Source organism: Malania oleifera, chromosome 7, assembly GCF_029873635.1.
Source record: "Malania oleifera isolate guangnan ecotype guangnan chromosome 7, ASM2987363v1, whole genome shotgun sequence".
Lineage (NCBI taxonomy): Eukaryota > Viridiplantae > Streptophyta > Magnoliopsida > Santalales > Ximeniaceae > Malania > Malania oleifera.
This window is the reverse complement of record NC_080423.1, coordinates 34940961-35013049: the sequence shown is the minus strand read 5'-3', so window position 1 is coordinate 35013049 and position 72089 is coordinate 34940961. Positions and strand designations below refer to the sequence as shown.

Sequence of the window (72089 nt, the reverse complement as noted above, 5' to 3'; positions counted from 1 at the left end):
TACTATTACAAAACCATATTGTTTTCCACCTAAGCTTAAGGTTCTAATTGGACCAAATAAGTCTAGATACAAGAGTTCTAGGGGTCTTTTGGTGGATATGAATTTTTTCTTTTTGAAGCTTGTTTTTACTTGCTTTCCCTTTTGACAAGCATCACACAACTTGTCTTTTATGAATTTAGTATTTGGTAGTCCTTTTACAAGATTTTTCTTTAATAATTTAGATAGTAGGTCCATGCTTGTATGTCCTAGTTTTCTATGCCATAACCAAATTACTTCATTCATAACTGTCAAACAAGTTATGTTTTGATTTGCTAAGTTCTCAAGATTTATGCAATAGACATTATTTATTCTATGAGCTATAAATAGAGTTTCTTCGTTTTTAGGATTTTGAATGACACATTTTTCTTTCATAAATATTATTTCGAACCCTTTGTCACTTAATTGACTAATACTTAAAAGATTATGTTTTAGTCCTTCCACTAATAGCACATTTTCTATAGTGAGTGAAGGTTCTTTACCAATTTTTCCGATACCAATAACTTTACCTTTGGCATTGTCGCCGAAAGTGACGTATCCCCCATCCTTTTGTTTTAAGTAGTGAACTTGGTCTTGTCACCAGTCATATGCCTTGAACACCCGCTGTCCAAGTACCATTTGTCCGTTGTCATTGTTGTCCTAAGGCAAACCTACAATGAGGGATACTATGTGTTAGTTTTTGGAACCCAAATTCTTTTGACTTTCTTTGTTTTGTTGTTAGTTCCACTATTTTCTTTCCATTCTCCTTGAACTTTAACATATTTTTTTTTAATGGGCAATTAAACATCACATGACCTTTAGTCTTGCACAAATAGCAAGTGGTATGTTCATATTTGTTATTTGATGAAGTGTTGGCATAGTATTTAGCTTCCTTAACAAAGTATCTCATGTATAACTTTTTATTCTTTTTATTGCTTAACCGTTGTAGCCTATTCCTTCTTTGTTCCCATGAAGCCTTTGCTGTCCAATCATCTTTTCAAAGTTTTCTTTACCATTGGTAAAGGTATAGATAATCTTTTCTTTATCTTCAACTGCCTTTTTGAGTTCATTTGTTTCTAGATCCTTTTTATTTAAGTTATCTTTATGAGTTTTTCCTAACTCTTGTGTTGCTATATTTATCTCTTCTTCCAACTTCTTAATATGAGAATTTTTTTCTTCTTCAATAGTTTTGAATGATTCAAGTTGTTTCACAAGTTCTTTATTTTGATCTTTCAAAGTTATATTTCTCTTAGAAATTTTTATAAATCTTTTATATAATGAGAATAACTCATCTTGTAATTCCTTATAAGAAGGCAAGCTATCACACGACTTATCACAAGACTCATTTTGAGATTTAGTTGAAAAGTAGTAAGAATTTACCTCTTCGTCATTCGCCATGAAGCATATATTAGCCATCTCTTGTTCACTTGTTTCGATTTCAGTTTCGCTGGAGCTTGAGTCAGCCCAAGTAGCCTTCATTGCTTCCTTCTTTTTCTTCTTGTCTTTCTTGAACAACGAGCAGTCCGGTTTGATATGCCCTGATTTTTTGCAATGATAACAAATTGGTGGTTCATTCTTACCTTTATTTTCTTTCCTACTTGTCTCTCCTTTTTCGGTTTTCTTTTTATTAAAATTTCTAGGAAACCTTTTATTTCTTCTGTAGAATTTTCCTAGTCTCTTGGTAATGAATGCCAATTCATCTTGATCTAAGTCACTTGTTTCACTTTCTTCTTCACTAGTGTTGTGGCTAGATGCTTTTAGTGCTATGGATCTTTTATGCTTTGGTTCAAGATTCCTTTCTTTCAAGGACATTTCATAGGTGAGAAGTGAGCCTATAAGTTCATCCAAAGAAGTAGTCTTAAGGTTTCTACCTTCCGTGATAGTTATAGGCTTTGGTTCCCAAATAAAGGGAAGGTCTCTTAGAATTTTTCTGATCATTTCATAGGTAGTATAGGTTTTTCCTAAGGCGCTTAAGGAGTTTATTATGTGGGTAAATTTGGTGTACATGCTTGATATTGTTTCATCAGAATTCATCTTGAATGCTTCGTATTCGCTTATTAACATGTCTATCCTATTATCTCTAACATCAACGGTTCCTTCATAAGTTACTTCTAGTCCCAAATCTCCTTAGCTGTTTTGCAAGCAATTACTCGGTTAAATTCATTAGCATCTAATGCACAATATAACGCATTAATAGCACTTGCATTTGAAGCATTTTATAATCTGTGGCAGTCATATCTTTCTTTTCTTTTGGAATATGTTTTACATCAACTATTTTAGTGGGGATAAGATTTCCATCCATAACGACTTCCCATGCTTTCCAATCCATGTGTTGGAGATATATTTCCATTCTCTTTTTCCAAAAGGTATAATTGTGTCCACAAAAGATTGGTGGACGGGTTGAAGATTGGCCTTCACCAAAGGGTGCTACTCCAATGTTTGCCATTAGATCTTTTTATAGTTTCTTGTTAGGAATTTCTATAACTAGGCTCTAATACCAATTGAAATTAGGAATAGCTTCCCAAGAGGGGGGGTGAATTGGATTTTTTTTTTATTTTAATAATTTTTGAGCTTTTGCTTATGATACCAAGAAAAACACAATTCATAATCACACTTGAAAATACTAAAATTTAAATTCACAAGCCAATCAATGAAATCAAAACAATTCAACCACTCAACCAAGAATATTAATACTTTTGTCAATTTCCCTGTGATTGTCCTGTGATTGTTTACCACCTTCTTTGAGTAACCTCTTCGTATGCACTTCTCTTGATCAAAATTTTCGCAGATTAACCAACGTATTCCCTTTTGGGTTTCCCCAAATGGTCAGTCAAAACGTACTTTCTAATTATCAAGAGTCTTTGTTTATGTCTAACTTTTAAAACCCGCAACCCGGCACTTTAAATCACACAACAGCAGCAAGTACAAAAAATAGAAAGTAAAGAAGAGAGAAAGACACAAGGTTTTTTACGACGTTCGACTTCAACACAGCCTACGTCCTCTCCCTTGGCAAAACACCGAAGGGTTCCACTATAGCAGTTTCGTTACCAGGTGGAACAATGCCTGTTTACAACCACTCCTTGGCCAAGGCTAGAGCCCGCCTTCTCCAAACAATATACCCTTGTTTGGTCAACGATCCGATAGCCTGGAATCTTCCAAAATCTACAAGAAAGATATCAAAAAGCTGGTGTACAAGAGATGCTCACACAAAGAGCAGATTAGTACAAATTGAAACTATGTACTTCAAAAGATAAATATCAAGAAAGAAATACACTTTTGAAGCTTTACAAGGATTTCACCAAATTCCTTTTCTCAATATGAGAAATCAATTGATGAGCAAAAAATATCAGAATCACAGCACTTTCAGATTACAAGAGATTGAACAAAGTGAGATTTTGAGAGCAAGAGAGCTTAAGAGATTTTCAATGCTTGGTGTATTTTTGATTTACAAGAATCATGTATTTATAGGCTTCCAAGCAAGTTTCCTTGTTGCAAGAGTTTCCTTAGAGAGTTTCCCAAGTTGTTAGAAAATTTGGGGTTCAAACGGCTATAATTTAAAAAATAAGATTTTTTAAAAATTTGCCCGTTGAACAGTGTTCAGATGTCTGAGAATTCGAGGTCAGACGTCTGAAGTTCCTGAAACCCTTTAAAAATTGAACTAGATACAGGGTCAGATGTCTTAAGAGAAGGTTCAGACATCTGAGGTGCCAAGTTCAGATGTCTGAAGTCGCGAGTTCAAACGTCTGAACTTCTACTGCCTGTTTCTGTTTTGATCCATAAAATCTTCAGACGTCTGCACTTAATCTTCAGATTTCTGAAGTAATTCTTCAGATGTCTGAACATGAAGTTCAGTCATCTAAAGTTGCCACTTCAGATATCTGAACTAAAAAGTTCAGTCATCTGATCTGCCAAGAACCTATTTTTTTTAAAAAATTTCTTTAAAAACTGATTTGCTCTCTTATGATTTTTACAATACTTATTTCAGAAATCTTAAATAGGTCTTTGAGTCCTTATAATCTCTTGGAAGAGCTTCAAAACATATTTCAAACGATATTTTAGCTTTTGAAATACTTACAAATTGTTTCCTAAGCCTTTATATATCATGCTTGAATTCTTTCTCATTCATTGCTTTTGAAGTTCTTTGAAAATTTGCTTGAGCTAACTTTATCTGCAAATGCCCTAGTTTCTCCTTGGATCATTGATTAGTTGTCCCACACTTGATTCAAACTTGATCTTTACTTGAATCACACTTGATCTTTACTTGAACCATACTTGATCCATATTTCCTGAAACACAAAAACTCAACCTTTCCAAGTTAAATAGTCATTTGTTTGTTATCACCAAAACTGATTGAAAAACTTTGTTAGGCCAACACTTACCTTTGGCATTATTGCCGAAGGTGACATATCCTCCATCCTTTTTTCTTAGAGAGATAAACTTGGACTTATCACCGGTCATATGTCTTGAACACCCGCTATCCAAATACCACTTATCCGTTAACGATATTGTCCTAAAACATACCTACAATGGAGGATTCATTGTGTTAGTCTTTGGAACCCATATTCTTTTAACTTTCTTTATTTTGTTGTTAGTTCCATTATTAACTTTCCATTCTCCTTATACTTTAACATACTTTCTTTTTAGTCAACAATCAAACATTACGTGACCTTTAGTCTTGCACATATAGCAAGTAGTGTGTTCATGTTTGTTGTTTGAGGAAGTGCTAGCATAGTGCTTGGCTTCCTTGACGAAATATCCCATGTATAATTTCTTATTCTTTTTATTTGTTTTACCATTATAACCTATTCCTTTTTTATTTCCATGTAGCCTTTGCTGTCCAATCATCTTTTCAAAATTATCTTTACTTTTTGTAAAGTTATATATAAATTTTTCTTTATCCTCTATTAATTTCTTAAGTTCATTCACTTCTAAATCTTTTTTATTCAAGTTTTCTTTATGAGTTTTGCCTAATTCTTGAGTTACTTTATTTACTTCCTCCTTTAACATCTCAATACAATAGTCTTTTTCTTTTTCAATGGTTTTGAATGATTCAAGTTGCTTCAATAGTTCTTTAGTTTGATCCTTCAAGGTTATATTTCTTTTGGAAATTTTTATAAATCTTTTATGTAGGGAAAACAATTCAGTTTGTAATTCCTTGTATAGGGGCATACTATCACATGACTCATCACAGGATTCATTGTAAGATTATGTTGAAGAGTAGTAGAAATTTACCTCTTTATCATTCGCCATGAAGCATATGTTTGTCATCTCTTGTTCACTTGATTTATTTTCCGTTTCGCTGGAGCTTAAGTCATCCTAAGTAGCCTTCATAGCTTCCTTCTTTTTCTTCTTGTCTTTCTTAAGCAATGGGCAGTCCGGTTTGATATGCCCTGGTTTCTTACAGTGATAGCATATTGGAGGTTTATTTTTACTTTTATTTTCTTTTCTACCTTAATCTCCTTTTTCATTTTTCCTTTTATTGAACTTTCTAGGAAATCTTTTATTCCTTCAATAACTTACCTAGTCTCTAAGTGATGAATGCTAATTCATCTTGATCTAAATCACTTGTCTCACTTTCCTCTTCACTTGAGCTGTGGCTAGATGCTTTAAGTGCAATAGATTTCTTATGCTTTGGTTAGGATTTCTTTTTTTTAAAGTCATTTCATAGGTAAGGAGTGAACCTATGAGTTCATCTAAGGAGGTGGTCTTAAGGTTTCTTCCTTCGGTAATTGTTGTAGCCTTTGGTTCCCATATGGAGGGAAGGCCTCTCAAAATTTTCCTAATCATTTCGTAGGTGGTATAAGTTTTATCTAAGGCACTTAAGGAATTGATTATGTGGGTGAATCTTGCGTACATACTTGATATGTTTTCATCTAGATTCATCTTGAATGCTTCATACTCGCTTGTTAACATGTCTATCCTATTGTCCCTAACATCAACAGTTCCTTCATATGTAACTTCTAATTTGTCCCATATTGCTTTAGCCGTCTTGCAAGCCATGACCCTATTAAATTCGTTAGCGTCTAAAGCACAATACAAAGCATTTATAGCACTTGAATTTATTTGAAGCATTTTATAATCTGAATCGATCATATCCTTTTTCTCTTTTGGAATCTGTTTTCCATCTACTATTTTAGTGGGAATGAGGTTTCCATCGATAACTACTTCCCATGCTTTCCAATCCATGTGTTGGAGGTAGATTTGTATTCTCTTCTTCCAAAAGGCGTAGTTGTATCCACAAAATATTGGTGGACGAGTTGAGGATTGGCCCTCTTCAAAAGGAGCTACTCCTATGTTTGCTATTTAGATCTCTTTATAGTTTCTTGTTAGGAATTTGCTATTACTAAGCTCGAATACCAATTGAAATTACGATAGCTTCCCAAGAGGGGGGTGAATTGGGATTTTAAAATTCTTTCCTTTTTAATACTTGTTTTATATCAACAATCACAACAAGTAATCACAAAATCAAATCAACACTAAGCAATCAACAAAATAATCAAAATCTTGATCTTTATATCAATAGCCCTATATCAAAATGTAAAGCATGCAGAATTTATATAAGCCTTATGTTATTTCACAATCACACTTCTTCTTTGGGTTTAATTATTAAACAAACTTTCAAATTAATAAGTTTAGGATGATTAACCAACGTAATCCCTTTCGGTTTTCACAATCAATGCTGATCAAGCCAAACGAGTTATCTTTCGGTCTATTTAACAACCATACACTCATAAATTAACAATTTAAAGCATACACGCATGTTGTAAGTTTTGCTGAAAAATAAAGAGTAAGGAAGAAGAGAGACAAAAGGTTTTTAGGAGGTTCAGCTTATACCCAGCCTACGTCCTCGCCTTTGGCAAACCACCAAAGGATTCACTAATTCAATTCTGTTGACGAGTGGAACAATACCGATTACAACCACTCCTTTCTTTAGGCTAGAGCCCGCCTCTCCAAACGATATTCCCTCATTTGGTCCAATGATTCTACAACCTTGAATCATCTATAAACAAGAAACAAGATAGAGAAAAGTTTGTGTACAAAAGACACTCTCATAGCAAAGTAAATTAGTACAAGTTTCAGCACAAGTATACTTCAAAGTAAATCAAATATATAAAAGGATTGAAGCTCAAACTGAATTTAGATCACCAAATAGCTTCCACGTATTGAAAGATTCAGACTTTGAACACTCTTCTTTGGAATTTGTATCAGTAGTAACTCAGTGGTTGAAGTAGGATGAACACAAGAGAGTTTTAGAGCTTTTAGGGAATTTTGATTGCTAGAAAATTTCTTGGTGTAAAAAATCTTTGAAGTTTAGGGCTATTTATAGAAGTTTAAAAGTAATTCCTTGCACCCCAAGTTTATTTGGAGTAATCCCCAAGTTTTTAAAAAGAGTAGTGCCTAAGAAATCCATTTAAAAAATCTTCCCATTGGGGTATTTTAAAAAAAAGTTCAAGTGGCAGTCACCTGCCATAGAGGAATTTCAAAACACAAAACATTGTCAGTCGCCTGGCTGTGCTCAGGAAGTCGCCTGGCTATGCTCAGGCAGTCGCCTGGCACCCTATTGCCTCTTTGAAAATTCCTTATTTAATTTGAGCAGTCGCCTGCCACATGAAGGTAGTCTCCTAACCTATTAGATTTCAAAAACTTTTCTTCTTTTGAACCCTTATTCACTTTGATTTTTTTTTAAAACATTATTTAGGGTTTTTCTAACACCATTTTTCTAAGTTTCCTTTTGTCTTATAAAAGCTTCAATTCAGTTTATATTTGAAGTTTACTTGAAGTACTTACATCCAACCATTCTTAAAACTATATTCTTGTGATATTCAATTGATTCTTTCTTCTTCAATCATTTTTGAGCTTCAGATGATCTTTCTTTCTTGGTCTTTTTGAATAGTACTTTCATCATAAGCTTTATCATCCTTTTGAGCTTTGAACTCTCTCTAAGCTTTGCCTTCTTCCTGGAAAACTTTCATTTGAAACAAACCATATTAAACATATCATGGTTTGTTATCATCAAAATAAGAATTGTAAGCCTTGTTAGGCCAACACTCCTAACTCAAACACTTATCCTGAAACTAGGGTAGTACCCCAACCTCCTCTACCTCTGAGCTTACTCCGCTCGTCTAGAATGTTTGAATTTCTGGGGTGAGACACCTCTTAGTAAGTGGGAATAGGTTATTATCAGTGTGTGACAATATGAGTTTTAGTGTTCCAGAAATACAATCATAATTTACTTTTCCTTTCACTGTGAAATCATGTAAAACTGTAAACACGCATATACAAATATATTTCAAAATACATACTTTTCTTTCTCATCATACTCTGTATAAGACAATAACTCTGCATAAGTAAGTACGCATATATGCATAGAAGAACTACCTTGCATGGATAAACAACATCATGTATTAACCCCGCATGATCCCGGTTATGCGGGACCATAGGTTAGACCTAGTCATGGTTGGCCTAACTAGACTAAGTCAGTTGTATCTATATTTGTAACTATGAGTACAAGTACCCTACCCAAGTGGTCTAGACTCCAGGGGCTAACTCTACACTTCTATGGCACAATCGATTGTATACCACCAACACTCTATCTAAGAAGTGTGGTTGCACTGGTATCTGTGAAGCTACGGTACCGTGCTTAGCTATGGTTTATCAGGGTTCTAAAACCATATAATGCGATTTCCAAAACAATATAATAACATGATTTCATTTCACAAATCAGTATAATTTGTCATACTATAGATCTAAACAAAATAACTAAAAATACTGTAACTTTGTATAAAATACTGTACTGTAGTCCTTAATAGGATGTTGTCATACATATAATTTTTGTATTGTAGTCCTTAATAGGACGTTGTCATACTGTATAAGTTTTGTACAGAGTCCTTAATAGGACGCTGTCAAACTATATAATTTCTATACTGTAGTCCTTAATAAGACACTGTCATACTATATTTTTTCTGCACTGTAGTCCTCAATAGGACGATGTCATACTGTATTATTTCTGTATTGTAGTCCTTAATAGGACGATGTCATACTGTATTATTTCTGTACTGTAATCCTTAATAGGACACTAAAATTCTGTATAAATCTGTATAAAATCTTTATACTTCCATAATGTAGTTCAGTATAAAATATCATCATGCTATAAGTTTGTATAAATCCATATCTCCATCTCTATATACATATTACCATACAAACCAACAAAATCATTATGCATAATATTCAACTCATGCCACACATTTTAAGTGATAATCTATACTATAACATTTTACTGAAAATATTGGTAAATACATCTTTAGGGTTTTGCTCAACTCAATAACCCAACTTTCTCAAAACATGCATATATTATTTAGAAATCACATGTTATAATTTAATCTATAAAATTTTTGAAAACTCCTGACATAATCTATTCCTCTCACCTATTTCTTGGAATTTGCCTGTAGGGATCCTAAATTGTGCCTACGGCGTGCATACCAAAACCCTGTATCCATAAATCTTAATTTAATCAACTCAACCCCATAATATTTATCCTTTTAACATTCCCAAGGCCAACATATTGCAATAACTAATTAAATTGGAAAAACAACTTCCTTACCCTTGTTTTGGAGTGATGCCTGGAATCCTCAACCAGCTAATCCACCCCGATTAAACTGTAGAGAACATCGCTAGGTTCCTGAAATGATGTTCCTTCTTCAATTCTAGATGAGATCAGACCAAAAATCAAAGAGAGAGAGCAGAGAGGCCACAACCCTAAGAGAGAGAGAGAGAGAGAGAGAGAGAGAGAGAGAGAGAGAGAGAGAGAGAGAGAGAGAGATTTAATTTTTTTTTTTAAGAAAATGAGCTGCAGGAACCTTATATATAAGCTACTGTGAGACGAAACTGTCGATGGTTTGGTTTTTAACCAAACCTTTTTCTTATCGTTTTACCCTTACTTGGCCACAGTAACTCAAAATCGTTGACAGTTTTCTGAACTCACCCAAAACCGTCGACAGTTTGGCCTATACCAAACCAATTTTTTCCTCTTTTCTTTATTATTTCAATACTTACTATTTTCCGGAAAACCGTCAACGGTTTGGCTTGTACCAAACCAATTTTTTCCTCTTTTCTTTATTATTTCAATACTTACTATTTTCCGGGTCTCTATAGTATCAGAGCCACCAAGAGTTTTTTTTTTTTTTTTTTTACAAGGGTGGGGGAGAGTTTGAGTGTGCATCAACAACAACTCCCTATATTGTTGCAGCAATCTAGTCATGGCCTCGGAAAACTTTGTACAACCTTCTATTCCATGCTTTGATGATCATTATGACCATTGGGGCATGCTAATGGAGAATTTCTATAAAAACTCCAAAAACAGAGATATAAAAAAATTAGTGGATTGATTTCCAAATAAAAAATAAAAAAAATAAAAAATAATAATAATAAATAAATAATTAATTAATTAATTAAAATTTTAATTAATTAACTAATTAATTAATCGGATTTAAAAGAAAAAGAAAAAAAATTAATTAAAATTTATTTTTATTTTTATTAATAAAATATATTATTATATTAATTAAATATATTATTATTATTATTATTATTTCCTTAAGCCTGGAAGCTTCAGGCTTCTTCAAGATTTTTCTTCTTCTTCTTCTTCTTTCTTTTCTTCTTCTTTTATTTTCCTTTTCCTGCGCGTGCAGGTTCATTCTCTCTCCTCACGTTCTCTCTCTCTCTCTCCTCGATTTTGTGGCGGATTTTTGCCTGATTGAAAATCCGAAGATACCACTGGACTCCATTCACCACTACTGTCATTTCTACCGGAGCGGATCGGTGGTAGGAGCGGCGTAGACATATTCCCTGGGGTAAGCCATTTTCCCCTTTTTTCTTTAATTTCTTGCAAAATATAAGCCCAATTAACGAACGGACACCACCACGAGAATCTAGGGATGATTCTCTACAAGTCTAGTGGGACGGAATTCTCGTGGGGGGTGTCGGGCCAAAACCCTAAATTTAGGATGCAGGGGTCATTAAGAGGTTTATTTTTAATTAATTAGCATTAATTTAGAAATGCTAAAATATTGAGCATTTTGGGTTGAAGTAGGATTTCTGGAATTTGGGGCCCAGGTGAGCACCGCGGGTGTAATTTTGGGACCCGCAGGAAAAATTTAGAAAATTAAGTGGTTTAAATAATAGTTTAAATATTAATTTGAGGTATATGGGGCCTAAGGAAGGTTAGATGGGTATTATTTTGGAGAAATAGATTAATTAATTTGGGGAAAATGTAAATTGCAGGAGTTAAATTTTGGGCGCCAAGGGCGTGAAATTTTGGATTCGAGCGAGACTCTCGGTAAGCCAGGTAAGGGGAATAAATTATAGCAGTGTTTTTAGAATTATTATTTGAATGAATACGTGAAATTGAGCATATGATATTTTGTCTGAAAATTATTATGATATAAATATCATATAAATTGTGTGGCATTTGAGTAATTGTAAATTGTGATATTTTGGAGTGTAAAATATAATAATGTGTAATTTCTGAGAAAATATTGAGATGAGAATTACTTATGTGATTAGTGAAAAATAATGTAATATGGTATTATTATATGAGTAGAAATGTTTTGCCTAGAAAATGGAATTTTGTGAATTATTGATATTGAAAAATAATGAAATGTGGTATTTATTTGTGAGTGGAAATTATTTGCATGAGAAATGAGTATTTTGGGAAAATGTGAAAAATACATGAAATATGATATATGATATTACGAGATGATGAAATGTGCACAGAAAATGATGAGAATATTTATATTGAACTAAATTGTGATATACTGGAATATAATTGATGAAATGCCAATACCGCATAATGATTGCAGGTATGTGGTGGTAAACCCTGTTGGATGGTTATGATATTTAGCAAGGTACCGTTGCGAGTGGTGTTAGTGCAACCACACTGACTCTTGAAGCGTGTAGCGTGACAGTTGACTATGCCATTGTGTAGGGTTGTTGGGCCTCCTGAGTCCGGATCAGGGTATTAGGCCAGCCAGTCGTACTACAGACGCGATATGTGATATGATATTTGATCTAACCGGGTCGGCCAACCGCGGTTAGATCCAGCCTTCGGGCCGCACAACCTTGACCATGGGGGGAAGCATGGCGTGTATAGAAAGATCCTTAGGGTGGCCATGAGTTACAGACGCAATGTTGGTATTTGATACTGAGGATACTCATGAGCCGGAAAGTAAAGTGGAAATGAAAAGTGAAAGAATGATTAAATTGGCTAAAATGAGGAATGAAAGAAAGAATGGAAATTGAAAAATAAAGAATGATAAAATTAAGAAATGAAACAGTGTGAGTTAATAATATAAATAATTAAGGCGAAGTGAAACTCTCCACCTGAGGGCTTACTGAGTAAGGTGAGTGCCCTGATGGGTATCAGATGTGGCCATACCCGGCTGCATAACATGTTAGGACAGAGGGAAGCTACCTGTATGGGCGGGTAATCTTCCCTATTCTCAGGAATTTCGCCGGTAAATATGTGTTAGAAATCATTGAATTTGATAAATGATTTTAAAGCTTGTGTTGTATATCTATATGATTATGTGTATGTGAATATCAGTGTATTTTCTCAGATGAAATGGTGATTTGAAAAGTAAAGTGTATTATAATTGTACTCATTTGGCCACACACTGTAAATAATTTATTCATTCTTATTGAGATGTGTCTCACCCAATTTATCTAAATTTTTCAAGGAACAGAGACCGGCCGGGTGATAGAGCTCCGTGATAGTAGGGAGCTGAGACCCTGATACACAGGGTGAGTTTTTGGACTAGGGGAGATGTAATTCCCCTAGAGTTGAATAGTAATTTTTAGTATGGGAAGGTAGTGTGAATATTTGTATGTATGTTGAACCTATGGGTATTGTATTCTGATTGATATGTGTATATTGTCTTCCGCTGTTAGGTTGAATATAATAAAATACTTTTTACCCGGTACCCAATGCGGGTCGGGTTGTATGAATGGTACTAGGATTGTTGACGTGGCCGATTTGTGGATGTTGTGGATTTATGACGTGATTATTTATTTATATTTTAAAAAAATTGTACGAAAATCGGGGCGTCACAATTTCATACGCTCTAAAGAGTACTGGCGGGTGATTGTTTCTAGGGTAACAGAACTAGCAGTCAGTACAGTGTTGACGGATGAGCAGAGGATAGAGTTAGAAGCGTTGAAGCTAAAAGATTTGAACGCAAAAAGCTACCTTTTTTAGACAATTAATCATTCTATATTTGAGGCAATTCTTTGCAAAGATACCTCCAAGCAGATTTAGGATTCTATGAAGAAGAAGTATCAAGGATCAGCAAGGGCAAAAAGGCAGCAGCTTCAAGCACTTCGATTTGAGTTTGAAATGCTTCAAATGAAATCAGGAGAGTTAGTTGCAGATTACTTTTCTCATACAATGGCAACTGTAAACAATATGTGAATTCACGGAGAAAAGACGAAGGATGTTACCATCATTGAGAAGATTCTTCGATCCATGACACCAAAATTCAATTTTGTTGTCTATTCTATAGAGGAATCTAAGGATATTGATGAGCTTTCAATTGATGAACTACAAGTCTCATTGATGGTTTATGAACAAAAAAATTAACCAACAAGAGAAAGAGGAGCAAGCTTTGAAGGCCTCAATTGATAATCATTCTTTTGCACTATATAGAGGGCGAGGCAGAGGCCGAGTGAACAAGGATTGCAAAAACATGCACCAAACCTCTGAAGATAACTAATTCCATGATTCTCAAGGGAGAGGGAGAGGTTGAGGAGGCCACCACTCAACCGCCAATAGTTCAAAGTCAGGAGACAAGTACAATGTTGAGTGCTTTAGATGTCATAGGTATGGCCACTATCGTTTTGAGTTTCGTACAAATATAAATAAATATCGTGGATAAAATTCTAATTTTGTAGAGAAGGAAGAATAAGTGTCTTTATTGATGGGTTGTCATGCCAAGGAGGAAACCCATAACAATTTGTGGTACTTTGACATAGGTTGTAGCAATCATATGTATGGAGATAAATCTGCATTCTTTGATTTGGATGAATCCTTTCGTGATAGTGTGAAGTTTGGTGACAATTCTAGAGTCTCCATTATGGGGAATGGGAAGGTAACTATCCAAACCAAGGGAAACTCTGTTAAGACAATCCCTAATGTTCTTTTTGTTTCATATTTGAGAACAAATTTACTTAGTGTTGTTCAGCTTCAAGGAAAGGAGTATGAAATCTCTATCAAAGATGGAGTTTGTAGAAATGAAGATGCAAAATTTGGCTTAATTGCTCAAGTCAAAATGACAGCCAATTAAATGTTTCCAATGTATCTCCACAACACTACACATTCATGCTTCTTTACAAGATTGAAGGAGGAGGCTTGGTTATGACACTTTCACTATGGACATCTAGATTTTGGTGGATTAAAAATGCTGCAATAGAAAAATATGGTGACTAGCCTTCCTAAATTCTCAAGTTTTTCTCAAGTTTGTGAAGAATGTGTTGTTAGCAAACAACATTGTGATGCTTTTTCGAAAGGGAAATCATGGAGAGCAAAGAAAGCATTAGAGATGGTGCATTCCGACCTTTGTGGGCCAATAAATCCATTCTTTAATGGAGCTAAAAGATATATAATTACCTTCATTGATGCTTATATTTGGAAAACATGGGCATATTTTTTGCAAGAAAAATCTAAAGCTTTTGTGGCCTTTAAAAACTTTAAATAGCTTGTTGAGAAAGAAGTTGGAAGCCCAATAAAAGTTCATCGCACTAACCGTGGTGGAGAATATGACTCACATGAATTTGCAAATTTTTTTTTGAGTTCCATGGAATCAAAGGGCAACTTATAGTAGCATACACACCTCAACAAAATGGAGTTTGCGAGAGGAAAAGTCGCACTATTTTGAATATGGTGCAAAGTCATTTGAACAGGAGTGGCATTCCAAAAAAATTCTAGCCTAAAGCAGTTAATTGGAGTATTCATATATTGAACAGAAGCCCCACTCTTGCTGTTCAAAATATGACACCAAAGGAAGCATGAACGGACGAAGACCGGTGGTAGGTTATTTCATAAATTTTGGGTGTATTGCTTATGCCCACATTCTGGATGCAAATAGAAGAAAGTTGGATGACAAAGGAGAAAAAAATGCATTTTTCTTGGTGTTAGTGATCAATCAAAAGCGTATAAATTGAACAATCCTATCACCAAGAAAATTGCCATTAGTTGTGATGTTCTATTTGATGAAGATAGAATCTAGTCTTGGAGCAGTAGTGGTCTTGGATAGACAATACCAGCAAACTTTGATGGTGTACATGAAGAAGAAACACAACAACCTCATCAACAACAAGCTCCAACAATTTCTACTCTTGAAAATCCTCAAAATGAAGTTTCTACAGCAACTGCAACTTCACCAGTAGCAACAGAACATAATAAGCAGGATGATGCTATAGTAGGTACACCCTCAATGTTTTAGACGAAGGCTAGCATGGATGCAAGACTATGAGGTAAAAGGAATTGATCATTCTAAGGATCCACTTACTCATTTTGCCTTGTTTTCAAACTGTGATCCAGTAACTTTCAATGAGGTTGTCAAAGAATCAAAGTGGCGGAAAGCTATGGATGTTGAAACTAAGGTCATCAAGAGAAACAACACATAGGAGTTGATAGAGCTTCCAAAAGGGCAAAAGACTATTGGTGTGAAGTGGGTTTGCAAGACAAAGTTGAAGGAGATCGGTGAAGTAGACAAGTACAAGGTGCATTTGGTGGACAAGGGCTACAAGCAAGTATTTGGTGTTGATTACAAAGAAGTCTTTGCCCCGGTTGCAAGGCATGACACAATCAAATTGGTAATTGCATTCACAACTCAAAACTCATGGCCTATTTTCCAATTGGATGTGAAATCAGCATTTTACAAGGAGATTTACAAGAATAGGTATTTTTTTATCAACCTCTTGATTACATGAAGCTAGGTAATGAGCGTGAGGTGTATAAGTTGAAAAACACTCTACATGGGTTGAAACAAGCTCCAAGAGCTTGGTACAACCATATAGAAGCTTATTTTTTGAAGGAAGGTTTTAGAAGATGTCGATATGAACATACTCTTTTTTATTAGAAATTAAAGGAGGAAAGATGCTTTTTGTATGCTTATATGTAGATGATTTAATTTACATTGGAAATGATAGGGCCATGTTTGAAAAGTTTAAAAAGTCCACGATGATTGAATTTGATATGTCTGATCTTGGAATGTTGCATTATTTTCCTAACATTGAAGTTGTTCAATCAAATACTGGAATTTTTATTTCTCAAAAAAAGTATGTGCGAGAAACTTTTGACCGATTTCAAATGAAAAATTGCAATTCGGCGAATACACCAACTGAGTTTGGCTTAAAGCTAAACAAAAATCACAAAGGAAAGAAGGTTGATGGCAGTCTTTACAAGAAGATTGTGGGAAACTTAATGTATTTAACAACAATAAGGCCAGATATAATGTATTCAGTGAGTCTCATCAGCAAATACATGGAGAATCTGGCAGAGATGCATCTGCTAGCTGCCAAAAGGATACTTCAGTACTTGCAAGGTACTAAGGAATTTGGGATGTTCTACAAAAAAGGAGAGAAGTTAGACTTGATTGGTTTTACTGATAGCGAATATGCAGGGGATCAAGGTGATAGAAAAGGTACTTCAGGCTATGTTTTTATCCTTGGCATAGGGGTTGTTTCATGGTCATCAAAGAAACAATCAATAGTCACTTTATCAACCACTAGAGCTTAGTTTGTTGCTACAACTTCATGTACATATCAAGCCATATGGTTGAAGAGAGTTCTTGAAGAACTTCATTTCAAAATAAAAGAGCCTATTACAATTTTTTGTGACAACAATTTAGCAATCAACTCTCCAAAAATTCTGTTCTACATGGGAGAAGTAAGCACATAGATGTGAATTTCATTTCCTAAGAGATCTCACAAAGACTAGAATAATTAAGCTCATCTACTGTAGGAGTGAAGATCAACTCGCAAATATATTCACAAAGCCTCTTAAATTACCTTTATTTATGAAATTAAGAGAATTATTGAGTGTTTATATGCTGAATTTTCAAGGGACTTCAAAGATTTTCTTTTTTCGAATTGTGTATTAAATTGAATGCTTGAAGACATCAGTTTAAAAGAGAGTTTGTTATGAATTTGTTTTGTTTTGAATTTGCCAAACTTGTCTTTAGATGTTGGATGAGTAGACTTAGAGAGGGGCGTGAGAGAGGACTCTTCGTTTCAAGGGTATTTTCCTTTCCTCCTCACGAGGGCCACTGTGAAAAGAGATTTTTCCCCAACGGAGCCCCCTACTATCTCCGGCGTCACTTTCTTTCCGGCGAACTGGGCGTTGGTCGTGCTGAGTCGCGACGAAGGATCGACCTTGTATTCTCTCTCGTAGCTGAAAATTTTTGCGCGCGCACAACTCTCAGTGTGTGTGTGTGTGAGAGAGAGAGAGAGGACGGTAGCGAATGGTCATGGAAGAGAGGCGATGGAGAAGGTCCGTGATCGGTCGACGATCAAGTAATGCTCTTCTGCCCCTGCGCGTGAAGCATCTTTCAAACACCATTTCCTGTTGGTATGATCTCTCTCTTCATCTCTCTGATTCGAATGTTTTTTAAGAATGATAATGATCTCTATAGCGCATCTTTCCGCAACTCCAGGTACTGTGACCTGAAGATATCTGCCTTGAATCAATCGGTGTTCCGTTTCGGACGAAGACATGCGAGGTTTCTTCCCTGTTTATCACTCAGTCGTTATTCGTTATTGACCGTTTATTAATTTTTTAAGTTTCGTCTGTTACATTGTGAACTTTTGTACAGGTTCTTAAGATTCTGGTTTTCGATGGGGATCGGTTTTAGCCTAGCGACTCTGATTGCAGTCACTGGGGTAAGTCAGAAACAAATTTTCTTCTTTGATGCCAAAACCCATACTACTTTTTTTTCCCCCTTACATAACTTGCTTGATTTTGAATTTATGGGCCCTAGGTTCTTGTTTGGGAATTGGCTGGAGCTCTGCATTTGCACAATGCAAAAACCGTGTTTACCAATCTTTTCCGAGCTTTCTTGTTTGGTTTTTCCCCTCAGGTAACTGGATTAGAGTTCTTTTTTTCTGTCCATTCAATTTGGTGAAGCTGCATTTCTGCTCTTTCATTTTCTTATAAAATCTCATCCAGTCAGGTGTCTGGTGTTAGAATATCACTTGCTGATGCTGGATACCTATGTTTCTCTTCCTTGATATCTGTAGTCGTGCATGAATTTGGTCATGCTGTTTCTGCTGCAAGGTCAGTGTTTTGTCTATCTTCCCCCATAAATAGTTTTCTAGCCACTGCCTTGAATTGGCTAGACTGCATATGGCATAATTCAAAATTCTCTAGTAATAGACTTGAAATGAGGATGTATTCCCAAGAGGGGGGTGAATTGGGTTATTTAAAGATTATTTGCGGAATTATTATTTACTTTAACTCTTAATTATTTCACACTTACATATTCACAACCAATATATATATATATATATATATATATATATATATATATATTCAGTAACTGAACTATGTCATTCGGAAGTTCTTAGATATGATCACTAATATATATATATATATATATATATATATATATATATATGAAATCTACAATTATACTAAAAGATTAAATTTCAATTTACTCAACCGAACAATTTACTAGATTTCTATTTTAGCAATACTTGATGATGTTTTCAAAAACAATTTTAGTAGTTAAGTAGGTTTGTCTTTGTATATATGCTTTAATTAAGAAAACCTTTTTATCCTTGGCTTAATCACACAAGACAAAAAAAAAAAAAAAAAAAACAAAAACTTGTTTGGATATTCTATCCAAGAACTAAATAAAAAATGATATAGATTCTATCACAACTGAAATTGAGATTCAATTAATCTCCGATATTCAGCAAGTTTCTATACTTAGTAAGATTCAATATTCACCACTATTCAATATTCAATAAGATTCAATATTTACCAAGATTCGATATTCAGCACTATTCAATATTCAGAAAGATTTAGATTTTCAGCACAATATGATATTCAACAAGATCAGACAATCTGCAAGTTTCAATATTCAGCAAGTTGATAATGAAAATATAGTCAAGCACACAAGTTATATATTGTCAAAAATAAAAGTGTATGGAAGAAGAAACTGAACACCGTTGTTTTTACAAGGTTCGGCAGCAGCCTACGTCCTTACCTCAAGCAACCACTGTGAGGATTTCCTTTCCAACTTCGTTACCATGTGAAGTTACAACCTCTCTCCCTTCAAGGTGGAGTTTGCCTCTCTAATGAGAACACCCTTTCGCTAGGCAACGATTCAATACCTAAACTGTCAAACAATACAACAAACAACAACAATTGCTTGTACAAGAGAAAAGCTCCTCAAATGAGCATATTAGTACACATTAGATTCAAAACAATATTTCAAATAAACAATATGAAAGTTGAAACTCGAAAGTATATTACCAGAACTGATTCGAACATGTGAGATTCAAAAGATCATATCAGTTTCTGAGAGTATTGGCCGAGAACACAACAGTAATATAACCAGAGAGTTTTTCAAAGTATGATCGTGTTGTTCTCTTTCTTTTTGAAATTTTCGTTACCCTAATGTGTGAGATTATGATGTTTAAATAGTGCACTAGGGTTTCAAAAAGTTTCCCTAAAGTTTTCTCTTAATTTGGAAACCAATCAAGCAAGATATGGAAACAAGATCAGCACTGTAACTCGTTTAAATATACGCATCAGTCGCTTGTCCTTGAAGGGTCAGTCGCCCGTGCTCTTTTAAAAATAACGCATTCTGAAAGTCAAAATGGAGCAGTCGACTGTGCCCGATAGGTCAGTTGCTTGTGCCTATTCTGTTTGTATATTTTCAAACTCAGTAGCACCATAGTCGCCTGATGATTTATCATCAGTCACCTGTCCTTTCAACAACACTTGTTTTTCAATATTTTTGGTTCCAAACTTAATTTGGACTTTGAGAAAACATTTTCCATGTATAAAATCAAGTATCTAAGTCCAATGACATATCCTAGGAGCTTCAATCAATCAAAATTGAGATTTGAAGTACTTGCATGAGACTTTCATCTAATTATTCTAAGTTCCTAAGTTTTCATGTTGTGAAGCTTCCAATGTCTTCTAAGCTTTATGCACTTCTTCAACGAGTTTCATGTCTCACATAGCTTTATACCCTTTATGATTCATGACTTTAAGTGTTCAAATCAATTAAGCTCTTCAAGTACGCTCACAAAAAAACATTTAAGTCCTGAAACTTAAACTTACATAGACATGTTGAGCAACCTTGATTTGTTATCATCAAAACGAGATTAAGCCTTGTTAGGCTAACAAGACTTACATAATGAAATACTGATGCACAATTGCATGTGAAAGGTGCAGTATAACATTCTTGGAGAATGCCATGCATGGAAGGGTACGTGTTTAAGGCCTCAATGTGTTTGTGACGAGTTGTGTAGAAAAAATAAGATGACATGGTGTCATGGGCCAAACACTTCACAACTTGTGAAGGGCTGTGCAACACTAGTTAAAGCACTCTTGTTTAACCGGTTAGCCAAAAGTATATTGCAATTTACCATAATAACACATTGACAACCATTGAATGCAAAGTAAGCAAAAGCAGTAAGCAATCATGTAAGCAAATGAGAATCATGAGATAAACTATAAAGCAACATAATTCATTACTAAAACCTCCGTAAGCAACATGTGTTTAGTGAGGGAAACAAGTAGGATAAACATTTTCACAAATGCTAGTGAGTTTTATAATGGCTAATGAACACTCACCCTCCCCTAAAGAGCATGACACAAGAAACATCAAATTGGCTAAGAAGTCATACTCTCATTTTACACTAAGGCGTTATCACACTTAATGTATGAAACTTGTACTACTATTACATGATGGTTACCCATCTCGTGTACTCAAGACAAGTAGTCATAGGCAAGTATAATGACCTGGACAAGCTCAACTTGTGACATTCTCCCCTAGCTATGCAGTCAATGCCCTCATAAGCTTTGATGTTACTCTTCAACTTTGTCCATGAATGGTTGAAAGTCTTCCACTAACATCCAATTAATTTATTTGTCTTCAAGACCTTTCCACTTCACTAAGAACTCGTTTTGCTTATTCCTTGAGGATGTGAACTCTTTATCAGCAAGGATGACTTCAACTTGAATGGCTTGAGCTAGTTGATGACTAAAGTGAAAGTGTGAAACACAAGATGCGCCTTTATCCATGCCAATGGATCAACCTTGTAAGAGCCCTTCCCAACTTTAGCTAAAATGGGGTTTGGTCCTTCATATTTGTGAAGTAGTTTGCTATCTCGATCTCGTAGTGACTTAATCGTCTCGGAATGGAGCTTAACAAGTATCAAAGTCACCTAAATTGAAGTGCAACGGTCTCCTCCCATGATCTATCCTTCTTCATCCCCTTTGAAGCTTTCTCTAGGTGAGATTGGGCGATCTCCGCGTTCTATCTTCATTCTTTGGTGAAGATGTATATACTCAGACTCTTTCCTCTATACGACTTGTGTACCATGTAAGGTAACAATGACTATTGGCATGTTACAAGCACAAAAGAATTCTTATTGGTTGTTGAGCTCTTTTGAACTTTGAAATAGAACTAAGCCACGTGAGCAGCTGAACCCAATTCTTCTGGTTGGCAATGGTGAAATGGCTTAAGTACTCTTCTAGCAGCTTGTTGAATCTATTTGTTTGTATTTTGTCTATGGGTGGTAGCTTAAAGAAATGTCAAGCTGTGAACCAAAGATCTTGAAAAGTTCTATCTAGAAGTTCCCTATGAATCTTGAGTTTCGTCACTAACAATCTCTTGGCGAATACTTCATGATATGCTTGAAGAACAATTGTGTTGTCAGTTTTGCTAAACAATACTTTGGTGTGGGTATAAAAGTGTCGTACTTCAAAAACCTATCTATAATCATGAGTATAAAGCCAACTTATCTAACTCTTAGTAGGTTGGTGATGAATTCAAGTTTAACACTCTCCCATGTTCTCATTAGTACTTGGAGAGGCTCCAACAACCCTACGATCTTTTTCAGCTCCACTTTCACTTGCTAGTAGGTGAGACAAGTTTAGGTATACTTTAACTACTTCATCACGCTTATGTGGCTAGTAGTACCTTTGCTTCAACAATGTCAAAGTTCGATGTCATCCTAGGTGTCCTACTCACATGGTGTCATAACACTTCCTCAGCAATGCCTTCCTCATCTCTCCAAATCGAGGTACAAAGAGTCTGTTTCCATGTGTCATTAGCTATCCATCTTCTAACCATAACTAGGAGGGAAATTCCTCATCTCTCCAACTCGAGGCACAAAAAGCCCGTTACCATGTGTGATCAGTTATCCATCTTCTAACCAAAACTATAGTGGTTTTCCCTCTTCCACTAACTTCATGAGGTTTTAGAAAACTTGGTTTTTAACAAGGTTTTCCTTAATGCGCTCTTGCATTGTTGTGGTAACCGTATTTACTGTCAGGTGTGTTACCATTTGTAAGACTACAAGTTCGGTTTCCTGATCAGTGCATTTGCAATTTGGTTCATCTATCCCACCTTGTGCACAAATGAAAAATAAAACTCGTTAAGGATTTCTTGCCAATGGGCCTACTTGGGTGATACTTAAGTTGTGTAAAGAAATGACTTACAACTGAGTTACTTGTTTTTACCACTAACTTCAACTCAAGTAGATAATTCCGCCACACACAAAGACAATGTATCACCACTAGCATCTCTTTCTTTTGAGATGTGTACTTTTGTTTAGCTTCACTAAGCTTACTGTTCATGTACGCAATAGGATGTCCATCTCGTAACAAGACTCCACCCAGAGCATAGTTTGATGCATTTGTTTGTACCTCTAAGGGCTTCATGATGTTTGGAAGAGCAAGTAGTGGATCTTGCATCATGGCTTCCTTCAAGTTATTAAAAGCTCCTAGCACTCCTCCATCTAGTTCCATTCCACCTATGACCCTTCTTCGATAGTCTTGTTAATGGGGTAGCTCTCCTTAAGTACCCTCTACGAACTTGTGATAGTGGTTGGCAAGTCCAAAAAAGGAACATAACTTTTTCATTGTCGTTGGTATTTTCCAATCTTAAATAGCTCTTACCTTCTTCATGTCTTTCTGAGTATAACCTTGTTCAACCATGTGAAGAAGGAATTTGAAGCTCTTTTGAGCGAAAGAGCACTTCTCTTTCTTCACTTAAAGGTTGTTCTCTTTTAGCCTTTTGAACACCTTCTGCAAATGCTCTTCATGTTCCTCTAAAGTGGAACTATAAACAATAATGTCATCTAGGTATACCACAACAAACTTGACAAGGTACTTGTTGATGTTTTTGTGATCCCTTAATGCATCAACACGTTTAGAAAAATGGTTGGTTGTCTCAGCCTACGCCCCTAGCGCCTCAATTTTCTCAATATTGGTTGACATGGTCTCTAACTCATGCTTCACACAATCTTACAATGCGAAGGAAACTGAATTCAAGAAGCAATCTACTAAGCTCTAATGCCAACTGCCATAGGCTGAAGCTGAACGCTGAACACTTTGTAAAGGGAACAAAAGCACTCACTCTTAAGTAGTCAACGAAAAGAATAACGAAAGTTTACCACAAGAACACATTCACAACCATCGAATGCAAAGTAAGTTGAAGTAGTAAGCAATCATGTTAGCAAATGAGAATCATGTGGTAAACTATAAACCAAGCAATTCATTACTAATAGGCAATGTGTGTTTAGCGAGGGAGGAAGGGAAGGAGCTTTTTTGACAACACTAACAAATTAGTACTACCCGAATCATAAAATATGGTTATAAAACAACCATCTTAACATCTTAACATTTATCAATTCATAGACTAAGTCTTTGGTCTTCGTAGTCAACATGCTCTTAATGCCTTACAATCCGTTCTAGTAGGCTAAACACATTTACAAATGCTAGTGAGTTTTACAATGACTAATGAATACTCACCTTCCCCAAAAGAGCTTTCTATGCTATTTTAGCTCTGACTCTAGGAAACATTAAATTGACCAAGAAGTTATACTCCCATTTTACATTGAAATGTTATCACACTCATTGAATGAAGCCTATACTACTATTTACATGATGGTTACCCATTCCATATACACAAAACAAGTGGTCACAGGCAAACATTATGCCCTGCACAAACTCGGGTTGAAACTTGGAAGAGCTATCTATTGAAAAGAGGCAAGCTTACATCGATCAAATGCACTCTCTTTGATATGTTAGCGTAACTTACATTTCTTTTCCCTATTCTCATTTTGGTGGCAAGGAGTTTGGAAGATATTTAAGAAGAGGTTTCTTTGGCGCAGCTATGGGAAGGAACTTCATTATCAAATGATGAGATGGGGACTAGTGAAACAAGGTCTATGTAAGGAAGGCTTGGGAGTTAAGAGCCTTTTTAATTTCAATAGTGCCGTCATTTCATAAGTGGAATTGAAGTTTATGGTCGAAAAGGAAAAATAACTAGAAGGATGGCATTAGTAATGGAACATAATGGGTGGATCACTAAGATACTGTTCGTATTATTGTCAAAATTATGAAAAAAAAAACCAAATATATAAAGTAAAAAACCAAAAATTGAAACTATTAAAAAAAAAAAAAAAAGGCAGCTTGGTGCACAAAGCTCTTGCGAATGCAAGGCCCTGGAAAGGGTGGACCATGATGGGTCTATGTTATGCAGCCTTACCTGGCATTTTTGCAAGAGGCTGTTTCCACACCTCCAACTGGTGACCTCTTGGTCACACAACAATAACTCTACCGTTTTGCTTAAGAACAGGAAATCTGAAAATTGGCAACCAGTTTCATTAATACTACCAAAGCTGCAACAAATTAAAAACCTGATTGATCACATTTTCATGTTTGTCTTGGATCAAACAACAATCAATTAATATGATTAAAATAATGAAAGTGCAAAAGAATACAGATTAAAATTTACTATAATAAATTATGTTTATTAGTTTACTTAATTTTGTTCATAAAATGTTTTTTTAGTACTTCAAGAATAATCCCCTATCGTATATGACAATTGAAAAATGGTGAAAATATTTGTTTGGATGAAATTTATTATTTTAATTTTTTTAAGACTTCAGTTAAATAAAATTACATGGAAATTTAATTTATTTTTTTATATTAAAAAAATTGTGTTCCGCAAAATTGAATTTGGATATTAAAGTTCTATAGCTTGTTGCCACAACAATTGAAAAAAAAAAAAAAAATTAAGTGTTGCCAAAAGCTTAAAACTGGCAAAAGAAATTGAAAACTAGCAGCAAAGATCAATGTGTTGTCCACTTGTCCCAGGCTGCTTTTTTTTTTTTTCCCCCATGTTACTGCAACAAAAAAATGATACCAAATAGCCCCTAATAATGCAAGGGTCTTAGGGGTTCATATGGAGTAGGGTTCTGGAAGAACATAAAAAAAGGGTGAGGATGCTTTCTTTGGGTTGATGAAATCGGCAATGAAGATACTGTTTTCGTTTGATCCATGATTGCTGGTGTGGAGAAATGCATTTGAAGTATTAGTTTTTGGAAATTTTTCTTCTTGTCTTTTGAGATGGGAAAGCTTTAGCAAGTCATTGCTGGGATAATGTAGAAGGTAGGGCAGTGTGGAATGTTCCCCTTGTAAGAAAGCCTGAAATTTTTTACAAGTTCCTTGACAGCTTGTATGGTATAATTCCAGTAGGGCTGGATGAGGACAGTTTTGAGATGTAAAGGTACAAAGAAAGGATGATTTGAGGTAAATCTCTCTCTTTAGAGTAACAACTGAGAGAAAGTTTGTAATGATTTTTCCATGGAAGGTCATTTGGATGACTAAGTTTTCCACCAAAGTAGTTTATTTTTTCACTTGGAAAGCTTCATGGGAAAGGATTTTTGACTACAGATAATCCACAAAAAAAGGGAATTATAGTGGTTAACAGATATTATATATATGCCAAAAAGGGGCTGAGACAGTGTAACGTCTTCTAATTATCTGTCAGTTGTCCAGCAATATTTGGGACAGTACCTCGTCCATGATGGGGACATTTTGAGTGGTATAGGTCTGCTGCTATGAGAGAATTGTGAGATTGGAGATCCTATATGCTATAAGTTTGAAGAAACTAAAGAGGCCCCAGGATTGTACAAACCCATAAATCAAGGCTAACAAAATTATGGAGCCTACAAATTATACCTTCAAGGCCCTCACAAAATTGAGTTGGTGAACTGAGTGACCCAGAAAAGGCTAAGAAATTGCAAGCAATAAAGTCAACTTGGAAAAGGATGACAGTGTTTGGACATGAAAAACAGGGATTTGATCCAGCAGAGGAACTGCTCTGGCTATGGCAATATTGTGACCTTCGTGCAAGTGGAGAATAAAAGAGAAGAATGAGGTTTTGATCATTTATCATTTGGATTTTTTTCTCCAATTTCATTTTTCCCTTGGGAATGCCTCTTAATTCTGCATACCGGAACCAGAATTTAGGGGCGTTGAGAAACTTCACTACACTGAAGTTTGATTGCTTCACTTAATAGTGAACTGTTTCAGACCTAACCTTTATTCATACGCTAAAAAGAAAGCAAAAAACAAAAGAAACTAAGATAGAGACAAAGAAGTTGATTCTTTTGACCATTTTTTGGATTGTCTGTAGGGAGACAAATGGTTTGAAGGAATTCAAGCTTCCGAAATAAAAAGTTCTCATGACCAAAGATTTTCTCAAAACAATTAACAGGAAAACCCAGCAGAGCACTATGTGACTTCTTCTAGTGCAGGGCTTTATTTGACTAGTATAGAGATCTACTCTCCACTAGCTTATATAAATAAATTATATCGGCAGACTTCCATAGGTTTTTAGTTTGACCTCCTGTAATAGACATTGCTTTTAAGGAAGTGGAGCAGTGACAGGTGAAGGGCTGGGATTTCTAGTTAAGGCAGGCTAAGTAACTCATATTTTTTAATTAATAAAAATGTACTTATTTTGCTAATATTTAACAATATACACAGGATTAAGTAAAGAAAGCACCACATAGTTAGCCTTCTATGAATGGGGAACCATGAATCTGTATTTCAAAGGAGTAATTTATTGAGGAAAAGGGGATCAAACGCAATAAAATATAGGGGAAACTATAATATTTTAATATTCTATTTTTAGGTTAGTTTTTAGCAAAAAAATAATTGCCCCTTTTTAGTGAACCTGATTTTGTCCCTGGGAGCAGGACCAATTTCTCATACTTGCTCAGTTGTCACCCTTTCCCCAAGTGCCTTGCCTTCATTCACCTATCCTTTTCTTCATCTTCTTGTTTCTTCCCTTTGCCATTTTTTAGTTATCCATGACAACGGAATTCATTTGACTCTCAAAAAAGAAGTAATCCAAATGGAAGAAATAAAATCCTTGAAAATGTTTTTTAAAGACTTTCAAGCAAACAAATGAAGCCTTAGGATCACAACCTTGGAAGAAGAGATCTTGGCCAATCAAATTTCTATTGGGGGTAAGCAAGGGGCTAAACATGTCAAGAGAACCTGACTTCTTCTTAAATTTTGTGGGGAAAAAAAAATCGACAGTTGTGGCCTGTGGGTAAAACATATTATAGTGGTGCCAGCAGATGAAGAAAAACCGCCTTGTTATATCCACTCTTTCCTTTTACTTAAGAGCAAATCAATTCCTGACACTTAGCTGATTATCCTTATTATCAGATTTATAATATCTTTACTAATCATTTATTGTACATTGACAAGGCAATATATCTTATAATTAAAATTGGTGAAGCAAGATATGATTTTGTTGATGCAGCAAAAATTTTAGATCTGAATATACTGTAGACTAGATACTTATGGTTGGTACCGTAGGCACTTCCTCAATGGAAAGCAGTGAGGGCGTACAAATGGAGTACATTGCTGTTTTTATTGCTGTTATTTTTCCTGGGGCACTGGTGGCTTTCAATTATGAAATGCTGCAGGCATTACCACGCTTTGCTGCCTTCCGCATATACTCTGCTGGTATTTGGCATAATGCAGTGGTAAGTTTACATGGCATTTCAATGAGTATATATGTTTTTTTATTGCAATTATTTTACAGACCTGTTTAAGATATTTTTGAGCAATCTCATAGGCTGTGAATCTTGTGCTGATTGTATTCCAATTTTTCTTTAGTGTTGTGCAGTTTGTGGACTCGCATTATGCCTTCTCCCCTTCGTTCTGTTTCCTCTTTACATACATGGTGAAAGCCCCATGGTACTGCACCACGGGCACCTTATTTTTTTTTTATTGTTTCATGTTTATGTATTATTTTCCTCTCTGTTGAATTTACTTATTTGCATAAAAATCATTTCCTGCAATAGGTTTTGAATGTATCTCCTGCATCACCTTTGTCTGGTTATTTGTCTCCTGGTGATCTAATTGTGTCTTTGGATGGCATATCCATACACAATGTGCAAGAGTGGATGGGGGTGACTTCTATGGTACATGAGCAGACTGTTTATCGGACAAATCATTCTAAAGATTTGAACGGTGTCATGACAATCAATGGCCAAAAGGGATATTGCGTTCCTAGTTTTATGATACAAGGAGGACAGAAGATTCAGTTTGTGGATAACCAGGCTGTTTGTCCTGAGGATCTTACTCCATTCTTAACCTTGTCTTGTGCTGATTCAAGCATCTTCAGTAGCACTAAAGAGGGTGATCAAAACAGACAAGGGAAGTGCTTGGCAGCAAGGGATATTGTCAAGCTTAACAAATGTCGTGATGGTTGGATAACAGCTGTAATCAACAGAAGCAGTTGCATATGTTCACAGGTAAAACCTTGAATATTTGTAAGCATTTTAATGCTTAGAAACTTTTCTAGGATACATGAATTGAATGCTTCAAGCATGAAGGAAATTATTGTTTTCACTATCCAATAGTCAATTTTGACAATGTATGCAGGATGAGTACTGCTTAGCACCAGTTTATTTTCCTGGTTTGTCATGGGTTGAGATAAGATATTCTAGCCCGTATTCTTCAGAATGTTTGCAACTTCGAAGAAACACTGCATTTCCAGGTTTTGAAGCCGCCAACTTTGGAGAAATTAAGTGTGGTGGGACTTTTGTTTTTGTTGGTGACATGATCTCTATGGCACATTCAGTTCAGTTAACTGCATATCAGCCTCGATGGAAATTTGCTTTTGTTGCATATTTTCCAAATGTACTAGAAAAGATTTTAATGAGCACGTACCATGTGTCTCTAACGCTCGCCCTTCTCAACAGTTTGCCGGTATGTTCTTATGCCTTTATGTTTTTCAGAAGTTTTTAAAAATCAATCATTGTTAAGCACATATATATCCATAAACTTGCTTGTTGGTGCATGCTTGTAAAATGCACATGACTTCCCGAGGCACGTAGGAATAGAGAACACTTTAGGCACCCATTATCTAGAACTTTGCAATTATGAAGATTTTAGTGACCTTGATGACCATATTCCCAAAAATATTTCCTTCCTATGTAATACGAAAGGCTCATTAGCTCATTGATTTTGATTTTGTACCGATGGTTTGCTTCACTGCAGAGATGGTGGCCTCTAATAAATCAATGTAGGAATATACCAACCAATCTTGAGACAGTGCATGTAGTTGTAAATTATTTTGATGGACAATGACGATTTGGAGATTGAACCCCCCCCCCCCCCCACTCTCTCTCTCTCTCTCCCTCTCTCTCATGCATGTGCACAACCATGGCACACACATGATCAATCTATGTACTCTTAAGAAAATGATGTTGGATATGCATGATGTGTAAATACTTCCTATCATGTGCAATTTGGAGGAATGCTATGAATTCATTAAAGACTTCGATATCGTGTGGTTGTCAGAAGCATCTTTTTTTTTTCTAGAAAGAGAAAAATGCAAACTATTGCAACCAGTTCTAGTGCTGAGTTAGAATATGGAGCCATGGCCCACAATATTGAAGCATTGTGAAGAGGAATACATGTCCAAACATTCCCAACTAGTGAGTTTGGTGCATGATAATTAGGCATTTGTTCAACTGCATGTCGTCTAGCATTCTATGAGAGTACCAAGTACATAGAAGTAAAGTAGGAGAGAGAGGTCAATGGTTTTGTATCTTAGAATTTTTTGGTATGCTTCCTTCTATTGTGGAATGATGTAGTTTTATGGGTTCTAAGGAAAATGGATTTACTGTAGTCTGAGAGAGGGGGGATTGAGAAAGGTTCTCTAGGTTTTGTTCTCAGAGCAATCAGAGGAGCAATCAGCCTGAAACTTGCGTTAAACAAAAGGGGTCCATTCTTGTGTCTGGATAAGTTCAACAATGTAGGGAGGTCTCGTGTGGTTCGCATCCTCGACGGAGTTGAAACTTTGCGATGGCAGTCTGTCTTCTTTGCTCTGAAGGATTTGATGAACGGAAGAGACGATTTGATTGGCGATTTTGGTCCTCGACTTTGCTGTGTCGATTGCAATTTTGCTAATATCTAGAGAATCAAATTGCATGGTGAAAGGTGACTTTGGTGAGTGCTTTTATGAGGCCCTCACCGGGTTTCTCTTTTGTTGATGTGCTCTGAAATTTTTTGGCCAAAGGGTTGCTTACCTTTGGTGTCTGGGATTGCAGATTTGAGGGATTTCCTTCCAAATTCATCGCATGTGCCTACACAGTTCGATGGTAGCGTGGATTTTTTAAAAAAATTTCAAATACATTGGTGGGTTGAAGGTATTTAAAAATGGGCCTTCAACTAATGGGCCAATTAAAAGAAAAAGGATGTTTTTAAATGGGTCAAGAAGAAAAGGATTTCTAAGCCGACCATGGGAGCTTTAGCTGAAGTTTTGGGCTCAGTTGAAAACATTGGGACGGATGTGGCCAGGCCCATGGTGCAGGGATCAAAAGCGTTGGATTTCTCTTAATGAAGAGGAGGATGCTAGTAACGACAAGGAACAAAGGTCAGATGGATTGAGGGGAGTTCTGCATGGTACAAACATTTAGAAGATGGGAGGCCAGTTGATGATAAACACACAACAGCTGGAAGTTCATTCTTCAGTAAGAGGTTACTGAAGGATCCTTTGAACAAATCGGCCAAAACTAATATCCCTCTTCAACATTCTTTCTTGTATTTAATGTGTGCTCTAAGGGATGTGTCAGAGTCTTATGTTGATTCTGGATTTTAGATGGAAGCTCATTTTTCGGTTTTGAAGATGATAGGGGCCAGTATGTGCTATTGAGAGAAGGTTTGTTAGCCAACCAGACGATGACACAACATGATTTCAATGGGGAGGATAATCTGTCTAATCATCCAAGTTGTTTTGAAACTGCTTATGAAGACCAGGCATGATTGGTGGCAACTTGGGACAAGTAATCCTAGAAAGATCTCTGAAGATGCTCAAGGTGGTGTTGACCATCTAAAGAACACGAATATCTAGGTAGAAGACTTGACTGTAAAGGGATCTATTTTCCTCCTCTCTTGTTCTTGAGCGAAATCCAATTGAAACCCTAGGTGATACAATTTTTGATGATGGGTGAGTGGTGATGTGATAGGAATTCCATGGGGGATCCGAAAATTTCTAAATCCAAACAAGATATTCTTCCCATTACTATCTAGTCTGTTTTTACAGCTAATGCTTTATGTCAAAGGGATGATTCTAACCCCTGCACCCTTGGGGGAGTGGTGTTGAGCGACAATAGATACCCCAAAAACTCCTTTAGTGCTTGGTTTAACGTTGATGTGTCCTCTAGGGCCAAGAGCTGAAGGTGGGGTTAGTGCTAGAACCCATGAGTAAAAAAGGGGGTGTTAGTGTCACGAACCCCCAAAATGGTACTCAAGTAAGGGCCGTGTGGCACTCGTTGAGAGCTCTCCCTCGACAAGTCAGTCAAATCTCAAACGTTCAAGCTTGCAAGCACGAACATCAGGTGAGTCTTAAAAGTCAAGAAAAACAAGGAACAATATGATATCACACGAGCAATATATTCACATACACGGAATAAGACTATAACAATTAGGGATATCACAATCCAAGGCAACAAAACACCATAATAAAAAGGACTACTTGTATTATTCAAATCCAAGAGAATAACCATACACACGTTAACACAGATAATCATATATTCATTCTAAATCCTTAAAGAATACAATTATAGCAGTATCTCTCTTCCCCTTTTTCCCCATTACATTGTCACTCCCTAACATCCTCCCCCACTCATTTTGTTGACGTCCTTGTCGATGTGTTGTAGAAGGTATTCTCACTCTGCTGATATTGAAGCTGATGCCGTTGTCTTCGAATTTCTGAACTCTTCAATCTTTTGTATGGCATGCTGAAGGTTTTCTGCCTTTTTTCAACTATTCTCTTCTTCCCCCAGCCCTATCCACTGAACCAGATATTGTTGTTGTTGACAACCTTCTGCATTGACGACTCTGTCTGCAATGATCTCCTGGACATCTTTGTTTACAGGCTGCCTTCTAGAAATTGTTGATCTCCTTATCTTTTGTCGGCGCGGATCTCCTTCATCTGTGTGGAATGGCTTTAAATTGCTTACATGAAACATGGGATGGACCAGTCTTCTGTGGCTTTTCATCCACTCTGGTTGTTCAAGCCGATAAGATGCATGTCCCACCTTCTTGGTCACTCTGATTGGACCTTTGTAATGGCGTAAAAGCCTTTTATCCTTGCCGCGAAGAAATCGAAATGTCTTTGGAGGCACTTTTACAAGAACCAGATCTCCAGTTTCAAATTGTTGTGGTCGTCTCCCTTTGTCAGCCCATTTCTTCATGCACTTCGATGTTTTTTCTAATTGAGCTCGAGTGACTTCGATGTTTTGCAACCAATTCTTTATGAATTGGTATGCTTTCGAGCAATTTCCTTTGTATGGACCATCCATAGTGTGCGGGAGAATTGGTTGTTGACCTGTCACAATCTCAAAAGGGTTTTTATTAGTTGCAGAAGATTTCATAGAGTTAAAACAAAATTGTGCCGTGTCCAGTAAAGTAACCCAATTCTTCTAATTTGAGTTAACAAAATGTTGCAAGTATTCTTCCAGCATCCCTTTAAAATGTTCGGTTTGACCATCTATCTGCAGATGGTAGTTGGTGGACAAATTAAGGTTTGAACCCATCAAGCGAAAGAGTTCACCCCAAAATCCCCCAGTGAATCTGACATCCCTATCACTGATTAGGTTTTCTGGAACACCCCAATATTTCACCACATACTTTAAGAATAGGCTGAACATGGCTTCGAGACTGGTACGAAAGTTACATACTTTGAAAATTGATCAATCACCACCAAAATTGTGTCATACTCCTCTACTTTTGGCAATGAGGAAATGAAGTTCGAAGAGACACTCTCCCATGGCCTGGCAGGAACTAGCAATGGCTCCAACAAACCTGAGGTCTTCTTTCTTTCTACCTTGTCTTGTTGACAAATCAAGCAAGTTTTGGTATAACTCGTCACATCATCTTGCATATTTGGCCAATAGTACTCCTGTGTAATCAATGCTTGAGTTCTTCGTCATCCCGGATGACCAGCCTACAATGTATCATGACATTCTTTTAGTAAGGTTTTCCTCAAGTTTCCATCTTTGGGCACATAGCCTCTCCTGCCTTTAGTCATTATCAGTCCATCTTCTACCTAGAATTGTTGTGTCTTCCCTTCTTCTATCAGTTTGCTCAGTGTCTGCGCTTGTTGGCCTTTAGAGCATTCAAAGTCTTTCGTTTAGGGCTCTCCGCTACTCGATGCGGTCCCATCCAAAGAAAACATGAGATCGGCAACCGACGCTCTCCACCACCTGTTCTTCCGCCCCTCCACTCCCTATTCATGGGCACTCTTTTATCTTTCCAAGAACTATTTGTCTCCCTATCCCTTCCCCCATTTGTGGGCTTAATACACTTTATTGGGCGTGGAATCATTATTGGCGGACGTGGGGAAATTTTGCTTCCCAGAATTGCCTGAAAAATCATCCAACCGTTCAGCAGCAGCGAGGGCAGAAGAGAGATCACTAGCACCTTGCTGGCGCAGTTCATTCTTTGGTCATGTCTTCAAACTGCGGAGAAAATGAAATAATCTATCCGATTCGGTCATGTCTATGATGTCCAATATCAAGGCCTGATATTCTCGTATATAACTCCTTATTGAGCCGGTTTGTTGCAATTCCATTACCTTGCACCGTGCTATGTACTCCACATTTTCTGGGTAGAATTGGGTCTTCAACGCTTGTTTCAACCCCGCCCAAGTGTTAATGACACACTTATTGTGCTGAATATCATTCCATTTAGTTCTCCACCACAATTTGGCATCCCCAACCAGGTATACGGTTGCCATATTTACCCGGTCCACTTCTAGATCCACTCGTGAGCACATGAAGTAGTGCTCCATATCAAAGAAGAAATTATGTAGTTCCTTTGCATCTTGCGTACCCCCAAAATTTTTAGGTTCCGGTACCTTCAATCGAAAACCCTCACTTGGATCTGCCATCGATCGTCAGACAATCTGTGCCACTGCATTCACTTTCACTGTCATCTCTTGTAAATCCCTCTGAACCTGGTCTACAGCACTTTGGACATTGCCCATCTCCTTCAAATCTTCCTTCAAAGCAGTAATGGACTCCTTAACATCTTCTGCAAGGAAATCAAAATTATCCGTTAGCTCCCGTAACAAGGCCTCAAGCTCTATTGGCTCTCCCTATTGTAACGAAAGAGATGACAATATGCCCTCAATATGTTCCAGCCTACTCTCAAAGGCTTCCAACTGCTCAATACTCTGGAAGGCCTCAAGCTCTCTTGGCCTTTTCACCAAGGGTTTCACACGTCGAATGAATTTATCAAGTTCCTCAAGTCTCTCTACAAATTTTGGTACCCCATAGAGATTTTCTCTAGGGTTTTCTTCAGCAGCCTCAAGCTTTGTTGGCACGCCTTTCTCCTTCATCAATGTTGCCACCAACCCTTGGAGTTCACAGCACATTGTCTCCAAGATTACAAGTTTTTTCTCAAGCGCCTCAATGCGCTCCACTTTTCCCATCTTGTTTCTCATATTACCACTCATGGTGCTCGCACACACTGTGCTTTGATACCAACTGTCACGGACCCCCAAAATGGGACTCAAGTAAGGGCCGTGTGGCACTCGTTGAGAGCTCTCCCTCGACAAGTCAGTCAAATCTCACACGTTCAAGCCTGCAAGCACGAGCACCAGGTGAGTCTCAAAAGTCAAGAAAAACAAGGAACAATATGATATCACACGAGCAATATATTCACATATACAGAATAAGACTGACAATCAGGGATATCACAATCCAAGGCAACAAAACACCATAATGAAAATGACTACTTGTATTATTCAAATCCAAGAGAATAACCATACACACGTTAACAAAGATAATCATATATTCATTCTAAATCCTTAGAGAATACAATTACAGCAGTATCTCTCTTACCCTTTTTCCCCATTACATTGTCACTCCCTAACAGTTAGCTTAATGCAGTGTCCTTATTTTTGGCGCATGACTGGCCGTGACTCCATCCAAATCTGATGGAGGCACTGGGCCTAGGGAAGAATTTGTTTTGAGAACAGTTAAACTTGAAATTGTTATTGTAATTAGTAGGGTGAGCAACCACGAGCTCAGTAGACATTCTTAATCCTCCCTCTTTCACACCATGATTTCACTATTTTAAGATGTGATTTCTTTATATGAAAGCATAATCATATTGTACATGAACACACTCCTTATTCTAACAAATCTATTCATCTGGAATTACTACCACAATACATTAAAACAACACAGATTTCAACATCATGTCAGCATAATAGTGCTATCTCAACAGGTGTCAATTTTCATCTTGAACAAGTGCCAATTTCCAGCTTGGCCAACTACCACTTAATGCAGAAATACCTTTTGGAGGTTTAGGGCCTTCCACCCAAAAGAGACACAATCCCTACAAGATCAATATCCATCACATTTAAATTTCCCGAGTAAAACTCAAATAGGCAGCTACAGAAACCCAGGAGAACCTATGTGCAGCCATATCTAGTAATTAGAAATAACAAGCTTAAAATCTTTCCATATTATGATTCAATTTCATACTAGCTTCTACCCTTTTTCCTGAGTAAAACTCAAATATGCAGCTACAGAAACCCAGAAGAACCTATGTGCAGCCATATCTAGTAATTAGAAATAACAAGCTTAAAATCTTTCCATATTATGATTCAATTTCATACTAGCTTCTACCCTTTTTCCCTTGAATACCCAAAATCCATAGATGAATAAATGGAACTTCGGAATACCTTCCTTGATTATCAGCTTCTCCAATTTATTCTGAAGTTCTGAATTTTCTGTACGTCTCCTGATTTTCCTTGAATTTTCCTGATGATGCTTGACTTTCTACAAAATTTTCTCTCCTCCTCCCTCTCTCTCGAACTAGGGTTTACAGCAATTGTTTAGGTGCATTTTGTTGTTGCTGGTATTCCTAATGCTAGAAACAGATTAGGACAGCAGCTCTTTCAGTGCTGCCAGCTGCCAGCTACTGCCAGGTGCCACACCTGGTTTCAGCATGCTCCTGCTTTTTTTGGTCGTCGTTGTTTTTTTTTTTCTTTCTTCTGCCCCAACTCTTATGTTATTATGTGTAACATGGCCCTCAGAATTTCCTTTCATCCAAGCCCCTCTTATGACAAATAAATTGAATGAAATTTCCAATATCAATTAAGGGTTGGTGCAAGGACTGGGAGTTTCTCCCTTTCCAAGGTTCAGCAGGGAACATTCTTGTTGCATGGGATACACCATTTCCAGATTTGATAGTTTTATTGGTTTTTTCTCCCAGTCTTGATAGATGGAAAGTTAGGGTTCCTTGTTAGGTCTTCTCTCAGTTTATAGCATAGAATCTATAGATTGCCTTTAAGGTCTTCTGCAAACTCATCATTCTAATCTTTGGAAGATTTAAAGTTTTCTTCTTCGTTGAGTGATTTCTTCAACCTATTAGTGTGAGGTTAATAGCATTTTTATCCGGCCTCAGTTTGGTAATCAAAGCCCAAATTTGACCCATATTTATAGGATTGCTGCAATCTTCAGCATTGGGGAAGGGCCAAAATTTACTAATGTGCCACTTGACAACAAACACCACATTGCTCAGAATCTTGTGACACCACCACCATCAGAGACAACCCCTCAGAAGGCAGATCCTCAAGTTTTCATTGCCATCCAACCATGCACTTGTTCTCATGCACTGGCTATGGGAATATCTAATGCTTTCTTTACATCCTGCCAGCACCAACAACTTTGTCGCCCCCATTACCATCACACCAAAACCATTGCCGAATAGTTGCCAGCGCATGTGTGTGGGTACGTCCACAGCCTGAAAATTGATCTAAAGTGCGGAAATTTCATTCTGACCATGATATTTTGAATTTTTTTTTTTTTTGCCATATTTTGATCCTGCCCAGAGAATTTAGACTATGAGTAAAGAACACTGATTTTAAAAGAGGAAACTGGTTCTGTCAGCATCAAAATTATAATCCTGTTACGAGATTTTTGCATTTCCTAGTTAGAAATTAGAGGTTTTCTTTGAGATATTCCCAATTATTGTGAGAAATTGAAGATCAAGTGTGTGAAATTGGGGCTCACAAGGAATATGCATCAATTGGTTACAATTTCAACAATAATGGCAAGAAATTGAAGAGAATAACTCTGGCACTGCCACCATCAATATGAATTTCTAGTCATTTTGTGAACTTCCTGTGAGGATTTTAGTCAGTCTAAAGGAATTTGCTTTGTAGACATTCACCATTAATTGCCAGATGTTGGGTATTATTTGTTCTGACACTTTTTCTTTGTGGAAATGGTTCTGTTTTTCAATTCAAATTTTCAAATAATTACAAAAATGCAACCTTGTTTTCCAACTTTTCCAAATTTATATAGAAAACTTGGAAAACATCTTTTTATTATTTTCTAAATTTTTAATTCTTCCTTTGTGTATGGGAGCATGGAATTTGGATCTTGGACTTGTGTGGATTATGTATGGAATTTTTTTCTAAATCTACACAAATTCAAATTCAAGCTCCAAAATCCATGATCCCAAATATTACAGTATATAAATTTTTGGAAAAATTGATAAACAGGAAATAAAAAATGAAAAATTGTTTGCACTTTTAAACAAACTCTTTATTTCTTACCTTTTTTTTAATACAAATCTTGAAAAAATAAAAAATAAGATAAAATTTTTATAATTCTTTGGAAAACTTGAAAATGGAAAATGAAAAATGTTTTCCACAACTAAACGAACCCCTTGGATTTCCTAATATTGCAATGATAATATGTGGACGCTTTTGAGTTTTGCCTATGCAGTTGTTGCTACTGCGCTGTTTCATAGCTTGAGGTCGAGTTTATTTTTCCCAACTGGGGGAGTTTAATGAATGACCACGTCATTGCTGTTATTGATTTAGAAATGAAGATTTTTTTTTTAATTTTGTAAATTTGGATTTTTAGAAGTTTTCAGCAAATTGAGGGTTATTTTGAGTGTTTTAATTCTTTAGATGTTTTGTAATTATTTGTTTACTTTTAATATGAGGTATAAGTACTCTATTGTGTGTATTGTGTGGTTAGGATGCAGTTGTAACTTTGAGTTGAAATCAAACCTCCCACTCTCTCTCTCCCTCATACATTATCTTCCTTTATTTTTCCTTTCTCCTCTGTATTCTCTCTTTTCTTCCCTATTTTACCTCTGTATTCTCTCTTTTCTTCCCTATTTTATCTCTCTAATCTCATTTATTTCTGACCCTGTACCTTTTTGATGTCCCACATCACGCAGTGCTATATTTAAGCAAAATAATGAATGCCCATGTCTTTCCCCATTGCCTTGCTGTCTGGAGGTTCTGCAATATGTTGTTTGGTGGTGGTGAGCAAAGTTGGGTCTGTCCAGCTTAATTGGAGAAGGTAAGCATGATATTGTGGATATTGTGCTATGTTTTGATATCTAGTCTGTGTGGCCAGAAAGGAATGCTTTGGACCTTCAAAGATGATTTCTCATTTGTACTCTAAGAGAGAGGTGGTGTCTGTGTCTTTGTTCTCTTGCCCTCTTTTGCTGGATTATTGAACTTCTTTTTTTTTAAGTTAGATGCAGAGCTTCAGCTATGCTCGTATTTTTTTTTTTTATATTTTAATAAAAAGGTTTAGTTGGTAACCTTAGGTTTCTTTCTTGGTGGACTTCTTGCCCTCGTTCCTTCCTACTGTCCTCTTTCTTTCTTTGATAAGTTTTCTTCTTTTTTGAAGAATGAGGAAAATCACCTGCCTACTTCCTCCCAACTCTTAACCCTTATCCAACTTAAAAACTATACCCTTCTTCACATGCTTCCTAACATCCTCAGCACCATGACTTGCCACCAAAGTTGCATGCAAAATCTATTGGATCTTTAATCACAATAGGTGTACATCAAGGATCAACTGACTAGGAGTATCCAACATGAGGTTTCATGGTGCATGTTGTTTGCAGATGATATTGTATTAATTGATGAAACTATGAGTGGAATGGTCAAAGTTAGAATTATGGAGAGAAGTTTTAAAATTTAGAGGCTTTTGGATAAGTAGAAATAAGATAAAATATATGAAATGTAATTTCAATAATAGTAGGAGGAATGTTGGAGACAAAGTTAAAATTGATGTTGAAGAAATAAATAACACTAGTAGATTTTGATACCTTGGATTTATTATGCAAGCTAAAGGAGAAATTAAAGAGGTTGTGATGCATAGAGTTAAAGCAAGTTGGGTAAAATGGAGAAGTGCTTTAAGTGTACTTTGTGATTGTAGAATACCCTTAAAATTAAAAGGAAAGTTTTATAGGACAACTATAAGGCCAGCTATATTATATGGATCTGAATGTTGGTGATTAAGAAACAACATATTCAAAAAATTAAAGTTGTCGAGATAATAATGCTTAGATTGATGAGTGGTATAACATTGAAAATAAATTAAGAAGTAAACGTATTCGTAGTAATCCAGGTGTAACTCCCGTAGAAGATAAGGGAGGGACCACTTAGATGGTTTGGGCACTTGCAACATGGGTCATAGAGTACGCCAGTAAGGAAGAGTGAGTTAGTTACTGTGAGGAACAATGAAAGGGGTGAAGGTAGACCTAAAATAACTTGGAATGAGATAGTGAGTAAGGATTTAATAGCCCTGGATTTGTCGAAAGAGATTGTCCATAATCACATAAATTGGTAGAAAAAGATACATGTAACCAATTCCACCTAGTGATACTTAAGGCTTGGTTTTGATGTTGTTGTCCACACAATCAGCTTGGTTAAAAGAATCTTTGCCAAAATCTTGCACACTATAGTCAGGAGGCTATAAAGTGACTGGATGATGTGTAAGGGTGCGCCACAGAGCATAAACGTCCAGGGATTTGGACCATAAGGTGATTGTAGTCGGTCACCGCCTGAGATAGCATTCTTCTTCATAACCCTACAACTCACCACATTTGTCCCTCAAAAGTCATATATAGAGGGAAGATATTTTAGGCTATTCTGGTTAAAAGTGAGACTTATCTCTCCAATGCATATTAACTCTCTTTTTTTTTTTTTTTTTAAAAAAAAAAAAGTCATGTTGCTGTGTGTAGACTTATCAACTAGATGCCTGGGTGTGATTTTTTTCTATTCATGGTAATAATACTTACAGGTATACTTCCTGGATGGTGAATCAATTTTGGAGGTGACTGTAGGCTACTTCACTCTGTTGAATCCATGGAGGGTGAAAGTCCTTCAAGCATGTCTTTTCGGAGGCACTCTGGCTTCTGTCCTCGTCTTTTACAAGATGTTCCTCTTCAATATTTTGTGAGCCCAAAAGGTTGCTCAAAATGTTTCAAATCAGTTGTATTTTCTAATCCCCCCCTCCCCTTTGTTTTTTTACGTATAGTTTTCTGATATAGTTCGCATTTGAAAATTTTAGCACCAGTTTTGCTGTAGCATTTGCTGAGTTTCTTGCGTTACAAAACAATTCTAATACACTGCATTAACATTTTTAACATTTTGTTTCTTTAATCGCCTTTTAAAAGTACTCTCAATTTACATAGTATCTTATAATTACAATATTTATAAATTAAGGATGTATAAATAATTTAATAAATTATTTTTTGTTTAAAAATTTAAACATTTTTCTGTTGATTCTCATTATCTTTTCTACTCTATTATTTCTTAAAAAATAATAAATTTTGAGAAGGTGAAACACAGCGATTGTAATTTGAACCCCTCTCTCTTTCTACACACAATTCAAGGGGCTTTACATCTCATAGTTTCTTTTACTGCTTCATTTTGTAGCATAAAGTTTGAGATTTGAATTTGAATTTGTTTGAATTTAAATAAAATGTAATATTAAGCTATGTTAACATTGTGCTTGAGAGCATGAATTTTGAATGTTTGGATGGATTTGAACAAAATCTAATATAATTTTGTACTATATATATTTTTAAAAAATTTAAATTATTATTATTTTATCAAATTCAAGACCTAAATTTCAAGTTTTACAGGCTTTTAATGTTGGGAGATCCAGCCATGTAATATTTGTCAATGGTGAGGGATTCAGACGCTGGTAAAAGATACTCGCACGCAGTCTCTCTCTGCTTGTGTAAAACCAGTTACCAAAACAAAAAAAAAGTGAAAATAAAATTAAAAAATGTATGGCGATAAAGTAAAAGTTTGTATTGTTTCATTCAATGGGATGAAATAAACATTTTCATGTTAAATTGAAGAGAATCACTCTTTTTTTATGTTTTGAATCAGTAATTCTTTTTTGTTTGCGAGTCAAAAATTCTTATAGAATGACGGATAATTTTATTTGTGAGAATAAACATTTTGCGAGACCCAAAGGCAACATGAGAGAGATGCTGAGAACGAACTCCGGGGGAGCAAGGAAAGTGTTTTGGGAAAAGAAAAGCACGAAAGAAAGATGGGAAAATGGATAACAGAAACGGAAGGAGAAAAAGGAAGGATGGGAAAATGGATAACAGAAACGGAAGGAGAAAAAGGAAGGACGATGGGAAAATGGATAACAGAAACAGAAGGAGAAAAAGGACGTGAGTTTCATCGTAAACGAAAGGGAGGAAGAAGAATCCTGTTTGGGCTTCTCATCCTCATCCTCATCCCCATTGCTCCCCCAAATTTCCCTCGTTACGTATTTGGACCTCACTCCTACAACCCATAAATAAAAAATGAAAAAAACAAGTGTCCTCCTTCGATTTGAAAGCTGCGGTTTCCACCTTTTTTCCTTGTTAAAGAAAATCATTTGAAATGGAATCTTTCTTAAGACACGCCTGCCTGCAGGCTTGCATAATATTAACAATAAAGTCTGCACTCGCCCACCTGGTGAAAAAAATTAGAAGTGGTCCCAAGCGAAGCGGTGTCATTTCAATTTCAAACGTGGGCGAGAGGAGCAAAGGGCGTGTAAAGTATTAATGGGAAGTGGCCGGCCCTGCTATTTGTTATAATTTCAAAGCTCAAAAGCCTGCCTTCCTGCCTCCCAATTCCAAAGTTTTAAGCCCTTTCATTTAAATACGCATGCTCTTTTGCTTCTCTAGTTATTATTTTAGCTTTTTCCGAGAATCCAAACAAAGCCGCAAGCAACAGCAGCCAGCCAGCCATTCCACTATTCATATAGGAAAGTTTTTTTCCCATTCAATATCTGTCCACGTGGATTTGAGTCATACAACAAAAAATAAGAAGTAGCCAATCTTGAATGAGTTTTTTTATGAAAATATATATATTTTTTAAAATGTATACAATTATTAGATAGAAAATGTTGGATGGTCTTGGGCCTTTCTCAATCCCAAAAGTTAGTTCATTGGGTGAGGTTTTCTCTTACACTTAATAACTGACCACCAAACCCCTTCTACAACCAATGTGGGACAAACCCCAATAATCTCCCTCTCACACGTCGGGTTCCAAACTCCTCACGAATTGGGATTGGACTCCAAACTCTGCACGAATTGGACTCACCAAATTGGCAGCACCACATGCCCAACAGCCCAGGGAGAAACCATAGGCTCTGATACCAGTGTTGGGTGGTCTTGGACCTTCTCAACCCCAAAAGCTAGCTCATAGGGTGAGGTTTTCCCTCACACTTAATAATTGACCGCCAAACCCCTTCCACAATCGATGTGGGACAAATCCCAACAGAAGAAACAATATTCACAAATTTGAGCTCAACCAACTTTCTAAAAGTCAATTTAGTATGAAAAAAAAATAAAAAAACAAAATGTGACATAACCGACTTTTCAAAAGTAAGTTTTGTCTTTCGCTACACCTTTGCCCGCTCTCTCTTCTTGAGGTGGAAAAGGAAAATAAAAAAACAAAGCTGAAAGTCAGAACCAACTTTCCAAAAATTAGTTCAGTGACTGCCGGTGCCGCACCCCCTCCCCGAGGCCAGTACGCAAAAAAAAAAAAAAAAAAAGGGTGAAAGCAAAAAGTTGATTATGACATGCAAATTTTAATGGCTTTCCAACCCTTGTGCACTCCCTTCCCTACATGCCCCCTCTACCCCCACCTCGATATTCTATTTATTCTCCTTCCCTCTCCTTTTCCCTTCCACTTGCCATTCATCCATTCTCCTTTCTTCTTCTTTTCCCTCACCATCTTCAACTGCTAGGTGAACGTTTTCAGTAATTTACTCTTCCAACTGCTCTCTTTCAAGAGTCAATGACCATGTTGTCAGTGAATGTTTTCCCATTATTTGCAATTTTTGCTTTGATTTTGTACATTCATTTTATTTGATATTGAGGTATGTTTATGGTTATGGTATATTTACATTAATATATTTTTGTGAGATAAAGGTTTATATATATGAAATAATAATTGTTTGATATTATTGTGATTTAATCATAATATTTATTATTGTGCTGAAATTTTTTTATGTTGCAGTTAAAATTTATTTTTGTAAAAAAATAATAATTACATGAGGTTAATTTAATTTTTCATTTTTTTAGAAAAGAAATATTAGTTTAATTGAAAATTTAAAAATCTTAATTTGTGTTGAAAATTCAGAATGGCGTCAAGTTCGTTAGTTAACAAATTTATGGTTTTATTTGTTATAATAATGTGACTCATATGTTGAATGAGATGCATGTACAAAGAGAAAACATGGTAGAAAACAACAAATGCTGGTTTGCAGGAGCAAACCGTTAAGGGTTTTGCTAGGTACAGAAACAGTCGACTATTTTTTGTGATGTTACATCGACTACTTGGTCTGGGCTTCAAACCGTCAACAATATGTCTGAAACCGTTGACGGTTTTGCTCGGTTACTCAGCGCTAGTTTTCAAATTTTGAATTGGAAAGTTTTATAGGTTGTGTTTTGAGGGGAAACCCTCTTTGAAGGTTATATATATACATGTTGTATGATCCAACTCAGTGTCTTTGGACACAAAGATAGTAAATATTCACTATTGTTTGCTTCCGTGGATGTAGGCATTGTCAAACCACGTAATTCTTCGAGTCATTATTTTTTTTGCTGTCATTATAATTTGCATGATTGTATTTTCTGTATAATTCATAGTTAATTGCAGCATTGTGAGATTGTTTGTTTTCGCTGCCCATAGGGGTGTACAAAAACTACCGAAAAATCAAAAAATCGAACCGAAACCATAAATGGTTCAATTTTTCGGTTTTCGATTTCAGTTGCAGTTTTCAAAAATAAAAAATGTTCAGTTTCGATTTTATGTTGAAACCGAATCGAAAAAAATTGAAAAACCGATTTATATAAGATATATATATAATATGGCTAGTAAAAATATAGCATGCAATATAGCCATATAGCCACTATAGAAAATAAAAATCCTCAATAAATTTTTAAGAACTTTATGAAAAATAAAGGTTATTTTTGTTAAATGTGCCCAACAGATTTTATTTTGTTAAAATTATGAGTCCCTATAAAAAATTAAAATGCTCAATAAATTTTCAACAACTTTATGAAAAATAAAGGTTATTTTTTTTTTTGTAAAAAAAAATTGGTTTAAAACCGAAAAACTGCAACCGAACCACCACATTTTTGGTTTTCAATTAAAGCATAATTTCGGTTCGGTTTCGGTTTTGGTTCGAAAATTTGAAAACCAAAAATTTTGGTTCGGTTTTTGGTTCTGGCCAAAACCGAACTACACCAAACTGTATACAATCCTAGATGTGCATCAAATAAATATAGGTTGGGTTTCAGGGGGAAAACCTCTAGGAGGGTTATATATACATGTTGTATGATGTAACTCAATGTCTTTAGACACGAGATAGTAAAAATTCATTGTCGTTTGCTCTCGTCGATGTAGGCATTGCCGAACCACGTAATTCTGTGTCATTATTTTATTGCTTTCATTATAATTCGTGTGATTGTGTTTTCTACATATTTCACAGTTAAGTGTTGCATTGTGAGATTGTTTGTTTTCGCTGCATATTGATTTGCACAACTAATTGGTATCAGAGCATTGTTGTAATGGCTTCTGGAATTTTTTTTGTTTGTTTTTGCAAAGTTTGATGTTTTTAAGTTTAATGGAACAGGAAACTTTGAACTATGGCATAGAAAGGTTAAGGATCTGTTAGTGTAGTAAGGTATGGTGAAGGCATTACACAGAGGTCAACCGGAAGGCATGGATGAAACAAGTTGGAAGGAATTGGAAGCGAAGGTTGTGGCAACTATAAGACTTTGTCTGGCTGATGACGTGCTATATCACATCATGGATGAGGAATCTCCTGCTATTGTTTAGCAGAAACTTGAAAGTTGGTATATGTTTAAGTCTCTAACGAACAAATTGTATCTTAAGCAGAAGTTGTACTGGCTTAAGATGGTGGAGGGTTCGAATTTGAACCAACATATCAACGTATTCAATCAAATAATCAGTGATTTGATGCAAGTTGATATGAAGTTTGAGGAAGAAGACAAGGCGTTGATGCTATTAAATTCTTTACCAGCATCTCATACATATCAAAATATGGTTACTACTTTGACATTAGGCAAAGAAACCCTGCATTTGGAAGAGGTAACAAGCACTCTCTTGGGTTTTTATCAGAGGAAGAAAGCCAGCGATGAAATTTTGCAAGGTGAAAGGCTTGTGGTAAAGGGTAACCAGGAACGTGGGAGAAGCAAGTTCCGGAACAAATAAAGTAGTAATAAGTCTTGATCACAGTCCAAGAAGAAGAAGGACATTATATCTTTTAAGTGCGAGAAAAAGGGGCACATAAAATCAGAGTGTACAAAAAGGAAGAAAGGGAATGCAGAAAATCAAGGGGGTTCTTCAAAATCTATGAATGTAGTAAACGAGGGAGATTCGAAAAGTGGTGACGGTGGTATGCTTTCTGTTTCACCAGGAGATCAGATTGCCTCACGGATTCTTGGATCCTAAATTTAGCGTACTCTTATCACATGGCACCAAATAAAGAATGGTTTAGTACCTACAAGTTAGTTAATTCTGGTTATGCTTTGATGAAAAATGATGTTTCATGCAAAATAGTTGGAATACGAAATGTCATAATTAAAATTTATGATGGTGTTATGAGAACATTATGTGATGTAAGGCACATACCAGATCTACAGAAGAATTTAATTTCATTAGGCATTTTGGATTGTAACGAGTTTAGTTACAAGTATGAAAGTGGGGTTATGAAGGTGTGTAATGACATTGTAATGGTGATGAAGGGGCAAAAGTTAGTGGGAAATATCTATGTACTAATGGGTACTACAATTGTAGGTGGAGCTGCAACCATAGATTCTGAGTCATGTAATACTGTTTTGTGGCATATGTGGTTAGGGCGTATGGGTGAGCATTGAATAAAGGAACTTCATAAGAGGAATGTTGGGGATCAGCAGGCCTTACCCATTTCTATTGTTGACACGGTGACACATGGACGACCTCTAGATGCTCACTTTAATCCATAACTGTTTTTGCAGGAACCCATGAAATTAATGGAAAACCATACTTGAAGACTTTCGGTATGAGAAGATCCAAGTGAAGTATTAAAGCAAGAAGACCCACGTAAGCCCCACACGATCTTGTGGGTCCTACACGGCTCCAATAGGCCCCACATGGATTGGGCCTCCTTTTTGTCTTATGCTATATTTAGTTTGTAATCATGCAAGACAACTTGCTTGCTTGCATGTGCATGTCTTAATAAGTTGTGTTAGTATTTATTATATCTAGAAAGTTGGAGCATTTATTTTGTTAGTAACTTATAAGAGTTATTAATCTGTCTAATAAGTTGGTGTCTTTATTATTTGTGTCTCCCATGCTTCTGTGGGAATTGTTAGTTGTTTAATGCTTTGTTCCCCTCATGCTAGCTATATATATCCCTTCATTGTAAGAACAAAAGCTAAGTTTGAATATTGAAACATTGAAAGGAAATTCCTTTGCTAAAGCTTGTTAGCTTTGTCCAATCATTTTGATTGTGCAGTGTGAGGCTATGCATTCTCTCCGGAAATCAGGTGGTGAAAGACTACCATCTATCCAGTGACTCTATCTTCATCACCTCCCTCTTACCCCACATGACCTCCACCCAAATACACCCACATGGCTAGCACTTTCATATCCCCACACAGCCACCATCACTCCATTGCATTGCTGGAAATATGAAATTCCATATTTAATAAGCCCTTTGAATCCATAGATTGTAATATTGATACTTGCTAGTTTAAAATCATTTGTGAGAATATTGCTTGCTAACAATAGAACTTAAATTCTTGAAATTTTGAATAACATATTTATTGCATTTAACTTGATTCCTTTGTGAAAGAACTCTTGGAACTTTTTTTTTTAACAACATCATACACCTTTTCAAAATCCTTGAATATGTGAAATATAACATGATTTATGGTGTTTATGTTTGAGTAATTAGATTCTTAATTTAAAGTGTTTCAAATGTATGTGCTTATGAGGGTTAGACCATAGGACTAGTCCACCCTTACCCATCCTACATCACCTTAGTATCAGAGCCTAGGTTAGTTAGGCGAACCCTCAAAGTCCACTACTCTCGGCCGAATTGGTCCTCCCAAAAATTCCCTTCCTTATCTACGAGTCTTTTTCCCTTGAGTTGTTATGTTTTGATGGCAACCAGATCTAGGAACCACTATCAAGGTTGTAGAACTGATATGGACCATGATAACCTTTTAGATGACCTTCAAGCCCAAGTTCAAGTCTTAACTCAAGACTTAACTAATGCCTTTGCCAGAATTGAGAGGCTGTTCCTAACCCACCTCTAGAAAATCTAGGACAGCCCCTTGAGGTTGACAATAAGCTTGTTTCCCACCATTCTATGGAACCAAACAACCTTCTAAGAGAAAGGACATCACCTCTAGAACGACTTCCTGCTCTCATCCCCCACCAAAACCAAATGCTCCCAGAAGATTCCAGCGTCATGACCCTTATGCTCCACATTGGGATGAAGAGGATTATGATAAAGAGGAATTCCAACCAAGGAAATCATACCATATGGAAAATCATGACTGAGAAATGGATGTAATGAAGAGAGTAAAAATTGAAGCCCCTACATATGATGGTTAAATGGATCCAAAAAAATTTTAGGATTGGTTAGCTGAAATGGATTTATACTTTGATTGGTATAAGATGCATGACCCACACCGAGTGAGGTTTGCAAAAATGAGACTAACCAAGCAAGCTAAGCTTCATTGGGTAAATGTCGAAAGACAAGAAGCTCACCTACGTCATGGACCCATAGAACATTGGGACTTGATGAAAGAAATACTGATAGAAAAATATGTCTCAATTTCTTACAAGGAACGTCTCATGGATCAGCTTTATAGCCTTAGACAAGGTAGTATGAGTGTGACTAAGTATATAAGCAAGTTTGATGAGTTGTCTAGTAGATGTGGAGTACAAGAGAGCATTAGCCAATAGATTTCTTGGTTTAGGATTGGCTTAAAACTTGAACTTAGGAAAGAATTGTTTCCTCATCACATTAACTCCCTTGAGCATGCCTTTAACTTAACACATGATTATGAGAAGATGAGTACAAATAAAATGGGAAGAAAATTTGGAAACACCTTCAATGACACTTACGAGAGAAAAGCCACATCTTATGAGAGGACTAGACCTACCAACACGGGTCAAGTCACTTCAAGAGGTAGCAATCCCACTGTCCAGCAGCCTTTGGACAAAGGAAAGGCTCCTATGAATGGGTCCTCTAAACAAATTTTTGGAAATGATGTGTGCTACAAGTGTCATAAAAAAAGCCACTTTGCTAAGCAATGCCCCACTAGGAACTTAGCAATTGAAAGGGAGGATAAAGAAGAAGAGTCTGGAGAGGAACATCCTTATATCCCCGAAGAAGTAGCTAGTAAGGATGAGTTATCCATGGAAGAAGAAGAAAATCCTACTGTAAATGTTATGCGATGTATCATGGTGACCCCTCAAGAACAAGAGGATTGGCGTCGAACTTCTATTTTTCATACTTATATCAAGTGTGGAAATAAAAGTTGCAAGATGATCATGGATGGTGGAAGCTACATGAATGTGATCTCAAAATAAGCTTCGAAAAAATTGGGATTGAAAGTTGAAGCCCATCCCAATCCATATAAGGTTGCTTGGGTAAATGAAATAACCATGCCCATAAGCCATAGGTGTCTAGTCCTTATCAAGATTGTGGACTATGAAGAAGAAATCTGGTGTGACGTCCTTCCCATGGATATTGCCCATATTCTATTAGGAAGACCTTGGTTGTATGATCTTGATGTATCACATAATGGTAGAGCCAACACTATACTTTTAGATGTAATGGAAAGAAGATTGTTTTGAGTCCTCTAGAGCCCAAGAAGGACAAACAAGACAAGGAAAAGGAAAAACTTGAAAAGAAGAGAGAAGGTTGGAATTTCTTTGTATGTTCTTGGCAAGAAGCAATTTGAGCAAGAGAGTAAGGAGACACAAGTTGTCTATGTCATGGTAACCAAGGAAAGTGACTCCTCTACTCTTGAACATGAGATACCACAAGAAGTGTCACCTATACTTGTTGAGTTTAATGATCTTATCTCTGAATCTCTAAATGAACTACCTCCTATGAGAGATATTTAGCATGCTATAAATCTTGTTCTAGGATCATCTTTACCTAATTTGCCTCACTATAGGATGAATCCTAAAGAACGCAAGGAATTGAAGAGGCAAATGGAAGAGTTGAGAAGTAAGGGATTTATTTAGGAAAGCGTGAGCCTATGTGCATGTCCCACCCTTCTTACTCCAAAAAAAGATGGAACTTGGAGAATGTGCATTGATAGTCGAGTCATTAATAAAATCACAGTCAAATATAGATTTTCCATACCTAGGTTGGATGACATGTTGGATCAAATGGTTGGTTCCAAGATCTTTTTCTAAAATTGATCTTAAGAGTGGATACCACCATATTAGAATCAAACCTGGAGATGAATGGAAGATTGCATTTAAGACTAAAGATGGCTTGTACGAATGGTTAGTAATGTCATTTGGTTTTACCAATGCACTAAGCACCTTCATGAGATTGATGACTCGGATTTTGAGACCCTTCATTGGGCATTTCCTTGTTGTCTACTTTGACAACATCTTGATTCATAGTCAAACAAGGAAAGAGCACCTAGATCACTTAAGAAGTGTGTTTAAAGTTCTAAGAGAATAGAAGTTGTATGCAAATTTGAAAAAGCACACCTTCATGACTCCTCAGATAATCTTTCTAGGATATGTTGTATCTAAGAACAAAGTTTCTGTTGACCTTGAGAAGGTCAAGGCTATCAAAAATTGGCATACTCCATGAATTGGCTTACTCCCAGAAATATTCATGAAGCACGAAGTTTTCATGGGTTAGCCACATTTTATAGAAGAATCATTAGGAATTTCAGTACTATCATGGCACCCATTACAAATTGTCTTAATACAGGAGAGTTTGTGTGGCCCAAAGCCGCAACTAAAGCCTTCTCAGACATTAAGGACCGGATGACGAAAGCCCATGTGCTACACCTCCCTAATTTTTTAAAACTTTTTGAAGTAGCTTGTGATGCTTCTGGTGTTGGCATAGGAGGAGTGTTAAGTCAAAAGGGTCATCATGTTGCCTTCTTCAGCGAAAAGTTGAATGATGCTAAGCACCATTGCTCTACCTATGATAAGGAATTCTATGTTGTGGTCCAATCCTTAAGGCACTAGAGACATTACTTACTCCCACAGGAGTTTGTACTCTTTTCTGATCATCAAAACCTTAGGTACCTAAGCACTCAAAATAAACTAAATCATAGGCATGTAATGTAGAGACCCGAAGAATTATAGTAATTAAATAATAAAAGAAAGGAGAGAAAAGAAATTTTAAAAGGGGTTTCAGCAGGGTCTCGTTGACAAGTGCAGAGTGCTCGCAGACGAGCAAGCCTCTTGGACTCATCAACGGGGACGCGTGTCTCATCGACAAGACATTACCGAGAGGGCTGATTTGAGGGCCTGAAACTCGTTGATGAACTCCCTTCATAGGCTCGTCGATGAGGTGACGTGTCTCGTCGACGAAGTTGCTTGTATAAATATGTCAAACTCAGGTTTTTCAATGAAATTCATGCAAAAAGAGTCTTTCTCTCTCTAAATTCTTATCCCCTCTACCTTCTCTCTTGATTTTTGGCTCCGATTTTTTTCGGTTTGACGATCGGAAGCTGTCACGCCACTCCTGAGAAGATTCTCTTCAAATCTGCTGGAGTAGTTCGTTAGTTAGGCCAACTTGGGCACTATCCCAAAATCTAGGTAAGTTGGGTATTTTGAATTTTATAAGTTATTTGGTGTTTTTGGACTAAGGAAAATATTTTAGATAGTATTATACTGAAGTTTGGTTAGGGAAAATGCAATTTCAGGGTGTTAATCTAGGGAACATACGAGTGTAAGTTTGGAGTATTTTGTGGGCTTCTCAGCAAATCAGGTAAGAAGATAAATTAAGTCTGTATTTTTCATAAAATTATTATGAATTAAACAACATTTATTTTCAGGAAAATATATGATATAGAATTATGTTTGGGAATACTCTTATTGAACAAGGAAATGATTTTAACAAATTTTATGTGGAAATGTGATTTTAAAATTAATTATGAGTTTATAAGGCTATGTACATTTGTGTGGCATGAGTATAATATTTTCATGAAAATTATGCTATATTGAAATATTATGAGTTTTCTCAAATAAGTATGTTATAGCAGTTTTCAGGAAAACCCTAAAAAACAGTATAGGAAATATGTTTTAAAGATTATGTTAAATAATGTAAGAATGTATATTAAATAATGTACAGGAAATGTAATTTCAGAATTAATTATGAGTTTATAAGGTTATGTACATTTTTATGGCTTGAGTATAATATTTCCATGAAAATTATGCTATATTGAAATATTATGAGTTTTCCTAAATAAGTGTGTTATAACAGTTTTTCAGGAAAACCCTAAAAAACAATAAAGGAAATATGTTTTAAAGATTATGTTAAGTAATGTAAGAATGTATGTTTATTATGTTATAAGGTGTAAATGTCGTGATTCTTATGTTATGAAATATGCCTGCGTTAATGTTGTGATTTTACGTTATGAATTATGCCAACACTGATGTCGTGATTATGTATGATGTGTAAGAAATCATGAAATATGTTTATGTCAGATATTACTTTGAATTACAAAACAGTTATGTTTAAATATGGAATGTATTATATGTTATCAGAATCCGGATAGTTTAGTTCAGTTTTATGAAGCACGGTACCGTAACTATATGTTTATGAATATGTTAGTGCTACCACACATCTTATGTAGAGTGTAAGAGATGGCAGTCAATGTGGCTTTATGGGAGTGTCATAGTTCCCCTAGTAGTTCGGTACAGGTGGAACAGGCCCATCGTACTTACACATACCTATGTTTGACCTAGTATGGTCAGCCAGCCATTGCTAGGTCCCGCATTTGGGCGGCACAACCCTGTCATGTGGGGGGTAAGACATGACGACAGCTAACTAACTATCTATCCTAGGTAATAAATCAAGTATGATATGATTATATAAGATGATTTCTCAGTACAAAAATTTAGTATGTTACGCTATGTTATGATGAACCATGTTTTATTCAAATATACTACAATTGTTATACCAGTTATGAATTATGTAATGTTTATATGCATATCACGAAAAATACTCATGTAACCACACACTAATATTAATTTGTCTCCCTTACTGAGAGGTGTCTCACCCCAGCATTACAAAAATTTTAGGAAATCTAGGTAGGAGGGCGGATACAGCCCTGCAACAGTAGAAGTGGACTGAGCTACCCTATTAATAGGGTAAGTGGATGAGCTAGTGTTAAATGGATTTTTGAGTTGAGACACTAGGAGTACTTTTGGTCTTTTTGTGGATGAATGTATGTATATGTAAATGATAGATTTAGTAGAACTCTAGTATGGTTCCTAGTGTTTATGGCATGTATATGATTTTATGTTTTCCGCTGCTTAGGTATCAGAGTTTTATGATAGAAATATCCCTCGTACCAATGGGTTCAGGTTGATTACGATGACAGCTTAGTAAGATTATTACGTATGCTATGATGTGGAAAAGAAAAAAAAAATTATATCAAAAAATAGGTAGGTCATTACAGTTTGGTATCAGAGCCTAGGTTTCTAGGTTTTGTAGACTCTAGAGTGCAGCATAAACAATACCAGAGTATAGGAAAAAGGATTTGAGGTTTTATTTTGCAGTTTAGAGGCAGGACTTCCGTGGTAGTTTCTATGTCTTTCCTGTGGTGACGATTTCAAGAAAGCCATAGTAAACTATTGCCGGGTTGTGTTTCTGAAATATAGAATTAAATCTTGAATTAAGATAAGGATGTCAATAGAGAGGGATACTAAGAGTTTTGGTTAGATATGTAAATTATAAGGATGGGGTCCCTAAGCTATGTTTATTATCTTTTCAGGATGGACCCGGGTAGTGACAGTGCTCATGCGAGCGGTAGTGAGGGTACAGGGCCCTCAGGTGTAGGAGGTGCTGATTCAGATGGAGTATTACGCAGTGTGGATTAGCAGATTATGGTTGAGATCGCACAGAGCTCTAGAGAGCAGGGAGGCCCATCTATAGGCCATGGGTGCACAATAGAGAAATTCAATAAGATGAATCCTCCGGCATTTTCAGGAGGAGCAGATCCTGCAGTCGCCGAAAATTAGATGTAGGAGATAGAGAAAGTTTTGGCAGTGCTATAGTGTACGAAGGAGCAGAGGATTTTATTTGCCACCTATAAATTGACTGGGGAGGCTGAAAGATGGTGGATTGTGGTGAAATTATTGGAGGAATAATTACACACTTAAATTGTGTAATTAGGCATTTTAATCCGAGCATTCAAGATTTTATTTTCAATTAAATGCCTAATTACTCTCAATATTTTAACAAAGTGTCATATTTATAATCTCTAGGTTTTATTGAGCAATTTATGAATTTTTGGCAATTTTTTATCGCAGAAAAATTTCCAAGAGCTAAAACCAGCATCAATTTGTAATTTGCGCATAATTTTCCCATCCGAATTCTGATCGAGACGATTTGAAATCCTGAAAAAATATGAGAAGATTATCTACAATTTTTGTGTTTTGAACTTCAAGAGAAATGGGCTCCAAGAGAGTTAAAACGGGCCTCGTTTGCAGAGAGAAAAATGAGGAAAAAAAAGAAAAATATATATAAAACAAAAATTGAAACTTGATGTGACCCGGCCATGCAGGTCGGGTTGGGTCTTCTTGCTGGGTATGCTCGTGGATAGGGCACACCCCTTCCTCTTTTATATTTCCTTTCTCCTTTTCTCTCACTAGTCCCAGCGCACCCTTTTTTTTTTTTTTTTTTTCTTTTCTCTAAAACTCTCATTCTCTCCTTCTCCCTCTCTCTCCCGTAGCTCCCTCTTCTCTTCCCTTCTTCCCACTTCTCTTCCCCTGGTTCCTCTCTTCTTCCTTCCTTTTCTCATTGGCTCTTCCTTCTCTCAAGCACATAACTCTCTTCCCTGTCTCCCTTTCTCTTATCTCCCTTCTCTCCCACAGTCTTTTACCCTCCCTCCTTCCTTCTCTCAGCTCTCTCTCCCTTAGCCACTGCAGCCTCATCCACAGCCTTGGACAACCACCCGAGACCGCTACTACAATTGCTCCAAGCCCTAGCTGCTGCTCCAGCCAAGACCTCCAGCCATTACAACTCCATCATCCTTTGCCATAAGCTCTCTAGCCATGCACCAGCCAAGCCCCAACTGCTGCGGCCACTTGCAGCCACCACCTTTGCCAGAAGCCCTCCAGCCACTACAACTCCATCATCCTCGAGCCTTGTTGCGATGCTGAAAGCTACTACCAGCCACAGCACAGCCGAAACCAGCCAAGCACATCCACCTTCATCTGCTGCAACCACCCAAACCATCAACACCATCTCTACGGCCATAGCAAAGCCCCCTATTGAAGCACCATCTCCACGACCATCTCTCTCTCTCTCTCTCTCTCTCTCTCTCTCTCTCTCTCTCTCTCTCTCTCATCTTTTCTCTTTCTTTTATTATTGTTAATTAATTAGTTGAATATTGTTACATTTTTATTGGAGTTTATTGGAAATTTTAGATTTTGAATATTATTTAGGGTGTTTTATTATTATTGAAGTTTAATTGTTTATTTATTTTCTCTTAGTTAAATTCTACTGGAGATTTACTTAATGTTTCAAATTATTTAATTAGTTTAGTAAATCCCGGTTTGATTCTAAAAAAAAAAAAAGAGAATAAAATACAAAAAGAAAAAAAGGTGTTTTTGTTTTTAGAAATTAAATTAGTTGTCTTTTTTAAAATTTATTTATTTTTTGTCGAAGCTCGATTTAGTTTAGGGTTAAGTCTTATTAAAGTTTATATTTTTATCGTGTCTAGTTACTATTCAAGTCGTTAAAGATTTAATTCTTTGTTCGAATTCTTAATTGCCTTTAAATTTTGATTTTGGTTCAAGTTCTTGATTTTGTTGAAGGTTTGGTTTTAATCGTTCACATTTGTGTTTGTGTGAGTCTCATTATTACGTGTTTTAGTTACATGTTAAAGTTACCGTCTTTAGTTTTTATTCCAAAGTTTAATGCGTGTTTCGATGTCTACCTAATTAGATGTAGGGTTTCTGTTCTTAATTCAGTGCATGCTAGAATTAGGGTTTAATTTGCATGTTTGTTTAATTTTTCAAAGTAAATCTAAAACAATCTTAAAAACCATGAATTTGAACTGAGTTCAGTAAATTTTTAATTTTGATTGGAAAAATGTAAAATTTGAGATTAAACCGCATTCCATAAGGAGACGATCTGGCCTTTGGGCTGAATATTACAGGACAAAACTCCTATACTTGGGTTAGCTTCCGAGTTGCTCTTTTTTCGAGTAAGTCAAGGAACAGAGGGCGGTGCCTATAGTTATGACTTAGTGCTGGTTTAAAGATTTGTTCTTCAACAGATACTTTTTGGCCACTATCAGGGAGGCCAAAATGGAGGAGTTCTTGAATCTGAAGTAGAGACAGTAGTCAATCCAGCAGTACGTGGCGAGGTTCATAGAATTATCCAGTTTTGCCTAGTATATTATTCTTGATTAGGCAAAGAAAGTGAGACATTGTGAAAGGGGTTTGAGGCGAGAAATTTATAAGCAGGTAGCAGTGTTGAAAGTGCAAGACTTTGCCAAGTTAGTAGACAGAGCAGCTATGGCTGAGGTTGGTGAGTGGATGGGTGCAGAGGAGCAGGGACAGAAGAAGAGGTCCACGCCTTCAGGCTATCAGTAGGGATCTAGTTGGAGCTAGTGGAAGAGAGGTAACTATGGCAGGGGACAGAGGCATGAGACAAGAGGTTGTGAGACTCAGGGTATGCCGGTCTACCTAGCTTATCAGGCATGTGGAAAGAGACACTTGGGAGAGTATTGAGCAAAGAGAGGAGTCTGCTATCGCTACGGTGTACCAAGATATTTAGTATGAGATTGCCCTACACCACCTGGTACTGCACCTACTCCCAGACTCCATCGAGGAGGTTATCAAGTGCCTCGTGGAGGCCACCAGAGGAATGTAGCCCTAACAAGGGTTTATGCTTTGACACCAGGAGACGTGGAGGTCGTAAACGACGTCATGAGAGGTACCTCTACTACTTTATCATATCAAGCTATTGTTTTATTTGACACAGGTGCAACCCACTCTTTTGTGTCTACGAGATATATTAAATTGGCTGGTGTTGAGACACAGTTATTTGATATTGAACTGTCAGTAGCAACACCGACAAGGTCAATGGTGAGGTGTCGTAGGGTGCTCAAGGGTTACCCAGTAGAAATTTAGGGGAGAGTATTACCAGCTGACCTAATTGTGCTAGATTTGCATAGATTTGATGTAATACTGGGTATGGATTGGCTGGCTACTAACCATGCTAGTATTGACTATCATTTGAAAGAGGTGATTTTTAGACCACCAGGAAAGCCAGAATTCAGATTTGTGGGGTCGCGGGTGCAATCCCCACCTTAGTTAGTGTCAGTCATGCAAGCGAGAAGATTACTTTTGGATGGATGTCAGGGGTTTATGGTTTATTTAAAGGAGGTGACAGAAAATGAATTGAAACTTGTCAGTACACCAATGGTTAAGGAGTTTTAGGACGTATTTTCGGAAGAATTACCTGGGTTGCTCTCGACCGCAAAATAGATTTTACTATTGACTTACTTCCAGGGATGGCGCCGATATCTAAGGCTTCTTGCCGAATGGCTCTAGTTAAATCGAGAGAATTAAAGGATCAGTTGCAGGATTTATTAAATAAAGGGTTTAGCAGACCTAGTGTTTCGCCTTGGGGAGTTCTAGTTTTATTTGTGAAGAAAAATGACGGGTCTATGAGGGTGTGCATAGATTATAGGGAAGTAAACAAAGTAACAATTAAGAACAGGTATCCTCTATCCCATATTGATGACTTATTTGATCAGCTTCAGGGTACACGGGTCTATTCCAAGTCGACCTCAAGTTAGGTTATCATCAGGTGAAAGTTAAAAGTGAAGATATTTCAACGACAGCTTTCAGGACCAGGTATGGGCATTATGAATTTCTAGTTATGTCGTTTGGTCTGACAAATTCTCCTACTGTATTCATGGATTTGATGAATAAAATCTTTCACTAGTATTTAGATTAATTCATTGTGTTTTTCATTGATGACATACTGGTCTGCTTGAGGAGTTTTGAGGAGCATGAGATGCATCTAAGGCTAGTACTTTGGATGCTCAGGGAAAAGAAATTGTATGCGAAGTTTAGCAAATGAGAATTCTGGTTAGAGAAAATTGCATTTTTGGGGCATGTTACATAAGGGGATGGAATTCTTGTAGATCCCAACAAGATAGAGGCAGTAGTGAATTGGGTCTGGCTGAGGTACGTATAGGAAGTCAGGAGTTTCTTAGGACTGGGAAGTTATTACCGACGGTTTGTAGAGGGATTCTCAACATTATCAGGGCCTCTAACACAGCTAACCAGAAAGAATTCTAGGTTTGAATGGGACGACAGTTGAGAGCAAAGCTTCTAGGAATTGAAGTAGAGACTCGTCACAACACCAGTATTGTCTATTCTAGAAGAAGGTGATGGTTATGTGATCTACTATGACACGTCTTTGAGGGGAATCAGATGTGTATTGATGCAGCAGGGTAGAGTAATAGCATATGCCTCTAGACAATTGAAAAAATATAAAAATAATTATCCCACTCATGATCTAGAATTGGTTGCAATGGTTCATGCATTGAAGATTTGGAGGCATTATCTGTACGGAGAAAGATGTGAAATATTTTAAGATCATAAGAGTTTAAAGTACTTATTCACGCAAAAGGAGTTGACCATGCGGCAAAGAATATGGTTGAAACTCATAAAGGATTATGACTGTACTATCAACTACCATCCAGGTAAAGCTAATGTGGTGACTGATGCTTTGAGCCGAAAATCAGGGGAAACAACACAGTTAGCAGCAGTAATTCAGCACCCAATCCAGATGGACTTGGAGAGGCTTGGCATGGAATTAGTAGAGAGTGATCACTAGGCATTTATTGCCAACCTGGTGGTACAACCTATGCTATATGAAAATATTAAAGCAACCTAGAAGAATGATGTAGAGTTGACAGAGTTGATAGAGAAGGTGCAGAATGGATATAGAAAGGAGTTCAGTATTTCTAATGATAGAGCTTTGTGGTTCTGTACCATATTGTGCGTGCCTGCAGATGAGGATATCATAAGGACAATCCTTGAGGAGGCTCACAGGTCCCTGTATACGATACATCTAGGTAGCACTAAAATGTATAGAGATTCGCGAGAGTATTTCCGGTGGAGCAGTATGAAGAGAGAGATTACTGAGTTTGAGCAGCAGTGTTTGACGTGCTAGTAGGTAAAGGCTAAGAACCAGAGGCCAGCGGGCCAGTTACAACCACTTTACATCCCAGAGTGGAAATGGGATCACATTTCTATGGACTTTGTGACGGGTTTTTTGTCGGTACAACAGGGGCAAAATGCTATTTGGGTGGTCGTAGATCGATTGACGAAGACTGCTCACGTTATTCCTATTAAAGTCAACTATTCCATGGAAGACTAACAAAAATATATATTGAAGAGATAGTACAATCATATGGTGTGCCAGTGTCTATAGTATCATATCGAGATTCACGTTTTACGTCATGGTTTTAGAAGTTCTTGCAAGACGCTCTGGGGTCTCAGTTGTCATTCAACATGACATTTCATCCTCAGACAGATGGATAGTCAGAGAGAATGATTCAGATATTAGAGGATATGCTACAGGCATGCGTGCTGGATTTTGGGAGTAGTTGGACCTAGTACCTGCCACTAGTAGAGTTTGCATACAATAACCGGTATCAGACTAGCACCGACATGGCACCTTACGAGGCGTTATATGGTAGGAGATGTCGTTCCCCTCTATACTGGGATGAGGTAGGTAAGAGGTGAGTTTTCGGACTAGAAATAATGCAGTAGGCATACGATAAAGTCTGACTTATTAGAGAAAGAATCAGTGCATCTCAGAGTCGGCAGAAAAGCTATACGGATAATCGTTGCCGAAAATTGGAATTCGAAGTTGGAGATCATGTATTTTTGAAAATAGTGCCACTGAAAGGTACCATGAGGTTTGGAGGGAAGGGTAAGCTGAGCCCTAGGTTTATTGGCCTTTTCGAGATACTTGAGAGAGTGGGGTCAGTTGCCTACCAGCTAACCTTACCAATAGTTTATCTAGAATACATGACGTATTTCATGTTTCTATGCTGAAGAAATACATCCTAGATCCCTCCCACATGGTCAATTATACAGGAATAAAACTCAGAGAATCACTGACTTATGAGGAGATACTAGTGCAGATCTTAGACATGAAAGAATAGGATTTGCATAATAAGAGTATTCCATTATTGAAAGTCATGTGGAGGAATTATGAGGTGGAAGAAGCTTTATGGGAGCTTGAGGAAGAAATACATCAAAAGTACCCACATTTGTTCAGTGGGGACCAGTGGTAATCAGGGAAGATGTAGGTAAGTATGCTAAGTTTATTTTATGCTGGTTAGTCAAGTACATGTAATAATTTTCTGTTAGTAGGTAGTGTTTTGGTTTCAAGGGAAATTTTTCTTTTATGTATATGTAATCTCCTAGCACCTTGAATGTAACCACAGTATTCCTTTGCCATAAGTGAGGGTAGTAATAATATATGTAGCCCATTTTCCTCAAAGGATGGTGTTCAATACAGATAGTAAATTTCAAGGACGAAATTTTATAAGGAAGGGAGAATGTAGAGACTTAAAGAATTATAATAATTAAATAATAAAATAAAGGAGAGAAAAGGAATTTTAAAAGGGGTTTTAGTAGGGTCTCGTTGACGAGTGCAGAGTGCTTGTTGGCGAGTAGACCTCTTGGACTTGTCGATGGGGACGCGTGTCTTGTCGACAAGACATTAACGAGAGGGCTTATTTTAGGGCTGAAACTCGTCAATGAGGAATAAATGTTCATCGATGAACTCCCCTCATGGGCTCGTCGACAAGGTGACGTGTCTCGTCGACGAAGTCGTCTGTATAAATATGCCAAACTTGGGTTTTTCAGCAAAAATTTATGCAAAAGAGTCTTTCTCTCTCTAACTCGTTCCCTTTACCTTCTCTCTAGATTTCTGACTCCAATTTTTGCCGATTCGATGATCGGAAGCTGCCACGCTACTCCTAGGAAGATTCTTTTCAAATCTGCTAGAGTAGTTCGTTGGTTAGGCTAACTTGGGCACTATCTCAAAATATGGGTAAGTTGGGTATTTTGAGTATTATAAGTTATTTGGTGTTTTTGGACTACGGAAAATGTTTTAGATAGTATTATACTGAAGTTTGGTTGGGGAAAATGCAATTTCAAGTTATTGAGCTAGGGATCACACAGGTGTAAGTTTGGAGTATTTTGTGGGCTTCTCAGTAAGTCAGGTAAGGGGATAAATTCAGTTAGTATTTTTCATAAAATTATTATGAATTAAACAACATTTATTTTTAGGAAAATATATGATATAGAATTATGTTTGGGAATACTGCTATTGAACAGGGAAATGATTTTAACACATTTTATATGGAAATGTGATTTCAGAATTAATTATGAGTTTATAAGGCTATGTACATTTGTGTGGCATGAGTATAATATTTCCATGAAAATTATGCTATATTGAAATATTATGAGTTTTCCTAAATAAGTATGTTATAGCAGTTTTCAGGAAAACCCTAAAAAACAGTAAAGGAAATATGTTTTAAAGATTATGTTAAGTAATGTAAGAATGTATGTTTATTATTTTATGAGGTGTAAATGTCGTGATTCTTATGTTATGAAATATGCCTGCGTTAATGTCGTGATTTTACGTTATGAATTATGCCAACACTGATGTTGTGATTATGTATAATGTGTAAGAAATCATAAAATATGTTTATGTCAGATATTACTTTGAATTACGAAACAGTTATGTTTAAATATGAAATGTATTATATGTTATCAGAATCCGGATAGTTTAGTTCAGTTTTATGAAGCACGGTACCGTAGCTATATGTTTATGAATATGTTAGTGCTACCACACATCTTACGTAGAGTGTAAGAGATGGCAGTCAATGTGGCTTTATGGGAGTGTCATAGTTCCCCTAGTAGTTCGGTACAGGTGGAACAGGCCCATCGTACTTACACATACCTATGTTTGACCTAGTATGGTCAGCCAGCCATTGCTAGGTCCCGCATTTGGGCGGCACAACCCTGTCATGTGGGGGTAAGACATGACGACATCTAACTAACTATCTATCCTAGGTAATAAATTAAGTATGATATGATTATATAAGATGATTTCTCAGTACAAAAATTTAGTATGTTACGCTATGTTATGATGAACCATGTTTTATTCAGATATACTACAATTGTTATACCAGTTATGAATTATGTACTGTTTATATGCATATCATGAAAAATACTCATGTAGCCACACACTGATATTAATTTGTCTCCCTCACTGAGTGGTGTCTCACCTCAGCATTACAAACATTTTAGGAAATCTAGGTAGGAGGGCGGATAGAGCCCTGCAACAGTAGAAGTGGACTGAGCTACCCTATCAATAGGGTAAGTGGATGAGCTAGTGTTAAATGGATTTTTGAATTGAGATCCTAGGAGTACTTTTGGTCTTTTTTTGGATGACTGTATGCATATGTAAATGATAGATTTAGTAGAACTCTTGGTATGGTTTCTAGTGTTTATGACATGTATATGATATTATGTTTTTCGTTGCTTAGGTATCAGAGTTTTATGACAGATATATCCCTGGTACCAATGGTTCCAAGTTGATTACGACTATGATAGCTTAACAAGATTATTATGTATGTTATAATGTGGAAAAGAAATAAAAATTATATGGAAAAATAGGCAGGTCGTTACATGTAAAGTAGATTGAGTATATTCAACAGTACACTTTTGTGCTCAAACACCACACCGGTGTTGATAATAAATTTGCTGATGCTTTAAGCCTAGTAGTGGCCACTTTACAAACTTTGGTAGTGAGAGTAATAGGCTTCGAGAGTATCAAGAAAGAATATTCTCAATGTCTAGATTTCTATGACATTTTTATGATTTATTACAAGGACTACCCAGATCCCATCTAGACTTTGTGATCCATGGAGGATTCCTATTCAAGGGAACTAGGTTGTGTATCACCCTACATCTTTACGTGACCAATTAATATGGGAATTGCACGTAGGCGATGCTGCAAGTTACATTGGTAGGGATAAAACCATTGCTATGGTATAGGATAGGTTCTTTTGGCCTAGTATGAAAAGGGATGTCACTAGATTTGTATCTCATTGTGGAACATGTCAATCTGCAAAGGGTAGAAACCAGAACATTGGTCTATACACTCCTTTACCAGTACCCTATACCCCTTAGCAAGATATTAGCATGGATTTTGTTTTAGGACTTCGTAGGACTGCTGGGAAGAATGATTCTGTAATGCCCCGAACCCTTAAACTCGGATCCGGCTCGTTATACCTGATAAAATCCTTGATAATCCATAATCCATAATATATGCAGCGGAAAACATAACCATAATCTCCATATAACATAATACCAGAGTTTACTAATTCTAACTACCAACCATAATAAATTAATCATCCACCTGTATTCAAATATATACATGTCTCCAAAACATTATCCACAAATACCAGTATGTTTCACAACTATCCTTTCATATCTGACTTAAAATATAAAGACATAAAACATAAAATATACATATCAAAATTAACAAAAAAATATACCATTTTTCTTCAATCTTCCAAAAATGTTATAAAATCTCGAGCTCTCAAAGCTTGATCCTGAGAAATCCTGAAAAAAATGAATTCATATTCGGGTGAGACACATCTCAGTAAGGGAAGAAACAATATATTAAACTCAGCGTGTGGTCATCATGAGATTATACATATCATTTTATAATATTTGCAAATCATTATCATAATTTCCTGAAACCATTTTCTGATCCTAATAAAAAACATACAAATGTTTAACCCACGAGATTACCCAAGGATAGGGGTGATTACCAGCCCATACAAGTAGCACCCCTCTGCTCTGATACTTAGGTAACCCTAACGTCACAATTAAAACATACCAGAGCACTCACCTTACTCAGTAAGCCCTCAAGTTTTAAATTGATCTCGTACTCACGCATTCAACAATAGTTTACCAGCAAAGGCCCTAAGGATAGGGAATTCTACCCGCCCATACAAGTAGGTTCCCTCTGCCCTAGCGCGTTATGCAGCTACTGCTACATCTGAAGCTACTAGTGCACTCTCCTTACTCAGCAAGCCCTCGGGAGAAAGGTACACCTTGCCCAATCGTAACATGTTCTATGTACATACATACTTCTAATATTATAATACATCATTCTTTCTATCATTATTTAATCATACACATCTGTTTATATTCATGGCTTAACATTGCATTGCATTTCACTTTAAGTGACTCTTTCCCATTTTACATTGTTCACATTGCACATTTCATTTCCATTTCATTCATTTCCCTTTTCATTTCATTTCATTTCATACCCAGCATCTTTCAGCTGTTTTACCCAGCATCTTTTAGCTGTTATACATTTGCCCAGCTACTTTCAATTGTTTCACATTTACCTAGCCACTTTCAACTGTGACACATTTACCTAGCCACTTTTAGCTGTGACACATTTACCCAGCCACTTTTAGCTGTTTTACCCAGCATCTTTCAGCTGTTTACCCAGCATTTTTCAGCTGTTTACATGGCTGCATTAACACACACAGGCAACATTGTCCATATCATATTTTATTTTCATGGTTTTACTTACTTAGTCTGCATCTCATACATTTAACATATATTTGCACAGATTCTCATGCCACACAATTTAATAGTAAAATTCATACACTGCCTGTAAAATAAGCCAACCAATATTTAATGTTTATATACTAAAAATACCTTTCATGTCTTACATAAATATTTTGAAAATATTTTTCCACTTTCATCAGTTCATTTTCACACATACATATATAATAAATAGCCCTAAACTCGAAGGAAATATAATTTAAATGGTTGGCATTTTACTCATACTGAAACATATACACGTACATATAACACAATTTATTTTTCCATTAAATTCATAAAAATTCTAATTTAATATATATTTTTCTCCTTACCTGGTTTATTGAATTACGCTAACAGGGACTCCGAAAAATACCTGCGGCGCTCACCTAGACCCTGAAATTAAATTCCTAGTTCCAATAAATTATTCATGAATAAAATATTAATTTAATACTTCCTAGGGCCATAATTCCTAAATAAATAATAATATCCTTAAATTTAGCCAAATTGCCAAATTTTCCAAATCCCACTCTCGCTTTGGAGTAGGGCCTAGAAAACCTCAATTTGAAAATTACCTATGTCAAAATGACGATAACGACGACTAGGACCCCGTGGTGGTGTCCGTTCATCGATTTACCCGCATATTAACGACGAAATTGAGAAAATGGAAAAAAAATTACCTTTCCGCAGGAGCAGCACCTAAGCCGTTCCCATGAAAAATCTGCTCTAGTAGAAATGTCGGCAGCAGAACTAGGAATCCAACGGCACCTTCCGTTTCCCGATCCGTCGCAAACTCACTAAGTAATTGAGAGAAGGAGAGAGACGGAGACGAACACGCAGGAAATTTTTTAGAGGGGGGGGGCGTGTTGCTTGCTTCTGTTCTTCTTCTTCCTTCTTCTTTCTTCTTCTTTACTTTTTAACTTTATAGATATATTATATATATATATATATATATATATATATATATATACATATATATATTTAACTTATACATACATATATATATATATATATATATATCTTATTTCATTTAGTTTTTAGTTTTTTTTTTCCAATGTAATAATGTTTAATTTAATTACTAATTATTTAATTATTTAATTTATCTTAATTTAATTTAATTTCTTTATTTTTAATTTTTTTTCTTTTTCCCGCACCATTCCTTTTATTTATTTATCTGTTATTTTATTTATTATTTTTTTCCAAATTATTTTAATCCTTTTAAATTTTCGGGTCTTTACAGATTCTATGTTTGTTGTCATGGATAGATTTTCCAAAATGTCCCATTTTATTCCATGTAACAAAACACATGATGCCCCAAAAATTGCATCTATCTTTTTGCGAGAAATTCTGAGATTGCATAGCCTTCCCAAGACCATTGTTTCTGATCGGGATGTAAAGTTTGTTAGTTACTTCTGGAAAACTTTGTGGGCAATGTTAGGTACTAAACTTCAGTTTTCTAGTGCTTATCATCCCAAAACTGAAGGACAAACCAAGGTTGTCAATAGGAGTTTAGGAGACCTATTAAGATGCCTAGTAGGTGAGAACATAGGTTCATGAGATTTGTATCTTCTAATGGCTGAATTTGCATTCAATAGCTCAGTAAATAGAATCACAAGCCTCAGCCCATTTCAAGTTGTCATTGGTTATCAACCTAGGAAGCCAATAGATCTTGTCCCATTACCTCCACAAGTTAGAGTGAGTGAACAAGCTAATGCTTTTGCTACGCACATACATGACCTACACTCTGAAATAAGAATGAAGATTAGTGTTGATATTCATCGCAGGTTACAAAAATTTTCAAAAGGTGATATGGTTATGATCCATATTCATCCCGAACGGATTCCTATAGGAAAAGTAAAAAATTTGCATGCTAAGAAGATGGGTCCTTTCAAAATTTTAAAGAAAATAAGTTATAATGCTTACATGCTTGATATTCCTGTTGATTTTGGCATAAGCAATGTTTTTAATGTTGAGGATCTAACCCCATTTCTTGAAGCATCTTCTTTTGTGGAGCCCTCCAGTTCTAACCTTGTAGGTGATCCCACCCCATTCTCCACTCCTCATAAACCTGAAACCCCCAAATTCCTTTGACCCCATCTTTACCCATACCTAAGAACCGTGATGAAATTGAAGAAATCTTGGATTACAAGACAACGTCCACACAAGTGGCTTCATACCAAAAGTTCTTGGTCAAATGGAGAGGTAAACCACTTTCCGATGGTAGTTGGATTTTGAAAGAAGACCTCCTTCGTATTAACCCATAATTGTACTCCCAGTACGTCGCTTTTCATTTTTCAAAGAAGAATTCTTTCAGGCCTAGGAGAGATGATGGGGATCAGCAGGCCTTACCCTTTCCTTCGCTGACATGGTGACATGTGGACGGTCTCTAGATGTCCACTTTAGTTCATAATTATTTTTGTAGGAAATCATGTGATTAATGAAAAATCATCCTTGAAGACTTTCGATACGTGAAGATCCAAGTGAAGTATTAAAGCAAGAAGACCCATGTCGGCCCCACATGGCTCCAATGGACCCCAAACAGATTGGGCCTCTTTTTTGTCTTATGTTATATTTAATTTATAATCATGCAAGACAACTTGTTTGCTTGTATGTGCATGTCTTAATAAGTTGTGTGATTTGTAAGTTGTGTTAGTATTTATTATGTCTAGAAAGTTGGAACAATTATTTTGTTAGTAACTTGTAAGAGTAATTAATTTGTCTAATAAGTTGTTGTCTTTATTATTTGTGTCTCCCATGCTTGTGTTGGAATTGTTAGTTGTTTAATGCTTTGTTCCCCCCTTGCTATATATATCCCTTCATTGTAAGAACAAAAGCTAAGTTTGAATATTGAAATATTGAAAGGAAATTCCTTTGCTAAAGCTTGTTAACTTTGTCCAATCATTTTGATTGTATAGTGTGAGGCTACGCGTTCTCTCTGAAGATCAGGTGGTGAGAGACCACTGTCTATCTAGCAACTCCATCCCCATCACCTCCCTCTTACCCCACACAACCTCCACCCAAATACACCCACATGGCCAACACTTTCATATTCCCACACAGCCACCATCACTTCATTGCATTGCTGCGTTCGTTGGTATTTAAAAGATTGTACGAAGAACCTAAGGTGTGGACTAATTGTGTTGAAAAGTGTCAAAATCATCCAAACAAATCTCTTGGTAATCTCAACATTTATTTGAACCCTTATTTTATATTGTAAGCCTTTGTTATAAATATGAAATTCCATATTTAATAAGCTCTTTGAATCCATAGATTGCAATATTGATATTTTCTAGTTTAAAATCAATTGTGAGAATATTGCTTGCTAACAATAGTACTTAAATTCTTGAAATTTTGAATAACATCTTTATTGCATATAACTTGAATCCTTTGTGAAAGAACTTTTGGGACTTATTTCTGAACATCATCATACACCTTTTCAAAATCCTTGAACATGTGAAATATATAATATGATTTATGGTGTTTATCTTTGAGTAATTAAAATTTTAAATTAAAGTATTTCGAATGTATGTGTAACGACCTCAAATTCCTTAACATAAAATGTAATATATTAAATGGAAAAGTCGACCCGAACCCATGGGTAACGGGCACACCTGCCAATCACAGCGGAAACCTAAGCAGGAGCAAGCATAAAATCTCAAACATCCAACCATGAAACATAATACCAGAGTTTACTATATCATCAAAATACTGTTACTATATACAACCTCCAAAAAGTCAAAATATCATTAGGATCATAAAACAAAAATCTTCCGATCCTAGTTCAATGCTTACCCTTATAGTAGGGAAGCTCCAATCACTCAACGACAGCCCTGACCCGCCGGTCTCTCTGGGTTTCCTGAAAATCATTTAATATTTGGGGGTGAGACACTTCTCAGTAAGGGAAAATAAACTAAATACAGCTGTGTGGCAACATGAATATTTAATGTAATTATACATATACAGTACATTTCATATATCTATAGACATTTATCATCACATGATGAATAATCATATACTTTCATAATTGCTGATAAATCATATCGTATGTAACATCTGTTATACTGATAATACTGAAAACATACCCAGGATGAATAACTAGCTGGTGTCATGTATTATCCCCCATGATGGGTTGTGCAGCCAGAAGGCGGGACTCGACAATGGCTGGCCGACCACTGCCGAGTCAAATATGTCTGTAAGTACGATGGGCCCACCGCACCTTGGTCCGAACTGTCAGGTGGACGTCCACACTCTATTGAAAGCCACATCGACTATCCATCTCCCACCCCCTCGTGGGGTGGTTAGCACTAATCTGATCATAAACATTTGATCTATAAGCTACGGTACCAAACCCCTGAACTGAACTAAACTAACATCCGGGTTTTGATAACATATAATACATGATCATATATAACATCATTATGGCCTCGTGCCAAACATATCGTAATTATGGCCTCGTGCCAAACATAACATAATTACGGCCTCGTGTCGGACATATCATAATTTCGGTCTCGTGCCTAACATATCGTAATTACGGCCTCGTTTCGAACATAATATAACTACGGCCTCGTGCCGAAATCATTTCAGGTATATACATTCTGAAAATAAATCAATTATCATGTATTCATCAAAATCATCATAACATAACATATCTTTTCATAATACCTGAAAACATACTTTGTTCATAAAATCTTTCATATCATAATACGTTTCACGTAAAATAATATTCATGCCACACATGCGCCATATAAAATCATACTTCTTATTCAAAAATCGTAATTCTCTGGCATCTCATACATACATATATATTTCAACATAATAGCAGTATTTTCCAAACGTACATTCAACCATAATATACAAATATAACGTATGCTTCTCTAAAACTAAATTTACTCATAATTAATAATAATTTGCATGGAAAGTAACTGTTTTAGTTTATTCCCTTACCTGACTACTAAGAAAAGCCCCTATAAACTCTAGTCTCACACTCGTAGGATTTCCTAATCAATACCCTAAAATTGAAAACTCGCAGTAATAAACTTTAGTATTTTGATGTGTACATCATTTCCTATAACTACCGTAAAGTCAAATTTAACTTAAAAAGTCTTACCTCAACCCAGGGATGATTTCTAACTTGCTTTCACCAATGATCCGCTCCAGAAAATTTGGAGAGAACTTCCCCAGGAGCATCGTGGTGACTTCGGATTGTCGATCCAGTATAAATCTGGCCCAAAATCGATGAGAGAGAGAAAAAGAGAGAGGGCTGAAGGGGGGAGAGAGAGAGAAGAGAGTTTACTTAGTTATGAAGTTAAAAATCTCGATTTTTCTATTTATAGAACTAGATTCGTCGACGAGCCACGTCATTCGTTGACGAATCCTTCATTAATTTCTTCGATGAAATTCAGTCCTCGTTAACGAAATTCAGTCGGCTCAAAACGCCTCTTGGTATTTCTTCGTCGACGAAGTTGACTTCCTCCTTCTGTTACTGGTTTTTTTTCCCTTCCTCTTTGTTATCTAAATTCCATTTTTATTCAGATTGTTACAGTATGTGCTTATGAGGGTTGAACCATAGAAGTAGACCACCCTTACCCATCCTACGTCAAGGAATCTTTTGAAGGGTATTAAAACGTGCAGATTGAATTTCTGTAAGAGAACAGGGTGCAGTTTAAAATAGCTACTCACAAGACGGAGAATATTCTTGACTACTTTCATTTAGATGTTTGGGGGCAGGTGAGAGTAGCATCGTGGATAGACATATGTACTTCATGATTTTTATCGATGTTTGGGTGTACTTCATGCGACATAAGTTAGAGACATTTTTCAGATTTAAATTGTGGAAAGTTGAGGTGGAAAACCATACCGGGTGGAGAATTAAATGTCTCTGATAAGACAATGAAACCAATCATTTTGATTCAAGATTCATGGAGTTTTGCAAGTAGCATTGCATAAGGAGACATTTCACAATTTTTCGAACACCACAACAAAATGGTGTGGCATAAAGGATGAACTGAACTTTGCTTGAGAGAGCTCGGTGTCTCAAGATGAATGCAAAGCTAGTGAAGAAATTTTTTGCCAAGGCAGTGAGTATGGTGTGTTTCTAGGTTAACTGATCATCAAGAGCATCACTCGAGAGGAAATTTGTAGAGAAGGTATGGAAGGGTAATGCTGTAAACTACTCCAATTTGAGAGTGTTTGGTTCTCCAGCTTATGTGCACAATTCTAATGAGGAGAGATCAAAGCTTGATGTGAAGTCTAGACATTGCATTTTTTTGGGATATCAGAAAGCTGTAAAAGGGTTTAAGATGTGGGATCCAATGACAAACAAGGTGGTGATCAGTAGAGACGTGGTTTTCAATGAGAAAGCCATAGTGAAGTGTACTCAGGAGGAAGATTAAGAGGAATAGGTGCTAGAAAACTGGAGCAGAAATGAGCATGTTGTGCAAGAGGAGTTAGAGACTTAGAGCAATTATAACGATGTTCAGAAGGCAGGGAGTTGTAGCTCATGAAACCAGTAGGATGACAATATTGCTATACACAGACCCAGATACACTATTAGGTCACCACTCAGGTATGGATTTAATGATCTGGTGTCTTATGCTCTCTTTACCAGTTGCAAGGATCCAACTACTTTTTAAGAGGCAGTGCATAGCCAAGAGAAAAGTATATGTATAAGTGCTATGGTGGAAGAAATGGAGTCACTGCATAAGAACCAGACGTTAGAATTGGTGGAGCTTTTAGAAAGGAAGAGGATGATAGGTTGCAAGTGGGTGTATAGGAAGAAGGAAGTGGTATCAGAAAAGGAAGGTGAGAAGTTCAAGGCTCAGTTAGTAGCAAATGGATGCTCACAAAAGAAAAGAGTTGATTATGATGAAATATTCTCCCTAGTGGTCAGGCACACTTCTATTAGGGTAGTATTGGGATTGGTGGCGCAATAATATGCAATTGGAGCAAATGGATGTAAAAAACAATGTTTCTCCATGGTGATTTGGAGGAGCAAATTTATATGGTACAACCATAAGGGTTTAGTCAACCTGGATAGGAGCATTTGGTTTGTAAACTAAAGAATTTAATTTACAGGCTGAAACAGTCTCCAAGGCAATGGTAGAAACATTTTGACTCCTATATGATTTTGATGGGCTACAGGAGGTGTGAGTATGATTGTTGCGTGTATGTTAAGAGTCTTGATGATGGTTCTCTTATTTTTCTGTTGCTTTATGTTGATGACATGCCAATTGCTGCAAAGGATATGATTGA

The 72089-nt window shown here is 36.4% G+C and overlaps 2 protein-coding genes across 4 annotated transcripts; both read left to right on the top strand.

Annotated features, from left to right (window-relative positions):
• The first annotated feature begins 17223 nt into the window (after nucleotides 1-17223).
• On the top strand, nucleotides 17224-41066 carry LOC131160214 (membrane-bound transcription factor site-2 protease homolog). Of its 3 annotated transcripts, none has more exons than XM_058115637.1 (10): nucleotides 17224-17635; nucleotides 17721-17786; nucleotides 17880-17946; nucleotides 18045-18143; nucleotides 18237-18340; nucleotides 27954-28101; nucleotides 28235-28315; nucleotides 28423-28875; nucleotides 29006-29332; nucleotides 40705-41066. In XM_058115637.1, exons 1-10 carry the CDS (start codon nucleotides 17529-17531, stop codon nucleotides 40861-40863), a joined length of 1611 nt encoding a protein of 536 aa, XP_057971620.1. In that variant the 5' UTR covers nucleotides 17224-17528; the 3' UTR covers nucleotides 40864-41066. The 3 variants fall into 3 exon arrangements, with proteins under 3 accessions (XP_057971620.1, XP_057971621.1, XP_057971622.1); XM_058115638.1 differs by having other exon boundaries at nucleotides 17280-17635; nucleotides 18304-18340; nucleotides 27932-28101; XM_058115639.1 differs by lacking the exon at nucleotides 17224-17635 and having other exon boundaries at nucleotides 17725-17786; nucleotides 18251-18340.
• Nucleotides 41067-49028: 7962 nt separating this feature from the next.
• LOC131160807 (uncharacterized) lies at nucleotides 49029-49535 on the top strand. Its single transcript, XM_058116689.1, has one exon. It carries the CDS (start codon nucleotides 49029-49031, stop codon nucleotides 49533-49535), a length of 507 nt encoding a protein of 168 aa, XP_057972672.1.
• The last annotated feature ends 22554 nt before the right edge of the window (nucleotides 49536-72089 follow it).

Excerpts from the sequence above, each read along its gene's own strand:
- LOC131160214 (XM_058115637.1), top strand. The coding sequence starts at position 17,529 with ATGGTCATGGAAGAGAGGCGATGGAGAAGGTCCGTGATCGGTCGACGA. Across the intron at positions 17,787-17,879 it reads TTCGGACGAAGACATGCGAG|GTTCTTAAGATTCTGGTTTT; the intron begins GTTTCTTCCCTG and ends ACTTTTGTACAG. Across the intron at positions 17,947-18,044 it reads CTCTGATTGCAGTCACTGGG|GTTCTTGTTTGGGAATTGGC; the intron begins GTAAGTCAGAAA and ends TATGGGCCCTAG.
- LOC131160807 (XM_058116689.1), top strand. The coding sequence starts at position 49,029 with ATGGGAAGAAAATTTGGAAACACCTTCAATGACACTTACGAGAGAAAA.